Here is a 72,089-nt window from a genome sequence, read left to right on the forward strand (position 1 = left end):
AAGAACAAGCTCGTTGGGATGTAAAGGATGCGCAAGCTCATGCATTGATTGCGTTGTCTGTGAAGCGCACCATTGTTCCTCACATCCGTTCAGCAAAATCAGCAAAACAGGCTTGGGATATTTTAGCAGGTCTTTATGCAAGCCGCAATGAGGCTAAAATTGCTTTGCTGCGTAAAGAGCTGGAGTCGAAGATTATGCATGAGGAAGATGATATGGACACTTTCCTTGCTGGTGTCAAGGATATCAATGAGCAATTTATTTCTGTAGGTGAAGTCATTTCAAACAGTTCCTTGTACAGACTATTCTTGATGCCTTCCCAAATTCTTACCAGACTTTTGCTAGTACTTGGAGACTTATGACCCAAGGAAATCCTGAAGTTGTCAAGTTTGATGCATTATGCACATTGCTATTGCAAGAGTTACTTTTCAGAAAAAACAGGACTAGGCAGCGTGCAGTTGAACAGGCTTTTATTGCTTCTCAAAGAAAGGGTGGTAAAGCAATGCAGCCACTTCTTATGGTTCTACTGTGAGTGGCAAAATTTCTGTTCCTAATGCTTTTGCTGACAGAAATTCGTCTGGAAATTCTGGTGATAAGGGAAAAAAGAAGATGCGTTGCCATTATTGTAAAGCTAATGATCACTTGATCAAGCAGTGTCCTAAGTGAAGGTCAAAGAGGCTAAGAAGAAAGAGAGTGGTTCCACTGCAAAGGTTGGTTCCACTACAAATGCAGCCATTGTTGAGTCTTCTGTGAAAGGAGACTGTGATGTTGATATTGATGAAAAATGAGCTTTTAGTGCAGAGTGCACTTACAATCCTGTTGTCCATGATGCATGCATGTCAATTGCTGCAGATTCACATGTGTGGTATTTTGATAGTATTGCTACAAAGCACATTACCTCATGTCGTGAACTATTCACCTCTCTCGAGTCTGTCCCTCATGGGAATTCAGTCACTTGTGCCAACAATGCCTCTTATCCTGTTCAGGGAGTTGGAAAGATTGTGCTTACTACTGCAAATGGCAGTTCTTTCACACTTGTTGATGCAGTTTATGTACCTAGGATCAAGAAGAATCTTTTGTCTGTATCTGCACTTGCTAGACTTGGACTTGGAAAGATTGTGCTTACTACTGCAAATGGCAGTTCTTTCACACTTGTTGATGCAGTTTATGTACCTAGGATCAAGAAGAATCTTTTGTCTGTATCTGCACTTGGACTTGTAGTCAAATTTGTGGATGACAGATGTACAGTTCATGATATCAGTTTTGGTGATGAAATAGTTGCATCTGACCTTTTGTATCGTGGGCTGTATAAGCTCACTTTGTATGACAAGTGTGGACAAAATTTTGCAGCTGCAGTTGAAAATTCAAGGGCTGTTTCAGATGAAAAATTGTGGCATGCACGTTTTGGGCATCTGAATTTTTTCAGTTTGCTGCATTTGCAAAAATATGATATGGTTGTTTCTTTGCTGCCTCTTGAAGCACCTGTCAAACATGTTTGTGAAGGCTGTATTTTGGGTAAAATGCAGTGTTCTAAGTTTCCAAAGGATGGTTCAGTTAGGGCCTCATGCAGGTTGCAGCTTGTGCATAGTGATGTTTGTGGGCCCATGCAAACTCCGTCCTTGGGCAATTACCTGTACTTTGCGACTTTCATTGATGATTACTCCAGGCATGCACGGGTATTTCCACTTAAAGCGAAGTCCGAAGTTTTTATGTGCTTCAAACAATTTCTGGCTATGGCTGAACATGTATCGAAATGTACAATGGGCACCCTCCGTTCCGATCGAGGGGTGAAGTATATGTCTCATGAATTTAATGCATTACTAGCTAGTCGTGGGATAAAAACCAATGTAGAGTGCCTTATACGCCTCGGCAAAATGGTGTAGCTGAGAGAAAAAACAGGTCACTTACGAAAATGGCACGATGTATGGTCAAAAGTCAAGCTTTCCGCATTCTTTTTGTCTTGAGGCCATCATGTGTGCCACTTCTGTACTTAACAGGTGTCCTATGAAAGCTTTGCAGTCTATTACTCCATATGAAGCATGGCATGATAAAAAGCCTTCTATTCAGCACATGCGTGTTTTTTGTTGTTTGGCATATGCTTTGGTGCCACAAACACAGCGCAGAAAATTGGATGATAAGGTTGTCAAATGTATTTTTGTTGGTTATAGTGTTGAAAGCAAAGGTTATAGGTTGTATCATCCGCAAACAAAGCGTATTTTGGTTTCACGGGATGTAGTGTTTGTGGAAAATTATGTTCAGCCCTTGTTGTCATGTACTAGAGACAGTAATGTAAGCTCACAGGACATTTATGATACTTTGTTGCCTCTTTTCAGTGGTGGAAGTTTGAATGTGAATTCCAATGAGGCAAATGTACAGCCTATGGGGGTTTCCAAAAATGTTACAGATCAGCCTATTCTTGATACAGATGTACATGATGTACTTGATGAGGAAAGGGTTGAAAATGAGCAGGTATGTCAAAATGGATGGTGCATACATTGCGTGACAATAAATTAGATGCACCTTTGTCTAGTCGTACTTGTTCAGGATCTTGCCATGCATCTTATGCATCAGATTGTTATGCTTTGGTTGTGTTTAGCTTACATGATGTTGAGGAACCTCTCTCTTTTGATGAAGCACAGATTTAGAAAATTGGATGGCTGCCATGCAATCAGAATATGATGCACTTATAGAAAATGACACGTGGACTTTATGTGGTTCGCCTCCTGGCAAAAGGCCATTGGTACGAAGTGGGTTTACAAGTTGAAATGCAAGCCGGATGGTGAGGTTGATTGCCATAAGGCTCGACTTGTTGCAAAAGGATATGCGCAACAAAAAGGCATAGATTATGAAGAAAATTTTGCTCCCACTTGTCTTACGACTATGGTGCGTTTTCTATGTGCGTTAACAGCTCATGTTGGTTGGTACATCAATGAGACATTGTTACTTCTTTTTTGAATGGTGACATATTTAAGGAAGTTTATGTAACGCAGCCTCGCGATTTGGTCATGAAAGGACAACAAGACAAAGTGTGCAGATGTAAGAAGGCTTTGTATGGGTTGAAGCAATCTCCTCATGCTTGGTATGAGAAAGCTGACACTCATTTTGTCAAACGAGGCTTTCGTAACAGTCCAATAGAAAGCACATTGTATGTAAAGCGTGAGGGTGATGTACTTCTCATTGTGGTTCTTTATGTAGATGATTTGTTGATCAGTGGACCAAATGACAGACATATTGTTGAATTTAAGGCTGATTTGAATGCTACTTTCAAGATGAGATATTTGGGGTTGTTGCATCATTACTTGGGCATACAGTTTAAGCAGTGTGATAGTGGTATTGTCTTGTTTCAGAAAAGTTACATAGAGACATTGCTATGTAAGTTTGGACTTGAGGATTGCAAACCTATTGCCACTCCCATGGAAACAGGTTTGAAATTAAGTCTTCATGACGCTGGTGATCCTGTTGATGTCACTCTTTATCAAACTGTTGTTGGATGCCTCATTTATGTATACAACACAAGGCCGGATATTCAGTTTGCAGTTCCACAGGTCAGCAAATTTATGCATAGCCCAGGGTCTAAGCATTGGCAAACTGTCAAGAGGATTTTCCGCTACCTTAGTGGCACTTTACATCTTGGCTTGTTTTATCCCAAGGGGGGATCATTACTGCCAGACTTACATGCTTTTTCGGACTCAGATTGGGTTGGTTGTTTTCACACGCGAGTGTCCACAAGTGGTTTTTGTTTCATGCTTGACAGTTCATGTATATCATGGTTGAGCAAGAAGCAACCTACTGTGGCCACTTCGAGTTGTGAGGCTAAGTACAAGGCAGTCTTCACAGCTACGGTTGAGTGTGTATGGCTCAGACGCCCTATGGTTGATTTGGGTGTTGGACAGGACACTGCCCACACTATCTACACTGACAGTTAGAGCACATTGACAGTTGCGAGAAACCCCGTTTTTCATGCTCGCACAAAGCACATTGACGTGCATTACCACTATGTCAGGGAGAGGCTCTCAGTAGGAGAGATCACCTTGGCTTATGTGCCAACACAGGACAACCTTGCATATCTTTTCACAAAGGCATTGTATCGTGAGAAGTGAGAAGCTTTCGGCAAAGCTTTGGGCTTACTACCCTTTGTGGACTGATCATGTCCTTAGGGCATGGCACTTCCCTTTACTCATGTGCCAGCTCTCGTTCATCGCATCACTTCAGGGGGGATTTCTTACCATATACATGTGGTAGTGATGTGTGTGAATACACTAGGACCGTCGGGGCATTTTTTTCCTCTTTAGGAGGTTTTTTCTCCCGTGCATTGTATATATGCCCATTCATTCTAAGGCTATCTATCTTTCCATTGCGCACTAAGTAACACACTCTCAGTTGTGTGCCTTGAGCTTCCTTTGTCTTCTCTAAGCTTTGTGTGTTTCTCTGCAACCCTAATTCCAACAGTTTGTAATAGTGTTAGTAATAATGTATTCATGCTAATAATAGTTATGGTCAGGTGAGAAAGTTATCAAGTGGTGTAATAGTGAAGTTTGATGGTTGAAACAATAATAAGGATGATGGATGGGTATGCAATAGAATGTAGAAGATTTTGAGTATTGTTGATGACAAAGATTTGATGTTGCATTCTATTTATTGTAGTATGTATGAGGTAATCATGGGTGCGTATATGAAATTAGTAGGTGAACTTTGTGATATGCATTGTGAGTAATTAATTGGCAATGTGGATAGTAGTAATGCTTTCTTATTCTGCTGAAGATTTTATGTTTATTTCACACTTTTCACCTTAGGTATGAATATGCAAAGTGATTAAGGAATATGTTGAAAAGTTGAAAAGGATTGAGCACCACTTAATTTTTGTCACCAATGATATCTTGATGATCAAGATATGACGCATACAACATATTCTAGTGGTATTGTGGACTAAAAGAGGCATAAACTAACTATACTACATATTTTGCATGAGAATAACATTGTTCTTAATTTGTTCAAGGTTTTTTCATACTAATTTCCTCGATTTCAAAGCTTTTTGTTGGAGATTCTTTGGTTGCGACTGAGGACATTTGTTTTCTCAACCGAGAGGTTTGTTATGTTCGAATTATATTTATGCTAAAGTTCTATCTATGATTATGGTTGCACGTAGGTAGCAGTGTGGATCGTTTGATCAAGAACAAGATCTAGCGGGTGCCATTGTGTGCACAACTTTTAGGTTTTCCCTATTCTTAGAGGGAATCCTCTATTTTTGCAACTCACTTGTTATTATGAATAGGCTCACATGGATGCATTGAGGCATCCATGTGTGAGGAGTAGCCTTTGTCCCCCAGTGCTTGTGTCACTCTTCATTCATCCTCTCTCACACTCTCTCGCGAGCATGCATAGCACTCCCCGCTCAAAGGTGCGCATGTTCGTTCTCTTGAAGGCCCTCCATGTGTCTCCGACCTGTAGCGCGTACGTGCACACACACACACAAGTTAGTAGTATGGCACAAATATCTCTCTCTCTCTCTCTCTCTCTCTCTCTCTCTCTCTCTCTCTCACACACACACACACACACACACACACACAATTCACATTCCAAGACTTGCACCCCACATCCACAAACTACATTATGTGTGAGCTCCCAACCCTCAGTAAAACTTGCATTGATTCCCAATCAATATAACCTTCTTGTGTGTTTTAGCCTGCTCTCACTGCAATGATAGATTCTTCCTCTCCCCAATCATCTACCTAGCTATCTAACTATACACACAATGCTGACATTTGCTTGCTCTCCTATATATCGTCTTTCCATTCCAAGTGTATGAGAGAGAGAGAGAGAGAACACAAAAGACGGAAAAATCTTAGTGAAATTGTCATTTCGTGTTTGGCAATTTCTACTTTTAATCTCACTCTCTCTATTTACAATTAGCTGATTACTGGTAAACTTTTTTTTTAAATCCATTAGTCTAGAGATTCCCTTATTCCCTCCCCCTTTTCCGTCGAAGGTGTTCACTCCCCTCCCTCTGACCATCTCTTTCGCCGTACCCAACTCTGCTCTACCTCTCGATCTTCCAGCCCGCCCGCATGTCTGGTCAAGGATGTATGAAGAGCTCGCTCTCTCTCTCTCTCTCTCTCTCTCTCTCTCTCTCTCGGAATAGTTCCCACGACGGTAAAATACTCCTGCTTCTCTCCCCTTCCTCCTCAGTTCACATGTCATCTCCAACAACATCACCGACTATCAATACGAGGACGCAAAGGAGGGGTGGGAGGGGGCTCGACGCCATGCAATTACCTGAGTCAGCATGCAATTAGCTTTGTGTGTGTGTGTGTGTGTGTGTGTGAGAGAGAGAGAGAGAGAGAGAGAGAGAGAGAGAGAGGGGGAATTTCCTGCGATTCAAGCTACTCAATGATTTTTTGAAATTGAGCAGACATACTGATTTTGTAATCTTTGATGAGCAAACAAATCACATGCATTCATCAAAGCATGCCGCCAACCTCTCTCTCTCTCTCGAGCGATCGAGCGACTAACAGCCTTCGGATGTCAAGCCAAGCGCTCTAAACATGATTTGTGCGAAGTGGTAGGTTTAATCAACCGTAAGTGTGAGCAAATGTTGGCTAGCGCAAGTTTCATCAACCCTCGCTATTTATCAACACCACACAACGCAACCAGTCGACTTCGCATTAGACCTCTCTCTCTCTCTCTCTGTCTCTCTCTCTCTCTCTCTCTCTCTCTCTCTCCGGATAATTGCCGTCAAAGGTCTGTCACGCTCTTGTTGGACAGCGCTAGATCACTAGGGTGGCAGTGCCGTTGGCTCATACTTCTAATTCTCGAAAAAAAAACCCAACAAATCTGAGCATCAAGCAAAGAGTCTAGTCGTATAAGTGCATCTTTTGGGGGTGGAGCAAGACCAATACTGAGTATATGGTGGACTATGTAACAACTTTTGGATCATTTTGTAAATACTCAATTAGATCATTATGCGGTCTTTATCACAAGACTAAAAAAGTATGTACATTTTTTACATCTTTCAAATAAAATTTATTCTCTTTTATGAAAAAAAAATGCATGGTTCTGTGGCCTCCAAAACCTCTTCAATGGCCAAAATGAGACGAGGTTGGAAAGAGATGAAGGAAAATTTGACCAAAATTGAAACAACACTTCAAATTTTACAAAAAGATTGAAGAATTACATATTTTGATAAGCAGATCATAGATCTATGTCTCCCATTCTAGACACATTACATTCATGAAAATAAAGAGGGAGCCCTTTCTTGAACTTTGCGCCTCGAGATCGTATAACCTCATCTTCCTCCACTTGCTCCCATCTGCATGTGGAAATTAATTTTTTTATTTGATTTCAGAAGTCCATTACAAATAACTTAAATGTCATGCTATATCAAGACATAATTTCACCACTCACATTTGAGAGATTGAAAAAAAGAAAAGATATTGTCATGTTATATCAAGACATATAATTTCACCACTCCATGAAGGTTAGACCTTCAAGTTTTCAGTTAAAAATTTACCCACGTTTTTTGGGCGGAGCATGCTACGAAGGTTGATCATGCGAGACCTCAGCCATCGTCTCCTTTTTCAGCTTTGCTGGCCAGACTCCCTATTATGCTTACGCTTAACAAATCCACTTATGATGGTCTAGGATTAATGGCCTATGTACTGATGTGAACATTGATTGTGTTCCTCTTCTGCAGCTACAAAAGGTTCAACTCCATAGTAAACTCCATAGTAAGCCACCCCTTGGTTCTGGCAAAGGTCTACGCTCCGGCTTTGAGGGTGAAGGCATTGACATGGTGCAACGGCTCCTCCGAGTTCCTCCAGCAATGCGCTGATGCGAGAAACATAGAAGCTTGGTATACCCTTGGCATGGTAAGCCAACCCCTCTCACTTTGTTTAAACTACAGTCTCTAGGGATTTTGTCATAATGGTGCCATGGTCAGAGCTTAGTGTCTCATATCTTTAGTATCATGAGAAGAACCCCAGATTTAACCAAACGACCTAGGTACACTCAGTGTGAACGCACCCCGTTTAGAAGTTGTGTGTGTCGGTTGCAAGGACAGGATAGGTTTCTGTTAATGTATGTATGGACATTGATTAGCGTAATAACATCGTTAAGCAATGTTTAACACATTCTAAGGGCAGTGATTAGGATAGTAACCAGCCCCTCTCAATTTGTTTAAACTACAGTCCTCTATGGATTTTGTCATAATCTAAGTCTCAGCCAGTAAAAGTATCACTCAACACCTTTCATGGTAGTATCAATGCCAAGTTTCTCGAGAAAGGTGGAGAATGGCACTCTGTCAAAACCTTCTCCCGTAAAGAATGTGTCACACACAACAACATTTCCCACATCAAATAACCGTCCCATATAGAATATCTAGGAACCGTCTCGCTGGTCTGTAATCGGGTAAAGATGTCGGCAAAAATCCGGATCGGTGGCGTACTAATCGACCATATCCTCGAAGCTTCGATGATGTATCATGAAAATAGCGAGGACCAAGGGCTTGTGAGACAGCGTGTCTGCCACTAAATTCTTTGTTTTGAGCATGGACAATCTGAAAATGGAACTGTGACAATATATTAGACCACCTCATCTACTTTTCTGAAAGCTGCTTTTACGACAGAAAGTAGCGTAAACTCTGATGGTCAGTAAACACTGTGAAATCAGCTCCGAGTAGAATATGGCCACTGGGTTAGAGCATGGATCACTGCCAACAACTCTTTCTCATAAATCTCTGCAACCCGTTCAGGACCTGGAAACATCCTACTCTCATATAGGCAATAACATGACCCTCCTGCATCTGCAAGACGGCCCCTAAACGACGACGGCCACACAGTAAACCTCAAAGGGCTGGTGCGAGTCTGGCAAAGCCAACACTGGACCCGTTGTCAATTTATCCTCGAGAGTCTGAAAAGCTGCAATCTCGGATGGTCCCCTAGAAAAAGGAACCCCTTTCTAAGTCAATATGTGCACCTCAAAGGACTGGTGCGAGTCTGGCAAAGCCAACACTGGACCCGTTGTCAATTTATCCTCGAGAGTCTGAAAAGCTGCAATCTCGGATGGTCCCCTAGAAAAAGGAACCCCTTTCTAAGTCAATATGTGCAATGGAGAGGCTATATCTACAAATTTTTGAATGAACTGCCGGTAGTAGGAGCATAAGCCCAAAAAGAGCCCAAAAAGCTACGAACTTCACGAATAGTCTTCAAATCGGGGCAATCACAAATGGTCTCCACTTTGGCCGGATCCATCTTCACGCCATCAATTGGGACAATATGCCCCAGAAAGTGTATCTCTGGCTAGAAAAGTCGCTCGCATTAATGACCAACCTGTGCAACCGCAAGGCCTAGAAAACCTACAACAGGTTGGAGGTCGTTGGAGCGTGTGTGAGAGCAAAAGGCATCACCAAATACTCGTACAATCCAAAAGTCGTCCTCAAAGCTGTCTTGTAGACATTCGCAGGTGCAATGCAGATCTGATGATATCCACTTTTCAAATCAATTCAGCTAAATCAAGTAGAACCTGGAGTCGATCGAGTATATCATCGATCTTTGGAATAGGAAATTTGTTCTTTATGGTGATTTTATTGAGGGCTCTATAATCAAAAACATCCTCCAAGATCCATCTTCCTTTACAGGGTTCATTCTCTCTTCATTTTGGGCTCGGCTCACTCTGTACCACGGCCGGTTCAGTGGTGTACTTCTTGGAATCAAGTCAATCATGTGATCTTCAGAACGAGAAGGAGGTAACTCACCTAGTACGCCTCCATAGAAACAATCAGCTTGAGAATTAGGAAAATTTTGGACTCTCAAATGGGTCCTATAAGGACTTTGACTTTCTCCATCTTGTCCAAAACGGGCGCACCGTAAAAATTGTACAAATGAAATCAAAACTTGTCAGACCTTTTGGATTTAGAATGTACTCATCGAGATCTATCCATTGATATATAGCATGCCATCAGGTTCCTTATATTATAGAAGATTCTATTTTTTTATGTAACAACTCCGTCTTATAAATGGAATCTCTCTCCACATTTCAGTTTCAATGGAGAGGGGCAATCTCTTCTACAAATCAACTCCAAATTTGTCGGAGTTTGGGGATTTAGAACCTATTTTCTAAAATCTTTCCAACGATATGTTAATTTGGATATGTTAATTTTAAACTTTTGACAAAGCGTTTATGTACTTCACCAGGTTGCCCACTTTGAACAAAAGAGGCAAAGTCAAACCTCCTTATAGGACCCCTTTGAGAGTCCAAATTTTCCCTAATGCATTCAAAAAATCTTGTCGTTCTTTTTCAAGGTCAAAGACATTTGACCCTTTATTATCATTCAGTTCTTGCAGAAGATCAAAAAGATTGGATCTCATCAATTCGGGAAATTGTTGAAGCCTGATACAAGTGGGATTGATTCTCTCTTTAGTTTTTTATCAAGTACAATCTCTTTACCCTTCCCATTTTTCAAGATGGCTTTCCTTGCCCTATAATCGACCACGGCGCAGTTCTTATGGAACCAAGGGATTCCTAAGAGGACGTCACACCCTTCCAAAGGCATGACGTAAAAGTCCACGTGCCCGAAATACCCCTGACAAGATAATGGCAACATCCCGCTCGGGTGCTGCAAGAACCGCTTCGACGGGTGGACCCATCTCATCAAGCGTAATTCCAAGTCGTGCCACCAATTCGATTGAAAATGAAGTTGGCCTTGGCTCCTCCATCAAAGAAAAATAAGGGCTTTCGTCTTTCCAGTTTCCAACGATCTTTCGTTTCAATTGATGCCAAGCTGTAATGACAACTCTTCCATATGATATCCAAGTCAACATGAAAATTATGTTGAATTCTGCCCACGTCGCAGGTGTTTCTCTCCATATTATATGTTGAATTCTGCCCACGTCGCAGGTGCTTCTCTCCATAGTAGTCAATCTGTTGTACAAACCAAGGGATTCCTAAGAGGACATCACACCCTTCCAAAGGTATGACATAAAAGTCCACGTGCCCGAAATACCCCTGACAAGATAATGGCAACATCCTGCTCGGGTGCTGCAAGAACCGCTTCGACGGGTGGACCCATCTCATCAAGCGTAATTCCAAGTCGTGCCACCAATTCGATTGAAAATGAAGTTGGCCTTGGCTCCTCCATCAAAGAAAAATAAGGGCTTTCGTCTTTCCAGTTTCCAACGATCTTTCGTTTCAATTGATGCCAAGCTGTAATTCCATATGATATCCAAGTCAACATGAAAATTATGTTGAATTCTGCCCACGTCGCAGGTGTTTCTCTCCATAGTATATGTTGAATTCTGCCCACGTCGCAGGTGCTTCTCTCCATAGTAGTCAATCTGTTGTACAAACCAAGGGATTCCTAAGAGGACATCACACCCTTCCAAAGGCATGACATAAAAGTCCACGTGCCCGAAATACCCCTGACAAGATAATGGCAACATCCCGCTCGGGTGCTGCAAGAACTGCTTCGGCGGGTGGACCCATCTCATCAAGCGTAATTCCAAGTCGTGCCACCAATTCGATTGAAAATGAAGTTGGCCTTGGCTCCTCCATCAAAGAAAAATAAGGGCTTTCGTCTTTCCAGTTTCCAACGATCTTTCGTTTCAATTGATGCCAAGCTGTAATGACAACTCTTCCATATTCGTTTGATATCCAAGTCAACATGAAAATTATGTTGAATTCTGCCCACGTCGCAGGTGTTTCTCTCCATAGTATATGTTGAATTCTGCCCGCGTCGCAGGTGCTTCTCTCCATAGTAGTCAATCTGTTGTACAAACTCAAGGGCTCGATGGGTGTCCTGGTAACCTGAAACTAACGGTTGACCCACTTTCCTTGAACTCCTTGATCGTCTTGCTCATCTCGTCATTGTCAGAAATGAGTGAGCTCTCCTCTTCCAAACTGCTAGATGGCATTCCATGCCGTCTAGACTTTTTTTGAAATCCGTTTTTCTTGCTTTTACGCCACTCCTTCCTTTTTTTTTTTCCTTCTCATCCTCTCTCGAACTAGAGGACGACGACCTGTCGAAACTCTCTAAAGACCAAGAAAAATCTGGGTCATCCTTAAAACGAACAAGCTTCTTGAATCTGCTTGCCACCTCGAAAGTCAATTTCCGGCCCAAACAGACGGGAAAATCCACTAATGTTCTCTGCTTCTAAGAGTGCTTCATTAAGCTTTTCATTATCTAGTTCATCTTATGGTCAAGAGCGTTTTCCAGCTCTTTCTGTGAATACAGTTGCCGCTTTTCTGTGTTCGTTTGTCCTTTCAACTTTCTTCCCGACATGATAGGGGAATCACTGGCCTCTCTCCATCTCTCGTGAATCTCATCCTTCGAGTAAGTCTTCAGATACTTCACATATTTTGGGTTCTGGGAGTACTTCAGTAATCTTCACACATGCCAACCTGCAGTTGACGTTTGTACTCCGTTCTCGCAAACTTCCCTGCAGAAAATTTGCCCAATTCTTCATTCTTTTCTTCAGTTCCCATGCCGGATTTCAACTTCTTGTCGCGTTCCCACTGAGAGGTTTATCTCTGTCAGACTCTCCGCGAAAACCCATGTGTAATTCTTGGCCCTTTAAGGCAGACCGATGAAGACGGGAGCGCACCAATGCGCGATGAATGAAGAGTGGGAGTGGCTAGTAGGTCCGGGGCAGGGACACGAAGATTCTTTCATAAACCAATGTGTGTTGCAGAAGGGATCGAATCCTCTGTCGACGAAGAATCTTTTTGGGCTTTGATACCACTGTAATAGACTTGGACACTCCAAGCCAGAAATAAATAGCAACACACAAACATGAACTTCAAAAATCACTTAACTTTAATGGAGAGAGAGAGAGAGTCAACACGGCCGGGCGTAGTTCCGTGCCCAGAGATATTGGCCCCAAAGACAAGCGCCCCTTTCCGTAGAGCTCTGTGCGTTTTTCGGCGAATGCCACGCGAGGGTGTCCCTCCAGATACAATCACATGCGCTCTGGGTTGTTTTCAACTGATGCAAAGCAAGTGTGTCTCTCCATATGTAATGTTATCTGAAGGAGTGCATTGATTGCAAGAGAGTTGTTTTCAGCAGATGCAAAGAGAGGGCATCTCTCCAAATGCAATCACATACACTTGCACCTTGAAAGAATGTGTGTCATGTGCACATATAATCCTATGTGCATGTGGACACTTAGGTCCAAGGTTCAGGTCAGCTTAGGAAGTGTTCTAACACCTTTGTGAGCCTGTGCATAGGCCGTGCATGTCCAGGCACTTAGAGTAGTTGCATATCCTCTGGTTGCACACAGCATGATCATCAGCATGACAGTTAGTATCCATCATGAGCATTTTACAGTGCACAGAACCTATTTTCCCAATTTATCCATTTTTCACTTATTATTTAATAAGTGACTTATGTTGGAAAACTGGGTAAGGCAAATTGCCAAGTGTCTATAAATAAAACCTAGCGCTAGCACTTTCTGGCAGAAGAGGCAACAGAAGTTCCAGCAACTCGCAATGTACCTTCTCAGCAAGACCAACAGGAGGCCTAGCGTTTCCAGCCAAGATCAGAGCAGTTAGCGTTTTGGCTACAGATCAGCCTAGCGTTTTATGCTACAGTTTCAGCCTAGCATTTCCAGCAGTTACCAGATCAGCCTTGGCATTTTGCTACAAATCCACTGGCGTTTTCAATTTGCAGCACTTGTCGAGCGTTTTGCAGGTCTGGTGTCAAATCAGCCCAAGCACATCAACGTTTTCAGTTTTCAGCCTTTAGACACAACAAATCCAGCCCCTAGCCTCGCAGATCTCACCTACCCGCAACAAATCCTCGCCGTACCGTCAGATCAGCCAGCGTTTTCAATTACAGCCCGCTGTCTACAGATTTCAGCATTTGCGTTTTCAGCACATCATCGTTGCGTCGTCACCATCGCCATACTCGTCGACACAATGTCAGAATTCAACAGTTGGCAGATTTGCAGATTTCAACCCTAGCGTTTCAGATTTCAGCCCGTCCTCGTCGTCGTCGTCATCATTGTCGTCAACATCGTCAGCAAGTCCATTGCATCTAGACCATTGTACCAAATTTGTGCAATCAATAGCATAGACCTCTCTCGCCATAAAGAGGGGGGCCCTTGGAGGAGGGTTTGAGAACCGTCTGGTGTCGTATTCCTCTCTCTCTCTCTCTCTCTCTCTCTCTCTCTCTCTCTCTCTCTCTCAATCTTAGCACCTTCATTCACAGTGTCATTCACTTTGTTATTGATTGTAGGATAGGGTCAAGTCAAGAAAGAGAGCGCTGTTTTCAGTAGATGCAAAGAGACAGCATCTTTTCAAATGCAATCATGTACACTTGCACCTTGAAGGCATGTCGCAGTACACAAGATGTTGATATGGGCAAAAGAATTCACGATCATATTGTTAGTCAATTTTTGTTGAAAGAAAACGTCGTGCTTGGCACTGCCTTGGTCCACATATATGCCAAATGTGGTGCACTTCATCAAGCTCTAAAGTAGTTAATGACCGAAACTTGTGGTCAAGAAACAACTTTGTGACTTGTGGAGCTTCCACCGTTTTGTGTGTAGCTACAAAATGAGCCATTTTACTAAATGAATCCACTATCACCAAGATATAGTCTTTTTGTCTCTTTGTCTCTCAGTTCTTGGTAACCCAAAAATAAAATCCATTGAAATGCTTTTCCAAGTGGATCTAGAATTTGCAATGGCATCAGCAGACCTGGTGGCTTCACCCTTTCTACTTTATTGTCCTGACATTGAAAGCATTGTTGGACATATTGGGGAGCATTCTTGGCCAGCTTTGGCAACCAAAATGTCCTAAGAAGTTGTGTTGTCTTACCAATTCCAACCTTCTTTTGTAGTTCTCGTGCACTAATATCATAGATCTTGCCTTTTCGTTTAAGAAATCCATTCTCCACTAAGAAATTCTTAGACAAACTTGCCTTATGTGTAGAAATTGTAGGTAAAGTGGCAGACTCATCTGACTCTTCTCTAATCAAAGAGTCTGACCCTATAGCATCCTGATAGACACTTGCCATATCAGACACTGCAAGCTGACCAAGTTCTAATAAAGAGTGGAACTCTCAGTTATTCCTTACAGCAACTATCATAGTGCTAGTCCTTACAGCAACAAAATTGTTTACCTGCATCTGGTAACGAGATGGTGAATGAAAAGGGCAACCTCTAGCTTGGCTAGTTCCTTTCCTGCACATTGACGAATGCCCCCTCCAAATGGCATAAAGTCTGCATTGCCTAGGTGTTCCTGCATAATTAGCAAACAGAGTCAATGGAGTTATTGATTTAATGCCCAACTCAAATATCACACCAAACGCATTAGAGATCCACACACTTCTCTACTTTTATGATGGGATCTAGTAGTTACAAACATGCAGCATGCTTGTTCAATACAATAGAATAACTCAAATTCAAGGAAAAAAGTAAGAATATTCATGCCTGATCCCACCGCCAAGGATTGAAAGAAAGAGGATCTAGGTACTTGTAAGCATCCATATGAGTAGGAATGAAGCAGGGCATCACTTTCCAACCCTTTGGAATGGTGTAGCCTGAATGTTATCAAAGCGATAAGAGATGCAACAAGTTATCTATGTAAATTTTGGAAAAGTCATCAAGCAGCATAATAGTTCACTCACCGTTCACCTTCACATCCTCTATTGCTTCTCTGAAAACAACGTCACCGGCATTTGCAAGTCGTAATGTTTCCTTGACTACCTATTACAAATTTTCATGACATACAAACAATTGAGAGAAGAAGAAGAAGAGAATTTTAACATCGTAGGAAACTATCCCAAGAGACCTTAAAGATCTATCCGACGGGAGAGTTGAACTCTAGACCTGTTATTCAAGAGGGAAATTGCATAACCAATCTACCACACTTGGGTGATAGAAAGGCTTTACAAAGTTGCGCTACAGTATGAAGTAAACTAGGGCAACAAAAAATCACTGCAAATATAAGTAAAAAAGTGCCCATGTGAAATGTTTCACATAAATAAAGTTGCCTACCACTTTTTAGAGCTTCAGTAATAAGCTAGGATGAGTCTTTCTAACCATTGACGTATGGATTTCACATGAGATTGAAATGGGAGCATTTCTCATAGCCAAGGCAGAAATGGGTTGGCAATTAGTTTTCCTCTATGGAATAGGTGCTTTAGCATTAGTTCTGAAATAAGACAATTTCAGAATGTGCTAGAACTCAAAAAATCTCAACATCCATGTGGTCAACATGGTGTAGGTTTTGAATCAAAACTATCACAAGAATCTGTAGTTGTTTTCTCAAATATCAAATCTTAGGCCGTCGTTGAGTTTATGTAAAAAATTAGCTATACTACTAATAAACTCTTGTTATCTATGTATTAAACAAAAAACTTGCTTTGGAGCTTAGTATTTTTGTCCACCATAATTTATGAACAAAAAGCTTAGTTTTAAATATGCAGGTAAAATTGCACCTTTGTCGTATCTTTAATGAGAAGGAATAATATATCTAATTTTCAAAGGATGACTGAAACTGAACCTACATAGTAATCCATGTGAATGGAGACACTTAGAAGCTCTTGTGCAACACACATTCTATAAATCTAGACTTCTTTGGAAAACTTAATGTACACATTTCTTTGTAAAAGTCAAAACTTTACTACACAACCATATGATAAAAAAATTCAGATGTTAAATTGTTTTGCCAGCTAAAAGATTGGGTCTGACGGGTTAGGATTCACATAGAATTATAAACTTATGACCAATTTTGTAGTTGAAGTCTTATTTACTTTAAAGGAAGGTTAGTTTTTGTTATCTGTGAGAGCTTCAAATAGAGATGATAGAATATTGGGGTGAGAGCAACCAGATGTCTGTGGAGTCTAGGCAATCATATGTGGGTAAAGTTTTAACACCGGTTAGGGTTGATCCATTGCTGTATATTGCGGCTCTCTATGGTTGGGTGGTGTATTATTGGTGTCAATATTGTTGTGTAGAGCTCTAGGCGGTGGCTATGATGGAAGATATCGGGTGGCAATTGTATTAGAGCCTTCTCTATCCTTTGCTCCATGGGAAAGTGTCAAGTGTCATCATTCTTCCTTGCAAATCACACATGTGGGAGCCACCATTCCCACAAAGAAGCGGGTCGTTTTCAATTTAGAAAGCAACAAAATGGAGCCCCCAATCCCCTCCTCTCAATTTCGACCTTGATTCTTGTTTGCCTCTCTACATATGTATGTAACTCCGTCCTCGCCATATCTTGACGCATTAATTTTGGAGAGGGAGAAGAGAACCTTCTAATAAAGTCTTACCAAGTTAAGGAAAACAGCCCTTGGTAGAGAAGCCTACCAACTTGAAAGTCCAATGCAACATGGAAACCACCTTAGTGAATATGTAGATGATTTTGAGGCTCTCATGGGAGAGTACTAAGACATTCCACATTATTTACACAATGGTTTACACCATCTAGAGAGGTACATGACCTCTTAGACCTCATAGCTAGTACGATGCTTATTAATAGACCCCCTATAAGCTCAAGGTCCTGCCCTTGGGCATGACCCATACTGGATTTATGCATATGTGAATAGACTATTGTGGTCTAGATCAGATCACAATCAAGAACAAATATCATATGCAGAGGATATATAATACTTCACTAAGATTGACCTTAGACCTGGCTATTATCAAGTATAGATTAGAGAACAAGAAGTCCCTAAGGCTGCTTTCAAATCATTTTGGCCATTATAGGTTCTTGGTCACACTGTTTGGTTTGACCAATGCCCTGGTTACATTCATTACTTGTATGGACACAATACTGAGAATTATCTAAGGAAATTCATTGTGATTTATTTAGAAAAGATATATTGGCTTATAGTCGGTCAAAGAAAGAACATTAAAACTTCTATGGAAGGTGTTTCAATTGCTTGGAGACCCCCCATCTACATTTTTTGTGCAATAGTTCTAAGCATATGTCAAAAATATTGAAGCGTATATAACCCATCTAGTGCTTACAATAATTATAAGCATTCTAGTACTTCGTACAATCCCTTTATGCTTATGTATGACCTGTATGGCCTCCAACCTCGATCACCAAGTATTGTTGGATTCAAGAAAGCACAAATAGTCACCAAACGACTTCTCTTAAGATATGCAAGATATGTTACAAGTTGTTAGAGACGGTATTTATCAAGCCCACGATCATTCGAAAGTGCTTATCGATCAAAGTCATAGGAAAGCTATTTTAGAGGAGGGTAATATTGAGTATTCCTTAAAGAACCTACCAAATACGAAATGCTAGAGGTGGCAAAGTGTCAAAGTTATTTGCAAGCTATTGTGGTCCATTTACAAATATTAAGAAAGGTCGACGATGTTACTGCATGTAGACTGCAGTTACCAAAGGATGCTCAAGTTCGTTGAGCTTTTAGTTACAAGCACATATGAGTGTGACAAAAGTAGAAACTGCACCTTCTCTGTGAATGTCATCAACTTGTAAGAATCCCATGTCAATGCGACTTTTGTTGCACAAGCTGTTTGATTTAAGATGCTGGAGTGCTCCTCCTTTCAGTTGAAGTACAAAAGATGTTAGGAAATATCTAATGAATTGATGTCTATCAAAATAGTAACCACATCAAGATTATTTATGCTAGAATTTAGAAAGGAAATGGTTGGGCATGCAGAGCTCTATAATATGACCTTGTAGTTAGGTTTAGCAAAAAGATTATACCTTGAGTGCTTCCAGGACACGTGGGTTGTCTGTGATAAATTTCGTCGCAAATGTAAAAATAGAGGATGTGGTTTCATAAGCTGCAAAGATGACACCAACCATGACATCGATAGAAACCTCACGAGTCACTGTGCTTCCCTCCGCTGCTAGAAGAGCATCCAGGACATCGCTAATTTCTCTGTCAGGCTTGGATCTTTTCTCGGAAATTATCCTTTCTATCATCTTGATCACATTACTTCTTGCCTGTATAATTAGCTCGTCAACATTGAAAGCTAATTAGTACCAAAAGAACCATGCCTTATAAGGAGCTGACCATGTATGTAAGTATGTTTCAACCCCGACCACCCTTAAAACGCATTTTTGGAAAGGATGTAATCATAACCTGCATGGATCTTCTGTATGGCATGCCAGGTAGGTTGATTGGAACACGTAGCAACCCGTCGACGAGAATTTCAAAGTTTTGAAACAGATAATCGACCTCAGCTGCATGCTCTGTAGTGCTAAGACTAAGGAGCTGGTTTATCACCAAATTGAAGGATAGCTGCAGGCCCAGATGATTCAAGGCGATTACTTCACGTCCTCACACAGGGAAAATCCCCCAGACTTCTTGTAATATATTTGTGACTCGCTAACTGTACATACATACATACATACCCGTGTTGCTTCTTCCTGCAAATGGATGATTCGCCCCCCCCAAGTCTCCATTTTCTTCAGGATTTGTGCCGATATGAAGCTGAACGTTTTGTCACTGCGAATTCGGGTGCCAACCACATTTAACACTGCATTCCTGACTGCCTTGTGGGTTTGCCCATGGATTTCCGTTGTATTCTGCTTCCCTATGATGTTGAGAATGGAGCGTGGGTAGCTGCTTTTGAAGAGTGTTCCCTCTTTTTGCAGAATGAACTGGTTAACTTTGGCATCTGTAGAAATGATGATCGCTTCTCCAAAGAGGTGCGATTTGAAGAGCACTCCGTATCTGCTTGCCACGATATATAATACATTATCAACAAGTGCGTATACGGTACTGTATAGACATTTATACCTAGTACTAATTCAATTAGGTAGTACAGACAGGCAGTGTCAGTGCTGGATTTTTGAGGAGAAGGTTTAAAAGTGAGACTGTTCATTGAAAATTGCTTCAATTTCCCTTCTACATATTGAGGGTTCAATGGGTAGCTCAGCTGCTCTCTCTCACACACAGGGCAGTGAGGCGTGCGCGCACACACACACACACACAAATGGGAAAGGACCCCAATTCTGTGAATGTGGATACTAGCCCATGTAATTAATGTGCAGATAACGGACGTACCGTTGGATTCGGTGGTTAAGGAAGGCTCCCGGCATGAGGCTGCAATTTGGGCGAGCATACTCCAGGGTCTCTCCGATAATGGGAAGGCATCCCATGGTGCCTGGAGGCAAGTCACCACCACTCCTCTTTGATCTGATCCTACGATTCGCCATGTACATAACAATTCCGGCGAGCACAGCTGCGGCAGCCACTGTAATCAGCTGCTCTGCTTCCACCGTTCGCATCCTGCTGGGAGTCCAATCAAGCAACTGCAACGAAATTTTTGTTGCGGAGGCCATTATAATCATCAGTACCATGTCTGCTTACAATGCAGCTGCACAGTGCAGCCCGTTAGCTATATTACTAACTCTAATTAGTCTGTGCGCTCTCTCTCTCTCTCTCTCTCTCTCTCTCTCTGTGCCTCTGTGCCTTGTGACTAGAATCTAGATAGTACGTCCGTGGAGAGTGGACTAGCTAGCGTGTGTGCCAGCACTGACTGCGCCTAACACTAGCATCCCAGAGACCGTCCTTCATCGGAGAACGAGGACCATAGGAAAGAAAAAGACGAGAGGTCCTTCATTAGAGGAGAAAGACATGGAAAGGAGTGATAGATAGGGAGAGACGTACGATCGGGCGGGAGAGAGAGATAGGATGCGCACATGCAGCAAACCCGGCTGAACGGCGGTGAGGGGAAAACTGCAAGGCTCGAATCGGCCTTTCCCGCACATGCAGAGAAATCGACGCCGTTCCTGAGCTCGTTAGGAGCCTTTTCAGCGTGTCAGAGCCTGTCAGTCAATCACAAGCATTCCCGCTTCACCAACGGTGCTCGTCGGCTACAAACGGCAGTGAAGGGGGCAGTGACGTTCCGATAGAGCCGGTGGCGCAACGGTGGGAATCCTACAGGGGCGTCGTGGGCCTGAGGTGGGCCTTGTGCACTTTTCGAACGCTCGGAGAGCGCTGAGGCATACATGTGCGCACGCTAAGAGAGATGTAAAGCGCACATGTGGCTGTTCGTTGGGCCATTCGTTCCCAAAAAAGTGCTTCAAACCGATACGAACTTTTCGTCATTTCGCGCACATGCATTCGTTCGGTCAAAAAAACCACTTGTTTCGTCCGGCCACGTCCTGTGTGCACATGCGTACGTCCGTTCACGTCCGTGTTGTTGGACAATCATGCGAACCAACAAACCACACATTGCCAACATCATAAAGATAGCATTTTCCAACAAATAACATTGCACCGAATGCATGGACAAACGCATGACCAAACAAAATTTTAATGTCCGACAACCACATAAACAAGAGACTGACACTACTAAAATAAGCTGTTTTGAGTACATCAAAATGGTTCATTGCCTCTGATATAGAAGCGCGCGGTATTGTTGCTCATTGGCAGCCATAAATGAAAATGCTAGATAACCATAACAAAAACCCTGTAGCAATACATAAATAGAGGTGCTGCTCTTTGCAGCCATAAAGCAAGCCACATGACAAAAACTACAACCATGTAGAACATGACTCAATCCTCAGACTCCAAATCATCATCAAGCCCTGTAAAACACAACTTCATGAAATTAATAATAAGCTTTATGGATACATAATTAAAACTTTAATTGAAACAAAATACATGATCACTTTGAAAAATAAGAACAATTACTAAATCCACAACCCGCTACACCTGGAACTGCTGCGTTCTGAACCCTCAAGCTGCTATGGCGAAATAAGGCTGCCCTTATCCGCAAGGCCATCTCGCGATGAGCAGGATTACCGCCATCATTAGGAAGTGGCTCTTGGGAGTTGGGATCGATGCGGATCTCGGCGATCATGAGGCTCCGTCTCGCCTTGGAGTTGCACAAAGTTGTGTAGGAAACAACAGGCTCCTATCACACAGTGGGCACGAAAGCAAGATCGACATTGAGAGCTCGCAAAATACGCCACCTATTCTTCAAGAGACCAAAGGCATTTTCCACTCTCACTCTTCCCTTTGAGATTTTCCTATCAAAATCTCGCTTTTCGCGAAAAAATCGCCCTGCCTTCATTCGATATGGCTTTACCAAGAATGTTCTTGCTTTGTAGGCTGAGTCTGCAATCAAATAAGGTCGTACTATCTCTCCTTGAATGTGCAATAGTGGCCTATCCAATGCTTCTCGTCGCTTGAGCTGACCATACAACGCATTCTTTGAAGTGAGAAGAATCATGAACCCCTCCTGTAGCCCTGCAAATTGCACTCCAAAAAAGCTTATTGGAGTCGACAATACCCTGTAGGGGGATGCTCAGCAAAACCATGCATGTTGATGTATTGTGCTGGATAGAACTCTCGTGCTGGCTTTCTTTGTAGACGGATGTGAGTCCCATCAAGTACCCCAGCAATATGCGGCAAACCAGTGATAGCCTCAAATCCTGCCATTATCTGCTCAAGACGGTCTCCACGCAGCACTCTAATGCCAACCCTGTGGAAGAACTCAGTACTACTCAAAATGAGACAAATGATCACCACATATTTGCGAATGGTGCTTTCATCCATGCCAAAGAGATTCGTCATGCTTCGTGAGGAGTGTCCATATATGCACAAGCCGCCAGAGTACGCAAGAAAGCGCAGCCTCCGGAGAAATAGGCTCTCTGACAAACCTGACTCCACTTGTTGGTAGTAGTGGATGAATCATGTTTAGTAGCATAAGAAAGGATTTGCGAGACATGCGATATGCAAAACAATAGAGATCTTGATTTGCAAGGCTAGCCATAGACCAAAGCACACTGTGCACACTGCGAAAGAACGTTTGTTGACCAGGAAAACACCACCATACTCTTGGTGCAAAACGCCATGCCACTAACTCAAGCGCACCCGCCATCCCACAACATAACCATGCATAAGTAAACATAAGTATGAAGAAGTTGTTATCTTCCAAATCCTCCAAGCCTTGACCATGTGATGTACCAGCAAGGCCTAGTGTATTGTCACTCAATAATGTCATCATCCCAAAGAGATGCCCCCACTCTTCCATCCTATGATTTAAAACGAACATACTAATTTGGAATCACAAAATAACGCAAAGCAAATAAATATCCAAACTACCAAGTTGAGTTAAGACATACCTGAATACGAGTAAGGCCGCACACAAGACGACACAATGGAATGCGCTACCCTGAACTCACCTGCACAAAAACAAACATGTCTGTATATTAATTACTCTGCAACGAAATATGATAGTCAAAACAAATGGAGATTTTACTATGGTGAAGTTCAAATAAACTTACTACTCTGGCTTCTTAGAGATAAGCTTGGCGATCTCCAAGAAGATCTGGTGACGCTTCGTCTCTTCCTCCTCTCTGATCTTTGCGAGTCTCTCCTCATGTAGCATCCTAGCAGTCTCAAGCTCTCGCAAAGTGTTTGTCTTCTTGTCTTCTGCACGCTCGTAGGCCTCACACATCTATTTCATCCCATCTCCCATTGTCTTGGCCACTGTGCCCAAGCTAGATTTCTTCGGTTGCTTCACTTTATTGCCAAATACGCCGTCCAAATCCACAGTATCAGGTTGTGGATTTTGGCCCGAGGTACCATCGTTCTCCACACCATCCAGGTCTATGGATGTATCTGTTGTAGAGGATACAGGCCTGTGGCTCTCGCTGTCAAGGGCACCAGCTATGCCTGAGCACTTTGGAGTCTTCCCCCACAAAGCGTTGCACTGGTCAAAAAATGTCCAGGTGCTGGGAATACTGCCATTAGAATTTTGTTTTGAAAGCTCTTTCTTGTGGAGCTTCTTAAGTGTGTCGATTTGGTTTCTTGCATGCTCAGAATTGAAGTTACCTGAGATCTCTCGATTTAGAGCAAAGACCAAATCTTCCCAATCCTTAGGGTGAAAATTACCCTTCTTGATGTGTGACCATTGCTCCTCATAGACTCGCAAGAGAGTATGAGTGCTTTTGTCGTCCCATATAATTGTCGTTGCCCTCGCACGCTTCGACCCTTTTGTGCTTGTGTCTGCATTGGTGGTTGAGTCCTTGCATTTGTGATCTCTGGCTGCTCGCTCAGAGCGTGACTTTGTGAGGATATATCTACCTTGGATCGTTTTCTCCCAGTTGAAGGAGGCGAATTTATAGCCTCCTCCATCAAGCCGACGTAAGAAACCTGCTCAAAAGGCGTGGTGTCTTGGTAAAGAGGAACATACTCCTCACATTCATCTCCCACTGGCGCCGACTGTAAGTGCATTGCCCAAGAGGGCCTAGCAGACACACTAGCCTCCCCTCGCCTAGCTCTCCGCATGCCAGTCGTGACTAGAGGTGGGGAAGACATACTGCGGATATTGATAAATATGCATAAAATTTTGGACATAATCGATTGTAATGCATGTGTCCATATGTGTGTGTGTGTGTGTGTGTGTGTGTGTGTGTGTGTGTGTGTGTGTGTGTGTGTGTGTGTGTGTGTGTGTGTGAAGAAAAAGAATGAAATTCCTTCTTCTTCCTCCTTCTGCAATGATGCATTATTCTCGCTCTTCTTATGCTTCACTTGTTTTTCGATTGAGAAGTTGAGAATATGTGGTGCACATGTCTACTTCTATGTAACTGTGTGTGTGTGTGTGAACACCATAGAGTATTGTTGACTTACACCATAACTGAGACAAATGCGCTTACCTTGCAAGAAACGCAGGAAACGTGTGTGTGTGTGTGTGTGTGTGTGTGTGTGTGTGTGTGTGTGTGTGTGTGTGTGTGTGTGAGAACACCATAGTGTATTTCAACTTACACCATAAACGCAAGAAACGATGTGTGTGTGTGAGAGAACACCATAGACTATTGTGAACTTAAACCATAATTGAGACAACAATGCTTACCTTAAGAGCAGAAACGCAGGGAAACTTCAATGTCAACTTACACCAGTATGTGGCCACGATTTTGGAAGCAGCTCGAATTAGAGGGTATCTGATCAGATACCGCCCGAAAACCAAAGGAAAAGGAAAGTGTACGTGATAAAGAGAAGCGGGGACAGAGCCAGGTGTCACGAGCTGCTTGGGAGGCGCTGATTTTTTTGCAGTTGCGTAGGCGGCAACTTTTGTAGAGAGAGAGAGAGAGAGAGAGAGAGAGAGAGAGGCACGTCCATCGGCGAGACGCATCGCCTGCACGCTCTCAGGGCAAGAGACGGAGGGGTCGCACGACTGCCCATTGTCTGCGACGGAGCAAGGCGTGAGGGCATGGCGTTGTTGGGGGGGCCTGGTTGACGCATGAGGCGGGCAGAACCATAGGAGGAGGCGTGGGCGATGCTCCAGGCCAGCGACGGGCAAGCAGGAGGACCAGCGACAGGCGAGCAGGTCCGTTTCTTTTTGCCACTCAGCTCTGGAGTCTGTGAGAGGCTGGAGCTAGTTAGAGGCAGCCGACGGATCTGAGAGGGGGTCAGGTGCAAGCATGGGTAAAGGGCGATAGGACTACGCACTGATGGGTTATCTCTCTACAGTGAGGAGAGTGGGAAGCGGAACAGGGTCAATGCGTGCATCTGCTCTAATCAGGATGTTACTGGTTAAAATTCAAAAGCAAAAGGAATCTCGAGTGGAAATTAATTAATTGACGCAACATAGACCCAGTATTGTGTGAGAACACCATAGACTATAGACTATTGTGAACTTACACCATAATTTACTTCACAATGCTTACCTTAAGAGCAGAAACGCAGGGAAACTTCAATGTCAACTTACACCATAAACACAGGAAACGGTGTGTGTGTGTGTGTGTGTTTGAGAACACCATAGAGTATAAGCGCTTACCTTGCAAGCAGGAAACGTAGGAAATGTAGGGACGCAGGAAACGCAGAAACTTGGTGGCCGTCATGAACACGTCGAACGGGGAGGGGGGGGGCCGTTGCGTTGGCAACATTGGCCAAGTGTTTAGCATGCCTCCAAAAAAAAGGTAGGCCAGCATATTTAAAACTCACCGAACGCAAGGGGTGGCCACAACATGTGCGCACCACAAGAGAGAGAGAGAGAGGCTCGAGTGCACCGAGCGGGCTGGTCATGGTTGCGTTAGCCCACCCTCCGTTGCGAATTTGCGATCCTTATTGGCACGTGCTGGAGCTAATGAGCATTGAGCTGTATCGATCGCTTGGCTTAGAGCCTGTTTACACGAAGGCCTAAATGTGCCATTTCTGGCCACCAATGGCCACATGTCGAGGCCACACGTAAAAATTAAACTGGCCACTCATGACCACTGGTGGCCAAAAGTGAAGTATAATAAAAATACAGATATTCAAAATCTGAACGCTCGAGTGCTCGCGGGTGAAGATCACGCTCCAAGATGCAGGATTAAAAGCGGATTAAACAGCAGTACGATTGTATAGTGATCCTCTCTCTCTCTCTCTCTCTCTCTCTACACTTGGCACTCACATAAACATACACAAGTGGTACAGGCCCTCATATGGATCTTCACTTGGATTTGAACGAGGTATGGAGTCAGGAGGTGGAAGTTGTTCCTTCCACACAGCACGAAGAAGCTGTTCCTTCCACACAGCAATACTCAAGAGCTCATCTACACTTACTTGCCAAGTGACAGCATGAGATTCAAGAAACCAGAGAAAGACCTTAAAAGGAATCCCAACCTAGCTATGCTTTCTAGCCTCCATGAATCAGAAGATAGCGACGTTGATAGTCTGTGCTGCACACCAAAACGGAATCCCTTGACAACTCTATCAAATGTTAGTAGATCCATGCATTCACCTCACCGCCTGCAAGTTACAAGGGGAAAAAGCCCATGGATGTAGCACCTAAGCAAGCCCAGGTAAAAGTTACTGAGTTTTTTTCTTAGATTCTTAGCTGAATGTTTTCTCTGGCTAAATGCAACTGAAGTTCACTATTAGGGGCACATTAGTTAGTCTCAAGATGTTGACTTCTCAGTATCACATTTTTATTTATGTTGAGATTGTGGGTGGTGTAGGGGCTAAAATGGGTCAAGAGAAGCTCTTCGGAAAGGGAATATCAATCTCGAAAATCAATTACCAAGGAAGCCACGAGAGGAAATTTGACTCAATGTGTTGAGATTTGTCGCATATCTCAAGAGTAAACAACTTATACAAACTCATGTCACGATTCCAAAGTTCCACATTGTATGGTTTATTGTCTTTGTGTACCACTTTGTGATTGCATTTGAATTGTGATATAGGGGCTAAAAATGGCGAGTTTGAAAAAGTTTAATGTTGATCATAGCATTCCACATGGGAAGTAGCCTTCACCCAAAAGTGAAGCTAAAAAGCCTTCAAAGGTTGACCAACAAAAACTGAATGTCCTAGTCGGCGGAGATATGCCAGCCTATTGGGATTGGAAAGAAACCGAAGTCCTTATCAATGCAAAGCTATTTTTGGAAGATGCTAAAGAGGCCGGCGAGGTTCCTAAGTTCTTGAGCTAGGAAGATGGAGTCGTGGAATATAGTATCCTCGAAGTGTGCTGAAAATGGAGTGTTTTGTACATGGAAACACTGTGTTGATCGATGGAATCGTGTCTTGAAGGACTTCAATCTATGACTATGCTCAAAATACACCTTCTGGTTGTAGCTCCTATTGGGCCATGGACTCCTGTGAACGTAAGTACAAAAAAATTCCAATAGGCTTCTCTCAACAAGTTTTCTCAATCATGGAAGTGCGATACGGTGCAAAGCGCTCAGTAGAACCTGGCGACATCCTAGTGGATACTTTTGATCATGTCATAGGTGGGGGCTACTGAAATTGCATTAGGCTCGTAAGTGTATACGTATTGGTTTTGAAGCTTTTATGTGACTTTGTTGTTGTGCAGGTGATGGAGCCACAAAGGGACAAGACCAAACAAAGATAGATGAGAATGAGAACCCACCTTTAAAAGAGTTGTCGAGTGTTCATAAGCGTCGTCGACCAGGGAGAGTTGCTGAAATGCTAGAAGGGCTTGAGACGTCACATGTAAAGCTAGTTGATGTCTTTGCTGCCTGCTGAGGAAAGGAGGACCAAGATGGACCAAGACCTTATTGACATAAGGGAAGAATAAAGCCACCATCTGCAACTACGTACTCGCGGATTGTTAGATTTCTGTTCCGAAATCTTCGACCATTCAAGTAGAAACCTTGCTCAACACATTGAGCAAATGAGGAGTTCCTTAAAATTCTTTTGTCATTAGCTGAACCTGGCCAACCTTCAAAAACATCCATAAACCTGAGATCCATGTCCACAATGCATTGCACACTCATGGAGTAGTTTTGTTCCGATCGAACCAATCGACACCGCTCTCACATTTTGGCTTCTCCATATTGACATGAGTCACATCAAGAGCTCCACAACAATTCGGGAGGCCACGTTGAAGGAAAAAACCTCTCTTTACTTCTTCCATATGCAAGGGATCTCTTGGCCAGAAAATGAAGTGGACACGATACTCAAGCAAAGCATTCATAAATTTCCTTATTACTTTTGAGACAGTAGCTTTACCAACACCAAAATGCTCGCTAATGTCAATCATCCTTGCTCCTCTTGCCAATCGAAGAAGAGCTATTGCAACTTGCTTCTCCACAAGTAAAATTCTCCCATTAACTCGAGTTAGAGATGCTGGTATTGCTCCTTGTTGTTGCAAGCTTGGACGAAGTAAGTGGATTAAATGTTGGAACAATGGCATCGGCAACCTGAAAATATCTTTGAATTTGCAATCATCACCTCGAGCAGTTGAGACATAATGATTCCACCAATCTAATGATCTTGGGTTCACATAGAACTCTGAGATACTGCAATATTCTTGTGCGATGTGTGACACTTCCATCCCATAGCAAGCATTGAGGTAGGTTAGTAAAAAGGTGGTGGTGCTTCCAGGTGAGGTGAAGTGCCTTGTAATCAATGATTTGTGGAGTACGTTGGCCTGCGTAGACTGATTGCCTTTTTTCTGGAAAAGAAGTAAACTTAGGATGGAGGCTATCATGCCAAGCATGGCAATGACCATGGCTTGAAGCTTATCAGAGAAAGGCATTTAGAGGGTGCATCCTTGCTGCCAACTGCTCCAAAACTATGGAAAAACCAGAGAAAGAAAACTAGGAGCATTTGGGTAAGGGTGGAAGGCTTGGATGCAGTAGTGCAACACAGAAGTAAGAAGACATCACAACAGATGGGCGAGGGAGGCTTCCCGCTGGAGGGAGGGAACTTTGGGCTTGGTTCGAGTTTGAATTGGAAGCGTGACTTTCAAGTGTGAAGCGTGTGGCCAGAAGTTGTTTTGAACATTGGCCATTTAAAAAAGTCCGGAGCCCTTAAGTGGCCCACTTTCAGGACTCATTTCCTTTGTGGAAACAGACCCTTATAAGCGCTCACAATAAAATAGGGCCTACACACGATGGGTTTGAAAACTCAAGCACTCTAAATAGTTTTTCAAAAGATTGTAATAATTTGTGTCCCGTACATCAAGTTTTGGGTGGGACAAGTAGGAAAAGGGAACTAAAAATACGGTGGTTATTACAAGTACCAATAGTGAAACTATTCCATGTCGTGCTAAACTTTTGCTATTTTGCAAAAGTTTGTTTAAAGGAACACCCTGGCCTACATTCTTGGGATTCTTTCCCAAACTCATCGCATGAAAGTGAAGTTTAGCAAAAAACCTTCCATTTTCCTTTTCCAAACCCACCCTATGAAAGCTTTCTAAGCAGTTCGCTTTGCTTGGGTCAGGCCGTGGAGCGCTATTTTTTAACTGCAGTTAATGCTTATATTTTGTTGCCCGTTGGAAGTTTCATTGTTTCATGTGCGGAGCACGAGAGAGAGAGAGAGAGAGAGAGAGAGAGAGAGAGAGAGAGAGCATAAATTACGATAATCAAATGAGGCTATTGTCTTTCAAGTGTCATTTCATGTCGTCAGGTTGATGGGATAGTCTCTCTTAAGGAACGTGTCACAAACTGGTGATGTGGCAGACCCCCGGACACACACACATTCACCTACTGCTAACGTGGCAGAGCCACCCGTAAAGTGCATTGATTGTTGACATGGAAGCAGCATACGGATCACCCGCAAAACGCTTCAGCAGACTGACATGACTGTAGTGTATGAAATTCCGCGATCTCCACTAGCTGTATGGATTTTCGCTTTTGTTTACTCGATCTACTTGAAAGAGTTAAACGATGAACACAGAACGAACATGTCTGAACTTGATTATGAACACCAAGATTTTCTCCACACACATGCTGATTGTTTCTCTGAGGGCTTGCTAGGCGGGTTATCCACATCTCGTCCTGAGGATCACACTATTGATTTGATTCCTAGAAACACACCACTGAATTGGCCACCTTATCGTGTTAGCCGAGCCCAGAATGAAGAGATCATGAACCAAGTGAAAGACCTTTTGGAAAAGGGTCTTATCCAGCTGAGTACTTCACCCTATTGCTCTCCGATGTTGTTGGTATTAAAGAAAGACGAATGTGCATTGATTACAAAGCTCTCAATAAAATCACTATAAAACACAGATTTCTCATTCCAAGGATCAATGATCTTGACCGACTTCAGGTATCCTCTTGTTTCAGCACGATTGATTTGAAAAGCGGATATCATCATATCAGAATCGCTCCGGGAGATGTCTACAAGACAGCCTCTTGGACAAGCTTTGGTTTATATGAATTTTTGGTGATGCCTTTTGGTCTTACCAATGCTCCAACGACTTTCAACCGAATGATGGATAGGATTTTCCAAGAGTATAGATCAATTTTCGGCACTTTTTTTAATGATATTATAGTCTTCTCCAAGGATGAAGCAGAACATAGACACCCGTCTGCTATACAGGTCTTTCAGGCATTGCGGATCACAAGTTAGTTATCAATGCCAAAAAGAGTGAATTTTTCTTGTGGGAGATACACTTTTTGGGACACATCGTCTTAGCAGCAGCAGCAGCAGGAGTACAAATGGACCCGGCCAAGATTGAGACTATTCGTGATTGGCCAGATTTGAAGAATGTTCATGAAGTTAGAAGCTTCTTGGGCTTGTGTTCTTACTACCGGTGGTTCATTCGAAAGTTTGCAGAGGTAGCTTCCCCTTTGCACATTCTGACACAGAAAGGAGTCCCTTTCTCGTAGGGACTAACAGAGGCGACTGCCTTTCAAACACTTAAAGAAAAACTGACTACTAGACCACCGTTGACTTTGCCGGACTTGCAAAAGTCATTTGAAGTATATTGTGATGCTTGTGGTCATAGTCTGGGAGCGGTCTTATGGAAGAAGGCCATGTCATTGCCTATGAAAGCCAATTGTTTTCAAGGCCAGAATTAACATAACAAATTTATGAGAAAGAGCTTTTGGCAGTGATCCATGCTCTTACTCATGGCGACATTACCCACTTGGATCCAATTTTACGGTCTTCACTGATCATCAAAGTTTACGCTACTTCTTGTCACAGAAGCAGCTTTCGAAAAAGCTGCGATGGGCTAGTATCTTGTCACAATTTCACTTCCAGATTGTTCATGTTCAGGGACAAAAAAACTTGGTGGCAGATGCTTTGTCTCGAAAGCCCCTAGTCTTGGCTATTTTTGCGATTCATGATAGAAGCTTCGAGGACATGGTTAATAAGTATGCCACAAATCCGGATTTTTTTGATGTATTCACTCGAATACAGAATGGGGAGGTAGTAGCGGGATATTCCATACGGGATGGCTACTTGATGAAGAAAATGATGTTGTTCATCACACAGCCATTGAGGAAAAAGGTTCTTATTGAGTGCCATTGTCCACCTTTTACGGGTCATCGTGGCATCGACACCACCTTGAAAGGTGTGGAGCGCTACTTCTTCTGGCCAAGGCTCAAGAAAGATGTGGACGACTTTGTTCGCGCTTGTTTAGTATGCCAGAAGGTCAAGTTTGAAAGGCATAAGGCACATGGATTACTACAGCATTTAACCATTCCCACCCGCCCCTGGGAAAGTATTGCCATGGATTTCATTTTTTAATCTCCCGAAGACACATAGTGGACATGATGTCATTTGGACTGTCATGGACAGATTTAGCAAGCAATCTCACTTCATTCCAGTGAAAAAAAGTCAAGCTGGATCATTTAGCAAGATTGTTCATTGCACAGATTTTCAGACTACATGGCATGCCTGAGACAACAGTCTCTGATAGAGATCCCCAATTCACGAGTTTGTTTTGGAGGGCTACTTGGGAGAACATTGGCACACTGTTGTAGTTATCGTCATCATTGCACCCGCAAACAGATGGGCAATCTGAGATTGTAAATTCAATTGTTCTGGATTTATTGAAGTTTTATATCTCCGATCAAAAGACTCAATCGGAAAAAAAATTGCCATTGGTGGAATTTGCCTACAATAACACGATCCACTCTTCGACGAGGAAGGTGCCATTTGAGATCATTGAAGGTGCTCCGAAGGTTCCACCCTTCCTTGGCACTAAAGATAAGATTTTTGAAGCCGACCAATACATGAGGGACTTGGACACAACATTTTCCAAGGTCCAGGAGGCTTTAGCGAAATCTCAAGAACGACATAAAAAGGTAGCAAACACCATATTAGAGAGTTTGAGACTTTAGAGCCAATTTGGGAATCACCAGTGTCTTGAAGATTTGGCCATATGGACAAATCTCAATGTGTTTTTTAAGACCAAAGCCTTCCACAAGGCAGTACTTGAAAAGATATTCCAAACCATGCTCTCAAAACTTTGGCTAAGATTTGACCATGTGGTCAAATCTTAAGCTCTTGTAAAAAGTGGGACATTAGGAAGTGAATGAAGTATAGAAGGACCTCTTTATTTGGCAGTTGAAGGGAATGCTTAAAGCTTAAGCCAAGTTTGACCAAGCCTAAAAGAGAGGACAAAAAGACCTATGATGAGATTTTAAAAAAAGCCATTTCCATATTTTGAATTTGAATATAGTCTATTTAGTAACCCAAAAGAGAGGTGGGTAAATGAATTTCTAAATATCCTTTTTCCACCCCTCTTCTCTCTCTAACATTTAAAACACTCTCTCACTTAGAACTCCTTAGAACTCATTAAAGGAGACATTTTTTAGCCCCCCCCACCAGAAAAGCAGATTTTTCACATTCTCTCACTGTATTCTCTCTCTAAAATGTGAGCCAACTCTCTCTCTTTCTTTCCCCCCTTTTCTCTCATGTCACTTTCTCTTCCAATCATTAAGGAACATTCTTGGTTGCTTCTTTCTGAAAAAGTGCAGATCCTCCAAGGTTGCAGATATGTCCTCTCTCCCACTCTCTCTTCCTTTATTGTCTTTCTATCCCCCACTCCATCCCTCTCTCTCTCTCTCATGCTTCTCCCACTCCAGCTCCAGCTGAGTGCAATGGAAAACTCCATTACCTCTGTGTGCAACAACATTTCTCTCTCTACAGTCATGATCAACAATTCGAATTCAAAGGAGATTGAGCTGCACTCCCTCTCTTTCTTCCCTCCACAACATAATCCTTTTCTCCTATCTCTGAGTACTCTCCACTTCTTTCCTCCATAGCCACCTTCACCTGCTTGTAGCAATCACCATTACACATTCTCACTAATTTGCTCGATCAACTAACACAAATGTCATTCAATCCCCTACCACTGCAAGACATTACCAACAAATCGAAACGATATCGATTAAACACTGATTTAGAGCATGAGTACGCTACTGGGCGACTTGGCACATATAATCCCAATGCTGCAGACCAGCTACTACAGAACCATGGATGCAAGGAAATCAACTTATGGATTGATGGCCATATTTACCTTGGTGATCCAATGACCAATGCATCACCGCTTTTTCGTAATGTCATTGAGCTACTGCGTTTTATTGAAGATGGGAGAGACGGACTGTTTGGCTACTGCTGGAGATTACATTCATCTTTTGTCAATGAAAGGGAAGCAAGAAAACATCTATGTGCTGCCTTTTCATCATTGCAAGAGAAGTACGTGAAAGACATTCAACAAGTCAGAGAGGAAGCCAACGAGAAGACAAAGCAGTTAAATGACGAGATGTCAAAGCTTATTAAAAAGATAGAGTATCAAAAAATGGAGCAAGAGTGTCGTCTAGAGAATTATGTTCAACTACAACACACTGCGCGTAATATGTGCCGGTGAATCGATCATCTCACACACATTCCATTGGGCTATCACATTCGCAAGTGCAAGAGACAGTCAATGTCTATGCTATCTTCAAGCGGTGGAGCTCGAAAGAAATGTATCCGACAAACTTGGTAGGAATACAAATGCAAGCTTCTAATTTCATACATTTTTTGCAGGTTACTGTAATTTTATTTCAAGATGCAAGAACTTGGCTCAGACGATGATGGGAATCGATTTCGATGCTGAAACGACTGTACATACTCTGCTGTAGCATATCATCAAACCAAAGGAGTTAGTAGAGCTTTTGGATTATCCATCCAATGCTGGCATTGCTAAAGTTTTGCACCACAAGTATTTCAGTGAGCTAAAGAGCATTGTTTCACCTCAGAAGATGATGGAAGTGTGACAGTGCAGGAATAAGTTTCAAGGCCTATGAAGCTTTGTATAGATTTGTCACACTAGGTCACAAAGCAAAAGGTTTGTTTAGGTTTGTGCCAACACCTTACAGTGTTAGCGTTACAAAAAGGTGCGTCAATAATGATGTTGCAAGCTTGTTGAGTGGATTTCAATATGTGGAGGATTCTCTACCATTAGAAGAGAACAAATCCTTTCGTTACAACGAGTTCAATAATGTCTATGTTGACTTGTTGAAGCTCCAAGAGTCAATGATCAAATTTTATGGGTTGACACACGAAAAGTGTGATGGCAAAGTTATATTTGTGATGAAGCTTGATAAATTCCAGATTGTCAAAGGTCAACGGCTTGAAAGGTAAGCAATACGCTTATAAACAGAGCCTTGGTGGGCGTCGATGTTGAGCTAAATGCCAGCGAGAAGGGAAACACCTATTTAGGTGTTCAGTCCGAGAAGAATATTTGGTGGCTGGCAGCTTTTCATCTCCCACATGAGACACATGAGTCCCTCAAATGGTATTTTAATCACACCCCAATCGTTGACGTCATTTGGCAACAACAAGAAGGACAACGATTGCACGTTTCAGGTCTGGGTACGTTCCAAGTGGAGTGGCGTTTGGTAGGAGACTTGAAAACTCTCAAGTGTATGTTAGGATGCAAGCAATGTGCAATGACTCTCTTTCCATGCATTTATTGATGCCACAGTAAAGTCTCATTAAGAAGTGAGGACAAGGGTAAGGGTAAGGATGGCAAAGCTGCAGTCAACTCTGTGAAAGGTAAGGGTAAGGGTAAGGGTGGCAAAGCTGCATTCAATTCTACGAAAGGTGTGACCGCTACACAAGCAGTGGGTAAAGAACAATGGTTTCAAGGTATCCTCAGTTGTAACCAGAGTGTACCCCCTAATCGAGACATGGACGATCCAAATTGGTATCCTATTCTACCGATTCCTTTGATAAATGTGCATGTGTGCACTCTTCAAGCCCGTATACAAATTCTTGACAAGTTGCTTATGCTCCATATTAATTATGCTTGGAATATGGAGCCTGTAGAAAAAGGGAAGAGTGTATCAGAGAACTCGAATCTATTCTATCAAGCGTTGGCGTGTAGTAGAGTTATCAAAGAACAAGAAGGCATATGGAAGTTATGTATGGGTAGTAGTAAAGCTAGGCATATGCTTTAAGACTATTCTGACTCCCAAAGTCCCAATGAGTTTCAATTGTGGAAAAAGGTGTATGACATTACCACCTACAGAGGTAACGAAGCAGCCCTAGGAATTAAGTGTGCTCTTATGTGGCAGTCTGTAGATGGTATTTTTCGTTTGCTTGAAAAGGAAAATCTAACTTCTGCTAAGATATCCACCTTAAAGCTTGTAATCAATAGTTTCATAGCGCAAATGGTGGATGCCTGGGGGGAGACGCACATAACGCATTACATGGTGGGTTAAACACTTTGTCTTTGCAGTAAAAAACACCAGTGTTTGAACTAAAGTTTTATATTTTTGCAGCACATTCTTTTTGCTCATATCTCATTTTTTTCTTGACACATTCGGTTCATTGGACATCTGGAGTAGCCAAGGGGCCTGCCTCGGTGCACCTGGCGGGGTCGGACATGTGTGCATCGGGTATACAAATGAAAATTATTAAACAATATGAATAAAAAAACAAGTACTGAATGGTGACAGAAACAATTATTCTTTATTGATTTGGATATTACATCATGGTCGATTAATGTTTCTAAATATTACATATGTGGGTATGGGGCGAATGGCTGACTTGACACCGAGGAATTTTACAATTTCCTCTGGGTTTGTCAACCCTTGACCTAGGCTCAAGGCCCAATGGGAGAGGATCGAGCCTAGGTGCTTGCCTATAAAGCATACAATGTTGCCTCTCGGTCCACCAATATACATTTGTGAGCGTTTAGGGTGAGAGAATCTTCAGCGAGTATGCCACTTTAGCAACTCTGCAAAACCATTCTTGGAGAACTCTGTGTGAGAAACTCTAAGAATCGATGGCCCCAAGTGGCTCAAGTGGTACCAAAGCAATCTATCCCTACCCATGGAGACGTTGCGCAAACCTCCAGTACCCATTGCGAACTTATCAACATGATATGCCGTCTGCAAAGCATTTTAATTGATTTTAACACTTGTAGTAAGGAATAATAGAAATTCTACCAGGTTAAGGTTTGTTTACATAAGTTTCTTCATCCTTCTCTTCAAGATTTTTCTTTATAAGATCGATGCTAGATCGATCATCTCTACCAATCGCGATCAGTGGTTTGTGTGGATGAAATACGCTCTCCGGTACGCTTTCGTAGAAGGAGGCACAATTTTATTTTCACTAGTGTACTTGCTACTGTTTTCACCAACTGTTGTTTGTTTTCATTGGGGAGGAAAGAGAGGCTTGCTGGGAGATCTTGGTCTTCAAAGTCAATTTGAAAATTGACTTTCTCTTCCTTTCCACTGGGATCCTTCATGCCCGTATTGATAGCAAGCACTGCAAGTGACTCATCTTCTCTGAGTCCTAATGTTTTGGCAATGTCGTCAAGAAACAAAAACTGACGAGATCATCCACAGCACTGGATTCAAAGTGAGAATTTGGAGGTCCGAGACCTCTTCTAGCACCTCATCTCCCACTATCACATTCGATCTTCCTCCTGAGTGGAGCTGGGATCGAGTGCCATAGATGCTTCGGTCTGCTCATCAATCTCTTCAATAAATTCATTTGATTCCTCCACAATGGTCACAAAAGGTCTTTGGTTGACTTTTTCCTTTGATTTTTCCTTATCCATGCCCTCAAGCACAAGTAATGCCAGAACCATGTCCGATGAAATAAATTGGGTGCCTATGCACCCCATGCCCAAATCCATGAGATCATCCTCATCCTCTATCATGTAGTCCCGTTCCGTGAGGTCTTTAATAAACCTCAACAAGCGAAACCGTAAGTTTTTGTCAGCTGCATAGAGATGCTTCAAGAAATCCACTGGCAACCACGCCATGTCGGATCCCTCAAAGATTATGGCATATTCTTCCATGTGTTGTGCCATGTAGTCAAGAAAGCTTCTTAATGCCTTTGTATGAAGGTTGGCAGTGGCGTGCATGTCAATTGTCCCCTCGAACACACTGAGTAGTTCATGTGCTCAATCCGCAAGTCTTACCTTTTCTAATTGTGTGAGAAGTGCATCAGTAGACGTTGCCATGGGTTTTTTTGCGAAGAAGATGCGAAGAGAGCTTAGAGCTAGAGTTTTGTGAATGTGAGAAATGAAGTTTAAAAACTTGAAAGTCACTTATATACACAAACTCACTTTTTAAAAAGCACTTAAATTAATGTCAAAATAACTTAAAACTTTAATTTTAAACAAAATCACGCGACAAAGCATTAAAAGACACCAACATTGAAAACATTGGTGCTTCACATCAAATAAATTGCACGTTTCAATCGAAAACTTGAACAAGTTGAGAATAAACAAGTATGCATAGAAACGAGATTCAAAACACCGTATGTATTAATGTGGACAAAATCCTTGTCAGTTATAAGCTTTTACAATTATACATTGCGGAAACAGAACGTTCTCACTCAGAAAACTCTTCTTTTTTCTGGAGCGAACAATCTTTTCATTGATCACAAAGAGATATTGCTTGGGCAAGGTATATCTGAGATTAAGATACTCGCAAAGGTGACTAAGATGCCAGTCATGGTTCACTGTAATGTGGTGCACTGCATCATTGTGGAGACATATTTGGAGGTCAACTGATTCTCTAGCAGCAACCTCAAAGTCTAGTGCCTCCCATTCTCCCATCGTCAGCTTCCATCTTCTATAGGGAAAGACCATCGACAAGCTTTGCTTCACAATATAGTATCTAAACACCACATTGTCAGCAACTACAGAGCCCTTGATTCTATCTCCTTGGTGGTTGATCACCTTAGTTTCCCATCTAGCTACAAGAAACCCATTGATCGCACTTCCCCCTTTGCAAGTCCACATTGTTGGTGTCCTGTGAACAATCTGAAGTCAAAATATAAACACAAACACATGAAGAGACATAAACCATGTTATCGTGGCTTTATGGGAACCATAGGTGCACTTCATTACTGCTTTCACATCCACCTCAATTCTCCTTTTGGTTGTTGCGATCAAGGAACTGTTTGGCTTAGGCCATTCCAAACTCTCCAAGGTTGGTGAGTGGACCAAAGACAGATTACCATATCCATTTCACCTAGGTGTGACATAAGTATGATTATTAAAAAAAATGTCATATGAGGCAAGCTTAGAGGACTGGCAACCAGCATAGAGCAACTTGCCAAGCTCAATGTGGATGGCCTCAAAAGTTCCCGTGAAGGACTCTATTGGCTCCCACTCTACAAAATCGAACGGAAAAACATTTATAAACATGAACAAACAGCAATGGAAATCTTACAGTCATCAAAAGAAACACACAAGGCAAAATTACTACATAGATAACCGAAAAGCTTGAAAGAGGAGTAAAAATTACAATTTGCAGGAGACCTCGATGGAGCCACTACTGTCTTTAGCTTCATTTGTGAAGCAACATACACATGCTGCATCTTCGTAAGCCTCTTGCCGTCTTGTGTTTGCTTGAACTCCATGATTCTTCCCTTCCAATGGTGTGCTCGAGAAGCCACATGTCTCCTTGAGACCTTGTGTGCACCTCTTGAGCTGGGCTGCATTGTCACCCACATCATTCGTTTTAACTCCATCGTCACCCAGTATCCATTGTTGTCTTGTACAGTGCTGCCTGACATGGACTCAATGACACTCCTAGGTCGTCGAGTACCTGATGATGCCATGGGGAATAGTGGCACAACCTGCACACAAACACTTATGATTAGACATTGCACATCCATGTTCTCAGCTATATAAAGAGCAAGATTTTTGATGGTACACAAAGGTGAAGGATGCCACTTACTGCTATATTGCTCCACCTACTTGTTGTCTTAGTGTGGAAGATAATGTTACAAAGCTTGAGAGGGAAGTAGATCCTCTCTAGAGAGCTTAATGGAGAAGGAGCAGGAAACCTATTGAGGAAAGAAAGAGGGATGATCTAGCAGAAGGATATGTTGTAGACTTCAACTTTAGCTAGAGGTGTTTAGTGAAGCCCATGGAGAACGTCAGCTTGAGGAGAATGCAACCCTCAAGAATGTAGTAAGCTTGGGGAGGGAAAGGAGGTTCAAACTTCTGCTATAGAGATTTTGGGAGGGAAAACTGAAAGGAAGGAAAGAGAAACAAGGTGAAGTGAAGAGAAGTGAGAGATGGTACAGTAGAGAGAGAGGGAGGGAATGATCAACACAATTTTGGAGGGACCCCCTTTTAGGAGGAAGGGGGGGAGAAACTGGCAGCCAGTAGAGAGAGAAAGGATTAGTTTTTACTCAACTATTTTGAGAAAAGTTTAGTTTTCTGAATTTAAAAGAGATTTTCTCTTTATATTTTATAAGAGAGTACAAGTTTGACCACTTACTTTTAGGCCCTACTATACCCACCATTTCTGTCCACATGGCATCCACCCATTTGTCCCTTCCATAATCTCCTTTTTAATCCCATGGCAAATAAAGAGGCCCCCTTAGACCCCATTCCCTTCCTAATGATCGGGAAGTTCCCAAATTCACTAATAGGGTGTTAGCAGATCGACATCGACGAGATTTGAAATTAAAGGAAGACGATTGGGTGCTCTTACGTTTTGAGAAGGTACGCCTAAGAAAGAAAAAGGGGAAGGAGCAGCTTTTTCCAAAGCTTAGCATGAGGTATTATGTCCCTTTCCAGATAAAAGAAAAGATAAATGATGTCTCCTTTGAACTCAAGCTGCCCGATACTCGGAAGATTCACAATGCATTTCATGTGAGTCTATTGAAGCCTTTTAAAGGCGATGTACCAGTTGATGGGGAGCCTGATGGGCAACCCAAAGTGGAGGAAAACAAGGAGATACTCGTTCTAGAATAGATTTTGACACACAAGGATAGAAAGATAAAAGGTAAAATGATTAGGTGGTTCTTGGTTAAGTTCAAGAACTATCCTGCATTGGATACGAAGTGGATAAAGGAGGAGGACCTAGCAGATACTCCTCAAATTTTGGAACTTTACCTTGAAGCATTCGATTTAGCATAGTCTACTCCAATAGAACCCCGAATTCAGCAAGGGTGAATCTAGTGTAGCAGGTTTACACAAGGGGGGAGTCACTCTGCTCCTTTGTCAACGGATTACCCCGATTTTTGAATAAATTCAATGATGTCCCCTTTGGGTTTCAAGGATACTCATGGGTTGAGTAGTATTCTGATATATGACTTTATGATAGGAATTCCCAAAAATGAATATGATTGATTTGTATTTGACTTGTTTGAGTGCAGGAACTGAAAGACAAAATGATTGCAGCATTTCGGTCTCATAAATCTCTATAGACATGATTGCAATAAAGATTAGTTAATGGGGCATCCGTGAGGTATGGATCTAGATGCGATTACTAAATACGTTGCTGATGGTCATGGTCTGAGATTTGGAATGAATTTGTCTGTATGTGATGTCAAGTGATGTCTGATGATGTGACTATTGTTTTGTACAAGTGCTAGATGTGTAGTGTCTAGTGCATCTGTACTTACCGCCAATGTCTACTAAGACTGCTGCACAAAATTAGCGTTGACAGCTTTTGGAAAATTTTTACTTTTGAGTTTGACTTTGGGGCTCTGCTTTTGGGCATCCCTTATAAGAATAAATAAGCCCAAGGACCTCACTTCTCAAGGCATTTGGATGTAGAGACTAAGAGTGAGCACCTGCGGCCTCTTTGTACTTTGCTCACACATTGATATAAAAATAAATATCAAAAGGGGCGCCAGTCTTTGGAGACAATACCTCTTGGCATGGAACTACTGTTAAGTATGGAGCCTGATTTACCCCTTGTAATTTTTTGTGTTAAAAATGCACATTTGTAAGGCCCCTGTTATGAGAAGAAGCCATCGTCATTTGGCCGGTTGGCAGGTGGCTGAATTCAATAGCCGGTGGCCGATTTCAAAGACGGACTTGTCTTCTCAAGGACTGCCACACATGGGTAGATTGGAGGGTTCCATTTGGACTTGTCTACACAAAGGAGGCTACACACGACTGCCTCTCATGAGAGCGGGCAACCCTTTGGGCCTATAAAGGGAGGTATAAAGGGAGGCCTCTTCTACACACAAAATTGGATTGTGAAGCATTGTGGTGCATTGTGAAGTTGATGTGAGGTGGTGAGAGTGAAGCAAGGCGGGAGCTCCAAAAGGGTATAATCCCTTTGTAATCTACTTCTTGTTTTGAAGTACTAAAGCCATTGAGTGGCTGCTTTCTCATGGACGTAGCCCACATTGGGTGAACCACATATATCGTGTGCTCTCTCTCTCTCTCTCTCTCTCTCTCTCTCTCTTTACTCTATAATCTCTTGTGTGTGAAAATTATCTCTTTCCATTAAGTAAACTACTCATTCATCTACTTAGCTACGCTATATTCCCTAACAACTGGTATCAAAGCAAGGTTTGCTCGTAGCTAAAGTATCTCAATAAAGGATTCCTTGAATTGAGTGGGAGTAATGGCGGAGGAAGGAAAACTCAAGATTGAGAAGTTCAATGGCAAAAATCACCAACATTCGAAGTGCGATCTCTCCTTATACTATCGTCTCTACCGGATAGTTGGGAAAACCTTGTGATGACTGTAAGTAATTCTATCTCTGACACAAATACTCTTAAGTTTGATGATGTTGTGGGTGTTCTCCTAAGCGAAGAAATGCGAAGGAGAAGCACATATGAATCATCAAGTGTTACACTGTTGTTGGAATTAGGGTTGCAGAGAAATGCACACAGCTTGGAGAAGACGAAGGAAGCTCAAGGCACACAACTGAGAGTGTGTTTCTTAGTGTGCAATGGAAAGATAGATAGCCCTAGAGTGGTGTGCGTGTAGGAAGGGGGGGGGGGCGGGGGGGGGAACCTCCTAAAGAGTGAAAAAATGCCCCGACGGTCCTAGTGTGTTCACACTCATCACTACCACACGTATATGGTAACAAATCCCCCCTGGAGTAATCCGATGAACGAGAGATGGCACATGAGTAAAGGGAACTGCCATGCCCTGTGGACATGATCAGTCCACAAAGGAGAGTAAGCCCAAAGCTTTGAGCTTCTCACGAGACAATGCCTTTGTTAAAAGATCTGCAAGGTTGTCCTATGTTGGCACATAAGCCAAGCTGATCTCTCCTGCTGAGAGCCTCTCCCTGACATAGTGGTAATGCACCTCAATGTGCTTTGTGGGAGCATGAAAAACAGCGTTCCTCGCAACTGCCAATGCTCTCTGACTGTCAATGTAGAAAGTGTTGGCAGTGTCCTGTCCAACACCCAAATCAGCCATAAGGCGTCTGAGCCATACACACTCAACCGTAGCTGTGAAGACTGCCATGTACTCAGCCTCACAACTCGAAGTGGACACAGTAGGTTGCTTCTTGATCAACAATGATATACATGAACTGCCAAGCATGAAACAAAAACCACTCGCGTGTCAAAATAACCAGCCCAATCTGAGTCCGAAAAAGCATGTAAGTCTGGCGGCAATGATCCCCCCTTGGGATAAAACAAGCCAAGATGTAAAGTGCCACTAAGGTAGCGGAAAATCCCCTTGACAGCCTGCCAATGCTTAGAACCTGGGCTATGCATAAATCTGCTGACCTGTGACACTGCAAACTGAATATCTGGCCTCGTGTTGCATACATAAATGAGGCAGCCAATAGTAGTTTGACAAAGAGTGACATCAGCAGGATTGCCAACATCATGTAGACTTAACTTCAAACCTTTTTCCATGGGAATGGCAATAGGTTTTCAATCCTCAAGTCCAAACTTACATAGCAATGTCTCTATGTAACTTTTCTGACACAAGGCAATACCACCATCACACTGCTTAAACTGTATACCCATGTAATGATGCAATAGTCCCAAATCTTTCATCTTAAAAGTAGCATTCAAATCAGCCTTAAATTCAGCAGTATGTACCTCATTGGGATCAACAAATCATCCACATACAGAACAACAATGAGAAGTACATTGCCCTCACGCTTTACATGCAATGTGCTTTCTGTTGGACTGTTACAAAAGCCTTGTTTTACCAAATGAGTGGCATCTTTCTCATACCAAGCACGTGGAGATTGCTTCAACCCATACAAAGCCTTCTTACATCTGCACACTTTGTCCTCTTGTCCTTTCTTGACAAAACCGCAAGGCTGCGTTACATAAACTTCCTCAAATATGTCACCATTCAAGAAAGTAGTAACAATGTCTTATCGATGTACATCCCAACCAAAATGAGCTGCCAATGCACAAAGAAAACGCACAATAGTCATACAATAGGTGGGAGCAAAAGTCTCTTCATAATCTATGCCTTTTTGTTGTGCATAACCCTTTGCAAAAAGTCGAGCGTTGTTGCTGGAATTAGGGTTGCAGAGAAACACACACAGCTTGGAGAAGATGAAGGAAGCTCAAGGCACACAATAGAGAGTGTGTTATTTAGTGTGCAATGGAAAGATAGATAGCCCTAGAGTGATGGGCGTATATACAATGCTCGGGGGAAAAAACCTCCTAAAGAGGGAAAAAATGCCCCGACGCTCCTAGTGTGTTCACACACATCACTACCACATGTATATGGTAACAAATCCCCCTTGGAGTGATGCGATGAACGAGAGCTAGCACATGAGTAAAGGGAAGTGCCATGCCCTGAGGACATGATCAGTTCACAAAGGGAAGTAAGCCCAAAGCTTTGCGTAAAGTTCAAGCTTCTCACGAGACAATGCCTTTGGGAAAATATCTGCAAGGTTGTCCTGTGTTGGCCCATAAGCCAAGCTGATCTCTCCTGTTGAGAGCCTCTCCTTAACATAGTGGTAATGCACCTCAATGTGCTTTGTGCGAGCATGAAAAACTGGGTTCCTCGCAACTGCCAATGCGCTCTGACTGTCAGTGTAGATAGCGTTGGTAGTGTCATGTCCAACACCCAAATCAGCCGTAAGGCGTCTGAGCCATACACACTCAACCGTAGATGTGAAGACTGCCCTGTACTCTGACTCAAAACTCAAAGTGGCCACAGTAGGTTGCTTCTTGCTCAACCATGATATACATGAACTGCCAAGCATGAAACAAAAAGCACTTGTGGACACTCGCGTGTCAAAACAACCAGCCCAATCTGAGTCCGAAAAAGCATGTACGTTTGGCGGCAATGATCCCCCCTTGGGATAAAACAATCCAAGATGTAAAGTGCCACTAAGGTAGCGGAAAATCCTCTTGACAGCCTACCAATGCTTAGTAGACCCTGGGCTATGCATAAATCTGCTGACTTGTGAGACTGCAAAGTGAATATCTGGCCTCGTGTTGCATACATAAATGAGGCAACCAACATCAGTTTGGTAAAGAGCGACATTAGCAGGATTGCCAGAATCATGTAGACTCAACTTCAAACCTGTTTACATGGGAGTGGCAATAGGTTTGCAATCCTCAAGTCCAAACTTACATAGCAATGTCTCTATGTAACTTTTCTGACACAAGGCAATACCACCATCACACTGCTTAAATTGTATACCCAAGTAATGATGCAACAACCCCAAATCTTTCATCTTGAAAGTAGCATTCAAATCAACTTTAAATTCAGCAATATGTTTCTCATTTGGTCCAGTGATCAACAAATCATCGACATAAAGAACCACAATGAGAAGTACATCACCCTCACGATTTATGTACAATGTGCTTTCTGTTGGTCTGTTACGAAAGCCTCGTTTGACCAAATGAGTGTCAGCTTTCTCATACCAAGCACGAGGAGATTGCTTCAACCCATACAAAGCCTTCTTACATCAGCACACTTTGTCCTCTTGTCGTTTTATGACAAAACCGCGAGGCTGCATTACATAAACTTCCTCAAATATGTCACCATTCAAGAAAGCAGTAACAATGTTTGATTGATGTACATCCCAACCAAAATGAGCTGGCAATGCTCATAGAAAATGCACAGTAGTCATACGACAAGGGGGAGCAAAAATTTGTTCATAATCTATGTCTTTTTGCTGTGCATAACCCTTTGCAACAAGTCAAGACTTATGGCGATCGATCTCACCATCTAACTTGCGTTTCAACTTGTAAACCCACTTCGTACCAATGGCCTTTTTTCTATGAGGCAAATCACATAAAGTCCATGTGTCATTTTCTATAAGTGCATCATATTCTGATTGCATGGCAGCCATCCAATTTTCTAAATCTGTGCTTCATCAAAAGACAGAGGCTCCTCAACATCATGTTGTTAGGAAATAAGACGTAGCTAAATAGATTTTTGAGTAGATTACTTAATGGAGAGAGAGAGATTTCACACACAAGAGATTATAGAGCAGAGAGAGAGAGAGAGTACACACGATATACGTGGTTCACCCAATGTGGGCTACGTCCACGGAAAAGCAGCCACTCAATGGCTTTAGCACTTCAAAAGAAGAAGTAGTTTACAAAGGGATTATATCCTTAATGGAGCTCCTGCCTTGCTTCACTCTCACCACCTCACACTCACCTTGTTGCATCAACTTCACACTATGGAATGTGTGTAGAAATGGCCTCCTTTTATAGGCCAAAAGGGCTGCCCTCTCTTATGAGAGGCAGCCATGTGTAGCCGCCCTTGTGCGAATAAGTCCAAATCGGACCCTCCAATCCGCCCATGTGTGGCCGCCCTTGAGAAGACAAGTCCGCTTTTGAATTTGGCCACCGGCCATTGACTTTCGACCACCGGTCAACCGACCGGTTGTTTTCCGACCACTTTCCGGCCGCCGTCCGGCCATAATATTCTAGTGAAAAAAAAAGTCTCGGGGGCCTCCGGCCCCAAGGCCTCTAAAGTTGCCCCTGATTCTTGTCTGTGAAAATTTTGGTTTCCGGTGAGTGATTTTCCTTCACGCACGATGGCTTCTCCTCATAATGGGGGCCTTACAAATGTGCGCTTTTACCACATAAAATTACAAGGGTAAATTAGGCTCCATACTTAACACGTGTAAGCTAGACACAACCAAAGCATAACAATCTGATGCATAAGATGCATGGTGAGAGCCTGAACGAGTACAACTAGACAAAGGTGCATCCAATTTACTATCACGCAAAGTGTGCACCAGCCATTTTGGCATACCTCTAGCCTGCTCATTTTCAGCCCTTTCCTCATCAAGTACATCATGTACATCTGCATCAGTAATAGGCTGCAACCTGCATGTGGCCCGAATTGAACCATCCTTTGGAAACTTAGAACATTGCATCTTACCCAAAATACAGCCTTCACAAACATGTTTGACAGGTGCTTCAAGAGGCGACAAAGAAGCAACCATATTAGATTTCTGCAAACACAGCAAACTGGAAAAATTCAGATGACCAGAACGTGCATGCCAAAGTTTTTCATCTGAAACAGCCCTTGAATCTGCAACAACATTTGCAAAAACATTTCCACACTTGTCATACAAAGTGAGCTTATACAGCCCACGTCACAAAAGGCCAGATGCAATAATTTCATCACCAAAACTGAGATCATGAACTGTACATCTATCATCCACAAATGACTACAAGTCCAAGTCTAGCAAGTGCGGATATAGACAAGAGATTCTTCTTGATCCCAGGTACATAAAGTGCATCAACAAGTGTGAATGAACTGCCATTTGCAGCAGTAAACACAATCTTTCCAACTCCTTGAACCAGATAAGAGGCATTGTTGGCACAAGTGACAGAATTCCCATGAGGGACAGACTAGAGAGAGGTGAACAATTCACGATGTGAGGTAATGTGCTTTGTAGCACCACTTTTGAAATACCACACATGTGAATCTGCAACAATTGACAAGCATGCATCATGGACAATAGGATTGTAATTGCACTTTGCGCTAAAAGCCCATTTTGCATCAACATCAACATTACAGTCTCCTTTCACTGAAGACTCAACAATGGCTGCATTTGTAGTGGAACCAGCATTTGCAGTGTAACCACCCTCTTTCTTCTTAGCCTCTTTGGCCTTCAACTTAGGACACTGCTTGATCAAGTGATCATTAGCTTTACAATAATGGCAACGCATCTTCTTTTTGCCCTTATCACCAAAATTTCCAGACGAATTGCTGCCACAACAGAAGCATTAGGAAAAAAAGTTTTGCCACTCATAGCAGAACCATAAGAAGTGGCTGCATTGATGTTACCACCCTTTCTTTCAGAAGCAATAAAAGCCTGTTCAACTGCATGCTGCCTAGTCCTGTTTTTTTTGGAAAGTGACTCTTGCAATAGCAATGTGCATAATGCATCAAACTTGACAACTTCAAGATTTCCTTGGGTCATCAGTCTCCAAGTACTAGCAAAATTCTGGTAGGAATCTGGTAAGGCATCAAGAACAGTCTGCACAAGGGAACTGTCTGAAATGACTTCACCTGCAGAAATAAGTTGCTCATTGATATGCTTGACACCAGCAAGGAAAGAGTCCATATCATCTTCCTCATGCATAATCTTCGACTCTAGCTCTTTACGCAGCAAAGCAATTTTAGCCTCATTGCGGCTTGCATAAAGACCTGCTAGAATATCCCAAGCCTGTTTTGCAGATTTTACTGAACGAATGTGAGGAACAATGGTACGCTTCACAGACAACGCAATCAATGCATGAGACTGTGCATCCTCTACATCCCAATGAGCTTGTTTTGTCGTAGGCAAAACAACTCTAATAGCAACAATCCTTGTTGCCAGACCCGCAACATCCTCAACATCGCTTACATCCTCAGAACGAGGACGTACATCAATGCCTTGCATAATGTTCCAGACGCCCTTTGACACAAGAACATGTTGCATCATATAAGCCCACATAGGGTAGTTGTCCCCATCCAACTTGTCCTCAGCACAACAGACATCTTGAACACATCTGTGTTGTTGTCAGCCATGGTAAATGCTGCACTTGATGTGAAAACTACCCAAAAATAGGAGAAACGAAGCGTAACAACACGCGTTATATAGCATGAACCGTAGAAGACTGTAAGGCACCTGTTATGCTGAAAATGACACTGACAAAATTCTGTACTAATTGACGAAATTACCTGTGCAGACCTGCCTGTAGTGGAAACGGAGGCCAAAATGAGCCCGAATCAGAAATCTAAGCAGACTAAGCTCTTCAAGCAATCCCGAAATTTTTGTCGACCTGCAAAAACTCGCCAAACCTCACTGAAATCGAAGAAAGTGAGCAGGCGTGTGCTGGAGCAGCTAGCGACTAAGCCCAGGAGGACGCAACCTGCTCTGATACCAATTGTTAGAATTAGGGTTGCAAAGAAACGCACACATCTTGGAGAAGACGAAGGAAGCTCAAGGCACACAACTGAGTGTGTGTTACTTAGTGTGCAATGGAAAGATAGATAGCCCTAGAGTGATGTGCGTATGTACAATGCATGGTGGGGAAAATTCCTAAAGAGGGAACAAATGCCCCGGCGGTCCTAGTGTGTTCACACACATCACAACCACATGTATATGGTAACAACTGTCAGTAGAAACAAGAGGAAGGCCTGAGGAGAGGTTCAAAAACCAAAAGGGTCATGATCGCTCAAGGCGGAGCAAGTCACGCACAAAGTCAGTTCTTGAATGTTGGAACTACGACAAGAAGGGCCGCATAAAGAAGGATTGTTGGTCCAAGAAGAAGAAGGAGTCGGAGTCTCAAGACAAAAAGCCAACATTGGAGGCCAATGTGGCAGGTAAAGTAGAGCAAGATGCTCTAATTCTCTCATTAGACAATGTGTCTAATTCCTGGATAGTAGATTCCGGGGCTTCATTCATGCGACACCACACTAGCAGCATTTTCAAAATTACACCAAAGGTAATTTTGGGTATGTATACTTGGGAGATGATGAAGCTTATGAAATTGTCAGCAAGGTACAATTTGCATCAAAACTACTAACAGAAATGAATGGAAGCTTAAAGATGTTAGGCATGTTCCTTCTCTTTGCAAGAATTTGATCTCTACAGAACAATTGGACAATGAAGGTCACAACCTTGCATTCGGAAGAAAACGGTGCAAGATCTCAAAGGGATCTTTGGTGGTTGCCAAAGGAGAAAAGGTTGGTACACTTTACTTGTGTACTGTCAGCTCACAATCTTCAGCTTGTGCAACAACTACAGAAGTCGACAGTGCGGTGTGGCACTACTGACTTGGGCATATAATGCCAAAGGAATGCAAATCCTTCAAACAAGGAAGTGACGGGAGCAAAGCGAACCCCGAACCCCGACGGCCTCTAAAACACCGGGGACCGAATGGTGCGCCTCGAGCTTGTCATGGTAAAGCAAACAGGGGCACCACCTAGCTTCAGCGGCTAGGACGCAAACAACACACCACCATAACAAAGTTTTCATCCAAGAGAGATGGATGGTTGGGAGTAATGATGAAGAGGAAAGGGAATGAGATCAAGTGAGAGAGAAAGAGAGTGTGAGGGAGGGGGTATAGCGGCTTAGTACTTAGGCACCACAAAAGGATGGCGAATCCGCACACCCTTCACACATACACAAGCTCACTCCAAACACAAGATTAGGTGGCGATTCTGCACACCTCACATGGGCAAAATATTGCAAGAAAACATACTCACAAAACCTCAAGCTTTATTTAGAGAATAAGGCGATGAAATGGGGAGCATAGGGTAGGGGAATGAGAAGGGAGAGAGTGGTAGAGCACATGGCGGATAGGTGGGAGTTGATGGCGAAGACTCGCACGAGGGTTATGGCCATCATCCTTCATTTAGTTTCCCTTCATCTTCCATAGCCCAAGGGTGTAGAGGTCATGCTCAAGACGAGCATGGTGATTGCGATGATGGTGATGGTGTGTGTGTGTTTGTGTGTGTGTGTGTGTGTGTGCACTAGGCACACACAGTGCATAGTGTACTCTTTGGTGATGGTGTGTGTGTCTTTAGTGTGATGGTGACCCCTCTTTATATAGGGGAGGAGGGGGAGGAATTATAGAATTTAGAAATGAAGAAATCATTATCTACATAGGCCATGTGACTGTGGGCCCCACTTGTCTGGCTGTGTGTATATGTGCCAGAATAGCACTCTCATGAGAGAGAGACTAAGAGAGAGAGATGGGTTGATGAAAAAAAAGTGAGAGGTGACATGGAGAATAAAGTAATTACAAGAGGGGAGAGAGGGGAGTGTGTTCAGAGGTGAATCTGTGTGCTAATGTGTGTGAACACAAGAAAAATCAGGTAACCACCGGGTGGGGATGGGTCTGTGGGCACTTTTTTCAGTGAAACTGAGTATGTGTGAGTGTGGGGGAGGTTATTTAGCTACAAGACAAGAGACATGGCGCCCTTTAGAGAGAGAGGGGGGTATTTGGGTCATGGAATATGATAGGAGAGAGAAAGAGGGGGTGGGGTATACTATTTTGGAAGATAGGGTAAGTTGCATGTGAGTTAGGGTGCATTATTGGTGAGTTATACTGCATTATTGGTGAAAGGTGGGGTAGCTTGAAGGGAGAGAGAAAGGAGAAAGGACAAGGGGAAGAGAGAGGGGGTTGATCTTTTGAGTGGAGGAGAGAAAAAGGGACACACGGCGGGGCAATAGTGAAGAAAAAGGAGGCAAGGTGGGGATGGGCTACCCCGCAGGCATGAGGTGGCCTATTTTATCTTTCTTATATATTTACATAATCATACTTTATTTTTTTCTTACTTTTTCCAATGCCTTTTATCACTCCCTCCCTAAGAGGGGGTTTTCATGGGGTGGGGACGAGAGAAGGGGGGTATGGGAGCTTGGCTTGTGAAAAGCCCCCATCATTAGCCCTCCCCTTTTGGCTAGAGGCATTCATGTCTCTAGCTCATCTGTTTGATCATTATCGTCGGAGGTGGCGGCTGATGGTGTGTCCTCATCTGGAATGTCAATTGGTGGAGCCTGTTCAAATCGAAGAAAATAAGGTTTCACTCGCCAACCATTTACCCTGGTTTTATGAAGTTTTCCATCAGCCTCCATAAGCTGGTAGCTTCCATTGGCATACTTTTTCCTGACGATGAAAGGACCTTCCCATCGGAGTAGGAGTTTCTTACCTTGCGCGTGTCGAAGCGATTGTCGTAGCGGAGCACCAACATTCCTTTCTTCAATTCTTTTTTCCGGAGATGTTCGTTAAAGCTAAGCCGTCTATGCTCTTCTTGTGCTGCATAATAATTTATTGCTTCTTCTCTGTCCAGCTGCAGTCTTTCCAAGTTGATGATGTGATCTCTCAAATGCATGTTGGGTTGTTGAGGTTGGCTTGCCATTACTCTGAGACTTTGTAGTTGCACTTCAATGGGCAAGATTGCTTCCTTACCAAATACTAGATGATACGGTGTGAATCTCAAGGATGCACGAAATGAAGTTCTGTAGGCCCATAAAGCTGGTAGTAGATACTTATCCCAGTCTCCGGGATGATTGTTTACCTGCTTGGTAATAATTTTAGAAACCATTCCATTTACCTTTTCAACTAGGCCATTACATTGAGGGTCATATGGTGAAGAGTGCCTCCTTGTAATGCCCAGTTTCTGCATTAATTCTCCTACCAAGTCTGCTCTGAAACCTGGCCCTCTATCAGAGATGATCTCTAAAGGTGTGCCAAACCTACAGCATATGTGCTCGTAGATAAATTTAGCTACCTCTACTGCTGTGATTCTAGTGGTGGCTGTAGCCTCTGCCCATCTAGTCATGTAGTCGACCCCCATGATAATGTAGAATTTTCCTGAGTTGGCCCTAGGTAATGGCCCAATGGCATCGATACCCCATTTTTCAAATGGGCCATATGAGAGAATAGGTGTCTGTGGTTCAGGCATAATTGACCTAGTGCCGGCCTTTTGACACAACTTACACGTTTTGCACCAGTGGTGTACATCACGGTTGAGGCTAGGCCATATGAAGCCTGCCTGCAAGATTTTCCTACTTGTTATGTCTAGGGTAAAGTGACCACCACAAACCCCGTCGTGACAACTAGCAATTACTCCCGTGATTTCCTGAGAGAGAGGGACCTTCCTGAGTATTTGGTCCTTACCCTTACAGTACAAACCGTCATTGATGAGTCGATACCTTGTGGCCTTCCGCGTCAGCCATTGCTTCTGTCCTTTTGTTAAATCTGATGGGCATTCCCCTGTTTCCAAAAAATGCATGATGTCAGGCAAGGCATCACTTCCTTGAAATAGAGGGAGCTTTAGTTTTATTGCTCCAACCACCACTTCCTGTAGTCTTTCACTTGCTAGGGCATCTGCTTCTTGGTTTTGAGCCCTTGGGATATGGTGTATTTGAACTTCTTCAAACTTACCCAACAAGGTTTTTACACCACTTAAGTGAGTCCTTAAACTAGGATTCTTGCATGTCCATGCTCCATTTACTTGCCTTACCAGAAGTAGACCATCCCCAAATACATTAAGGCGTTGTACACCTTGTGAGACGCACCATTGTAGACCCTTGGTTAGTGCTGCATACTCAGCTTCATTGTTAGAATGTGAATCTAACAATTGGCCCAACGAAAATACCTTTGTCCCTTTGTCATCAAAGACCACTATGCCTGCAGCTGCTTTGTCGGACGCTCGCTTGTAGGCTCCATCAAAGTAGAGAGAGTATGCTCCTTCTACCATCGGTGGTACTGGAGGTAATTGGACTTCTCCTTCCTTAGATTTCTTCTCCTTCCCTTCAAAGACTTGGTAGGTCATGAGTCCCCCCAAACTTGCCCTTGTCGTGCTTTCTACTTGTACCGTGTAGTCAAACTCTTGCAGACGAACTAGCCATTTAGTAATTCTAGCAGACACATCCATGTGTTGTACAACGTAGGGAAATATTTCATCCGTGGTTAGAATCACAAATTGCTTAGGCAGCAAATATGACCTAAACTTTGTAGTTGCAAATCTAAGAGCTAGGACTAAGTGTTCCACATGGGTGAAACCTTTCTCTCCTGCTGTCATCATTCGACTAGAGAAGTAGATTGGCCTCATGAAAGATATCGTCGTATCCTTTTGGAGTAGCACAGCCCCCAATGAGTCATCACCAACACTTGAGGTGACATAGAATTTTTCATCCCACTTAGGTGGTGAGATAGTTGGCAGAGTGGCTAAGACCTCCTTTACCTTGTTGTAGTGATGTTCGCTTTCCTCGTCCCAAGTGAAAGTTGATCTTTGAGTGAGTTGTTGCAGTGGTAGAACAAGTTGTGATAGTAGATGTATGAATCTACTTAAGTACCTCACCTTCTGTAGAAAAGAGACCAGTTGACGTGCGGTCGTTGGTGAAGGTAGGGCTATGAGTGCGGACACCTTACTTGGGTCGGCGTTGATACCTCTTGCTGAAATTTCATGGCCTAGTAGAATGACTTTACTCTCCCCAATGTGACATTTATCCACATTTAATTGCCCACCTAGGCTCTGCAACCTGGCCAAACCTTCAGTTACCTTTTCTAAATGTGAAATACGGGAGCTATATATACAAAAATCATCAATGAACACTCTTATGGATGTTCCAAAGAACGGTTGAAAAACATATGTGACATATCTTTGGAATGTGGCAGGTGCATTTGTGAGACCAAATGGCATAACCCTGTATGCAAAACAACCCCATGGCATGATAAAAGTGGTTTTTAGCTGATCTTTCAAGGCTATGCGTATTTGAAAGTATCCTGAATAACCATCACAGACGGTATAGCATTCAAAACCCGCTACTTCATTCAGAATTTCATCCAAAAAAGGGAGAGGAAAGTGGTCTCTCTTTGTAGCTGCATTTAGTGGTTTGTAATCAACACAGACCCTCCACTTACCATTCTTTTTAGGCGTCACCACTATGGGTGACACCCATTCTGAGTTTTCTACAGGATAGATGAATCCCGCCTCCAACAGTTTCCTTACCTCGGCCAAGAGTGCCTTTTCTTGTATGACCCCCAGTCGTCGTAGCTTTTGCACAACTGGTTTTACCCCTTCCTTCAGCTTAATATGATGTTCCACCACTGTAATTCCTGTGATTCTTTCATAGTTGTCAATGAACAGGTTAGGAAATCCCATCAACATTTGCAAAAAACTATCTTTCTCCTCAAGTGTTAATTCCGTAGACAACATACCCTTCAACCTACTTCCTCATAGGCCAGGTGATTTTCTCTCCTCTTCATTGGGTTTCCCTTTTGGTGATGGATCACCAGTTGTGCTTACCCTTTGTGGATCCTTCATAATGATACCCATCACATCAATGGAACTGTCACTTTCGTCGGTGGATGTGGTCTCCTCCTCAGAACTGGAAGATTCGCTAGTGGTTTCATCTGCCGATGTTTCCAGATTCATTTTCTTCTGCTTGCCAATCCTCATGTCGTAATAGATTGTCTCCCCTTTCTTATCGGTCATGCGTAGAAGGCCAGTACCCCAGTCCTGTTTTGCCTTCATGCCCATCAACCATGGCCTTTCCAAAATTAGTGGATAGCCCTCCCCCTTAGTAGGCATTACAAAAACATCTACCTCTACCTCAGTGTTGAAAGCTTTGATTTTCACGGCACTTACCACACCCACACACTTTACTTTTGCGTTGTTTGCCATCTTTGCCTTGCATGGAGAAGGCCTGTCAACCTGGAGTCCTAATCGAAGCATCATAGCTTCGCTCATTACACAGATTTGTGCACCTCCATCAATGTAGGTGTTTCCAACCCTCTTTCCTTTTATGTTTACGTCGACAATTGGAAGGATGTCATCCATGTTGCATCCTGAAATTGCTCCGGCTACCTTTGTTTTGGAGCGTCTTGTACTTACCATTTTAGACCATTGTCGCCTTACTTTTGGTGCAAGATGTAGCAGCTGTGGCCATGTAATCTTCGGTCCTTGCTCTGCCACATCCAATGTTAGATCATAGGGCTTAGAACTTTCCCCTAGTTGGAAGTCGGTGATGCCCAATTTTCGTCGTGGCCTGGATGGCCTCTTGCTAGTTTCTCCTCTCATGCTTCTCTCATCATCTGATTGTGTAGCTTTCTCCCTCCTAGCTCTTTTCACAGTCATGGCTTCAAGTGGTTCTAAAAAGGTTACCTTCTTCTTACCCTTGTCCCTCTCCTTTGCTCTGGGTGGATCCACTACTACGGCTTTTCCTTTCTCTTCTAGCCTTATGATGTTTACAGGGCGATCAGGTGGTGGGGCTGGTGGAAGAGGTGGGATGGATGCTTGTAGTGGTGTCTGGGGTGGACGTAGAATTTGTGTTGGTGGGGGTGGTGCTCGGGGTGGGGGTGTTCTTTCTCTAGGGGGTGACAATTGGTTCCTCCTACCTCCTCTATTATAGTTTTGTCGTGGTTTGGGACAGTAGTACATACCATGACCGTCTTCTCCGCAGTTGTAGCAATGATACTCCTTGTTTTGTCGTCGTGCTCTTCTAGGGTCTTGATCTCTTTCTTGACTCCTCCCTTGCTGTATTAAGTGGACAGACAAATTCTACAGTTGGTCAATAATATGGGCCAACATATCTTGTTGGTCATCTCTTACCCCAAGAGCCGGTGGTGGTGGTATGGTGGTTGTTGTAGTTGCTGGTCGACGCGATGTTCCTGCTTCAGTTGACTCGGTTTCTTTGGCTTTCATTCGCAGCTTCTTGTCCTTAAGGGGAGCAATCTCAACGGCTAAGTCGTACGTAGCCGGGAATCTACCTTTCACCTTCTCCTTGAGAAGCGGCCATAAGCCATGCGTGAACTGATCTTTTTTTAGGAAATCGGGTGCGGCTTCCCCCCTTGCTAGTGACTCAACCCACCGTTCCCACAAATCCACAAATTTGGACTCATAGGTGGCATATTCTAAAAGACCCTCCTGCTTCAAGTCTCTCAACTTGTCCCACAACTTTTCTGAAGTGGTACCTCCCCCAAAGCGCCTCTTAAAAGCGGTTTTTAAGGGTTCCCAGTCATCCTTGGTTGCTTGTGGAAGTGCATTGTACCATGATCTAGCTTCTAGCTTCATGAGATGCTTAAAGATTCTAACCCGGGATTCATCCGTATCTTTGTTTCTCGCTACACATGCTACTTCAAAGTCATCTAGGAAGTCTGTTACCAAATCCTCCCCCTTCTTTCCTTTAAATGTTGGAAATGCTACACTTGCCATGATTACTGAGAGAGAGCTAGAAAGACACACTGCTTAACTTGCAAAAGTTTTTTCTTATTTACAAGGAGGTGTGTATACCCTCTTATACTAGGACATAGATTAAAACTTCAAACGGTACATTGCCTTGTACCAAAGGTAAGACAAATGGTTGATCTGATGCCCGAACCTCAAAAAATCGCTCCCCACCCAGCATGGTGTCAATGACGTGCTGGTAGTGAGCCTTCAAATCCAGTATTACCTTGATTGAGCGTACACGTGTTGGTATGTGTGATCTGTCTTGAGGTAGGTTGTACTAATTCATGTGAAGCTTAGAGGTGCTTAGTCACTGTCCAAGCTTGTGGGAGAGGGTGGTGTTCTTTCCTGAAACAAACTCAGTAGATCCCTAGTTTCTCTAGTGAGAGTGTGAGCCAATGATTCCGTTATCTGTGCTGCAGCATCAGGTGCGACTTGAAAACTGACTGTGATAATTACCTCGGTGACTTGAGTTACCCGATTCTCAAAGTAGAATAGTGTTGATTCTCTATTGTGTAGAGCACCTTCCATTTTGTTGTTGTGGGTTGGTTGTAGGTTGCGGACATGGTTTCGACCTTCTCCTTCTTCTTCTTGGCACTTGGCCTATGTATATCCATTGGGTTTGGCGTGTTCGTTGACTCTCCCACTGCAAATCGATTACCGTTACGCCTGGCACTCGAGCTTCGATGGAGATGCGGAGTTCGTCTAGTTGTGCTTGGAGCTCTTCTTCTTCTGTCGTCCAATTAGCAAATCTTGCTAGCCATTCATCCATTCACAATAGTTTAGGGGTTTCAGTCTTGTAAACTGAAGGGTTTCATGAAAAGATCCTCAGTGGGGGCACCAAATGACGGGAGCAAAGCGAACCCCGAACCCCGACGGCCTCTAAAACATCGGGGACCGAATGGCGCGCCTCGAGCCTGTCATGGTAAAGCAAACAGGGGCACCACCTAGCTTCAGCGGCTAGGACGCAAACAACACACCACCATAACAAAGTTTTCATCCAAGAGAGATGGATGGTTGGGAGTAATGATGAAGAGGAAAGGGAATGAGATCAAGTGTGAGAGAGAGAGAGAGAGTGTGAGGGAGGGGGTATAGCGGCTTAGTACTTAGGCACCACAAAAGGATGGCGAATCCGCACACCCTTCACACATACACAAGCTCACTCCAAACACAAGATTAGGTGGCGATTCCGCACACCTCACACGGGCAAAACATTGCAAGAAAACATACTCACAAAACCTCAAGCTTTATTTAGAGAATAAGGCGATGAAATGGGGAGCATAGGGTAGGGGAATGAGAAGGGAGAGAGTGGTAGAGCACATGGCGGATAGGTGGGAGTTGATGGCGAATTAGACTCGCACGAGGGTTATGGCCATCATCCTTCATTTAGTTTCCCTTCATCTTCCATAGCCCAAGGGTGTAGAGGTCATGCTCAAGACGAGCATGGTGATTGCGATGATGGTGATGGTGTGTGTGTGTTTGTGTGTGTGTGTGTGTGTGTGTGTGCACTAGGCACACACAGTGCATAGTGTACTCTTTGGTGATGGTGTGTGTGTCTTTAGTGTGATGGTGACCCCTCTTTATATAGGGGAGGAGGGGGGAGGAATTATAGAATTTAGAAATGAAGAAATCATTATCTACATAGGCCATGTGACTGTGGGTCCCACTTGTCTGGCTGTGTGTATATGTGCCAGAATAGCACTCTCATGAGAGAGAGACTAAGAGAGAGAGATGGGTTGATGAAAAAAAAGTGAGAGGTGACATGGAGAATAAAGTAATTACAAGAGGGGAGAGAGGGGAGTGTGTTCAGAGGTGAATCTGTGTGCAGATGTGTGTGAACACAAAAAAAATCAGGTAACCACCGGGTGGGGATGGGTTTGTGGGCACTTTTTTCAGTGAAACTGAGTGTGTGTGAGTCTGGGGGAGGTTATTTAGCTACAAGACAAGAGACATGGCGCCCTTTAGAGAGAGAGGGGGGTATTTGGGTCATGGGATATGATAGGAGAGAGAAAGAGGGGGTGGGGTATACTATTTTGGAAGATAGGGTAAGTTGCATGTGAGTTAGGGTGCATTATTGGTGAGTTATAATGCATTATTGGTGAGAGGTGGGGTAGCTTGAAGGGAGAGAGAAAGGAGAAAGGACAAGGGGAAGAGAGAGGGGGTTGATTTTTTGAGTGGAGGAGAGGAAAAGGGACACACGGCGGGGCAACAGTGAAGAAAAAGGAGGCAAGGTGGGGATGGGCTACCCCGCAGGCATGAGGTGGCCTATTTTACCTTTCTTATATATTTACATAATCATACTTTATTTTTTTTCTTACTTTTTCCAATGCCTTTTATCACTCCCTCCCTAAGAGGGGGTTTTCATGGGGTGGGGACGAGAGAAGGGGGGTATGGGAGCTTGGCTTGTGAAAAGCCCCCATCAGAAGCTTCTACTAGGTTTGAAAGAAGTAGACTTAGAGTTCTATGAAGATTGTGTTTATGGAAAATAAAAGAGGGTAAAATTCAAAAATCAGGAAATGAAAGAAAAAATAAAAAACTTAAGCTAGTTCATCCTAATGTTTGGGGTCGTACAAGGACACCATCGCTTGGTGGCTCATTGTACTATGTAACATTCATAGATGATGCGACTAGGAAAACATGGGTTTATGTAATGAAGAATATATCCGATGTGTTTTACATATTTCAAAGGTGGAAAGCCTTTGTGGAGAATGAAACATGTACTAAGGTTAAATGCATGTAATGGAAATGGCCTATGAACTTTGAGAGTAGCTGAATTAGGAAATTAGATCAAGCACTTTTGTGAGATTACTTTGTGAGCATAGCGGGTGAACTTAATTGATGGTAGCAACATAAACATGATACTTAATTAACTTGGCATGAACAATACTTTTGCAAGAGAGAGAGAGAGTTTAGAGAACATGACAACAATTGAGGACCGGATTCATACGGAGCCGGTCCCCCCTCCAATAGGCATTTGTATTATAGATTCTCCCATCAAGAGAGACTTGGTATAATACAATCTTTGTGTTCCTTGTGACCTTGATGATGCAATGAAGATGGAAAGCTTCATGCATCATGAGCATAACATAAACTTTGTAGAAAGCATTAACTATCCCAAGCCTCAGTCCCAAGGCCTCAAACACCTTCGAAGGTGGAGAGACCTAGCGGGGAATGAGGGTAGGGAAGAGGAAGAAGAAACATTCCATAGGAGAAAGAAATAGTTCCTCACTTATCATCACTCTTCTTGCTAGCATACATAATAGCATACTAATGAAGATGGAGAAGATAGCAAGCTTAAGCATTGAAGCATGGCTCTTGGTTGGATTTGCATTCCATAGCCAAGAGTGTTGGTGTGGTCTCTCACTTTTCACAAGCTTGGAGAAGGAGGTGGAGTTCCTCTACTTTCATCAAGTGAGAATGAATCCACAAAATGAGTGTGTGAGAGGTGTAAACCCCCCGAGCACACCCCTTGCTTTCTTGGGGCGAGTTCTACTTTTTGATCATGCCTCAAGCTCATTGGACCCCTCTTCCCCCTAGGCAATCATATGCACCATGCATTTCAAGTACATGGGTAGTCTTTGGACAAGTGCTTGCAAGAAATGCGAGCAATACGAAATTTAAATTGCAAAAGAAAATTTGCCCACCTCATTTGTTTGTCGGAGAGCTTGGTTTGCGTCATGAAGTTCTTGAGGCTTTGTGATCCATTTGTAGGATGAATCGAGTCTCCAAGAGATAGTGTTTCCACGTGTTTAGGGCCTATAGAATAGCTAGTAGCTCTTTTTCGTATTTGCCCAATACTCACTTATCGAAGTTGAGTCTTTGACTCTCATATGCTATGGCATGCCCTTCTTGAAGCAAAATAGCTCCAAGGCAATCACCACAAGCATCACATTGGACCTCAAATGGCTTTGAGAGATCTATTAGTGTGAGCACACGTTGAGAGATATGCTTCTCTTTAAGCTTCTCAAAAGCTTATTTCTATTTTGCAGTCCATGAATACTTAATGTTCTTTTTTGTTAAGTCATGTAATGGGCACACATACCTACAAAGCTTTGTACCTCCTGTAGATTCCTTGGATCACGCCATCTTTTCATTACTTCTAACTTTGTTGCATCCATACGGGTGCCATCTTTAGAGATAATGTGACCTAAGTATCGAATCTTTAGAGATAATGTGACCTAAGTATCGAATCTCTTGTAGAAAAAAATCATTTTTTATTTATTAATGAAAAGCTTATTCTCTCTCACAACTTGAAAGATTACCTGGAGGTGTCGCTTGTACTCCTCAAGAGAATTTGAATGGCATGAAGATTTTTGTCCATCATGAGTTTGAATGCGTCTGGAGTATTTGTCAGGTCAAAACTTGTAACTTATCAAATAGGTCTTCTTCCCATGGCACGGGAAATCTATTTTTGATTGTGATCTTATTTAGTGATCTATAGTCGACACGCATGTGATATGTGTCGTCTTTCTTTTGCACTAAAAGTAATGGTGAACAAAATGGAGAGGTGCTAGGCCTCACCATCCCCTTTTCCACCAAATCATGCACTTGCCTTATGATCTCCTCTTGTTGAGCTTGGGAAACTCGATAAGGAGGCTTCTTAGGCAGTGAGCTTCCTGGTAGGAGCTCAATTGCATGGTCATCATCCCTCATTTTAGAGGTAGCTCACTAGGGATGTCATCAATGAAAACATCTTGGAATCCATTTAAAAATTTAGACAACTCTAATTCCTCTTGATTCCTTTTATTGCAGGGATATGGTGTTCCCCAACTCATTAGCATATATGTACATGATCTTTTCCTTGTAGATGAAGTAGATGAAGGAGATTATCCTTTCAAGGAGCTTCATGTTGGAAGTCATGAGGTTAAACCATGGTGACCCAACAATAACATCCTCATGTTTGAGAGACGAGATGAAGAAATCTTCTTTGCCAACAAAGCTTTGGACATGAAGCCTGAATTTTTCAATTAAGGGAGTAACTGAGACATCTTGTCCCTTGATAGCTCCATTGGCTTTCAATGTATCTCCCATCTCGTGGGCTTGTATGCCTAGCTTGGTGGTCAACATGAAGTTGTTAGTTGAACCATGGTAAAAAAAAATAAAGGAATCATGCTCTTGCATCTTCCCTACCAAGCATAGGAAAGAAGAAATCCTTGGCAATAAGCATCCTCTTTGGAGCTTCAAACATAGAGGCTCTAGGAGTCTCACTGCGGGCAATTCTCTTGGGGTAAGAACGATAACCATGGCCTTTCTCCCCACACTCAAAACATTTGGGTCCTTACGAAAAGCTTTTAGCTCTTTAGGAGAGAGTTTATATTTACCTTTGTAAACTCCTTTCTCCTTGGACCGATTGTTGTTGTTGTTGTTGGAATGGCCTTGGTAAGAATTTTGGGCATTGGTTTTCTTCTTGGCATCACTTTTGTCTTTATTTTCCATGGGCTTGAGATTCTGGCTAGCCCCTCGTTGGAAATTGATGCGCCAAGCAACCATGGTGTGGTGGATTACCTTGGTGATAGAACCAGGCCGTTGAGAATTGACATACTTAGCCATCTCTTTGGGTAATCTCGCACAAAATTGTTGCTTTTTCTCAGCAAAGTCTATCTTTTGAAAGACAATAGCCTTGAGATATAAATGCCAAAATTGTCGACATATTTGTGGATAGAATCTTGAGAGAGAAGCTTCTAACTCCGCCATTCGGTAAGCACTTTGTCCTTTGCATTGTTTGCAAGGAATTGCTTCATGATGGAAACTCGTAGAGTTTTCATGTCTCTGGGGCTTCGCCATTTCCACGAAGGCTAGCCCATCATTGACTAGTCAATTTTTGAAAGTGCATAGCTACATGGCGTAGCTTGGAGGACTCCGTGAAGCCCTCATCTCCAAAGGCCGCATCAAATTGTTGAATGAAGGCCAATACTTTGTTAGTAGCACCAAATGTCATTAAATATCTAATATCTAACCAACCCAAATGGCTTTCTCATATTAAACTGATCGTTTAATGTGGGATAATAAACGGGAACAAGGGTTAGAATATAGACATGTTCTTACGGATGTATCTCAACACGGGGCCAATGGTAAAGGGGCCCAAATGAGAGATGGTTTGTCAAAGAGTAAGGTTAACTAATGGAGCTTAAAAGACTTTAGGGATAGCTTCATTAAAGACCTCCAATGGTTAGTGTTAAAAGTCCTTTGACCTTAAGCAAGCTAGGGCTGAGCTTGAGGGTGGGAACTTGACCTAAACTTGTCTTTGACCTTAGGCAAGCTAGGGTTGTGCTTGAGGTAGGGACCCGACCTACACTTGCCTTTGACCTTAGGCAAGCTAGGGCTGAGCTTGAGGTGGGAACTCCACCTAAGGTGCTTGTCATGCTTGATGACTAAGGTACTTGAGGTACTTGTCATTCTTAATGAGGAAGTTTCTTGAGAAGCTTCCTATGCATGGGGGGTAAGATGCTTGAGTCAAAAAGAAACCCTACACACTTAATGAGGAAGTTGCTTGAGAAGCTTCCTATGCATGGGGGGTACTATGCTTGAGTAAAAAAGAGACCCTACACACTCAATGAGGAAGTTTCTTGAGAAGATTCCTATCCATGGGGGGTAAGATGCTTGAGTCAAAAAGTGACCCTACACACTTAATGAGGAAGTTGCTTGAGAAACTTCTTATGCATAAAAGTCCCAAAGTTAGGGGAATCTTTGACCTAACCTTCCACTCACCCAAGGGGCACCCCTTTTCTAAAAGGGCACATGGGACACATGTCAGACTCTCACTAAGCTTAACCACATGGGGTGCTTGAATGCTATTGGTTGGGCTAAAGAGGGGTCCAATGAGCTTCTACTTCCATCCAACAAATATCTAGATATTTTCAAGCTCTCTCTCTCTCTCTAAGGGGTAAGGAGGACACTTGTCAAAAGACTACCCATGTACTTGACTGCATGCTGCATGTGATTGGCTAGGGGGAGAGGGGTTCAATGAGATTGAAGCATGTGGAAAAGCTACCACTCGCCCAAAGCAAGGAGGGGGGGTGCTAGGGGGATATACTCCACACACACACTCATTTGGGAGGGCATTCTCACTTGGGGAAAGTTGAGGAACACCACCTACTTCTCCAAGCTTGTGAGAAGTGAAAGCCTACATCAACACTCTTGGCTATGGAATGCAAATCCAACCAAGAGCCATGCTTCAATGCTTAAGGTTTCCATCTTCTTCATCTCAATTACTATGCTATTATGTATGCTAGAAAGAAGAGTAATGACAAGTGAGGAACTATTTCTTTCTCCTATGGAATGTTTCTTCTTCCTCTTCCCTACCCTCATTCCCTGCTAGCTCTCTCCACCTTCGAAGGTGTTTGAGGCCTTGGGACTGAGGCTTGCGATAGTTAATGCTTTCTACAAGTTTATGTTATGCTTGTGATGCATGAGGCTTTCCATCTTCATTGCATCACGTAGGTCACAAGAAACAAAAAGATTGTATTGTATCAAGTCTCTCTTGATGAGAGAAACTATAATACGAATGCCTATTGGAGGGGGGACCGCCGGCTCCATATGAATCCAGGCCTTAACTATTGTCATGTTCTCTAAACTCTCTCTCTTGCAAAAGTATTGTTCATGCCGAGTTAACTAAGTACAATGTTTATGTTGCTACCATCAATTAAGTTCACCCGCTATGCTCACAAAGTAATCTCTCAAAAATGCTTCACCTAATTTTCTAATTCCGCTACTCTCAAAGTTTATAGGCCATTTACATTACACCAAAGGTGCCATCATAGGTGAGAAAAGAGATACTCTTTTCTCCCTCTTTCAACTTCTTGAGCTTTTGTGACCTTCGCCGTGCAGGAAGATTTGCGATGTCCTCCCCTCTTGTATTCTCTAGGAGAATAACTTTTTCTTTCGTTGGAAGAGGCGAAGGTGAAGAAGAAGGAGAAGAGGGCGAACTCTTTCTTGTCCTTTTCTTCCTTTGTTTCCGCTCTTCCATTTTTGAAGTGATGCAGAAAAGGACTATGGATTGACCGTTTCCTCTTGGGAGGAGTTGGCGATTGTATAGTCTTCCGTCTTCGTGGAGCCACATTTTCGGAGGAACTTAGGGATTCATAACTTTCTTGTTATTTAGATTCCTCCTCTCGTATGGGAGAGAGTTTTCTTTTTGAGGTCTCATCAAGAGGCCTCCTAAGCTCTCTCTCCTCTTTGAGAGGAAAGGAAATCCCATAAGCACTCTCATTCCTAATTCCGCTACTCTCAAAGTTCATAGACCATTTACATTACATTGGTATCAGAGCAGTTGGTTTCTCTTTTCTTGCTTAAGAAGAGAGGTCCTTAAGTATCCTATTAATGGTTGTTTTGTTAATTATATTAGGGTAAGTGGGTCTGGGATCTATTATCAGTTTTGTTGAGCCCACTATGTGGGATGTGGTGCACACCTCGGGAGTTTTGGTCTTAATAATGGAGTCTTTTTAGACTTGCCTACGGCTTTACCATTATTGAGCCATAAGAAGTCCGAAAGGAGCTATCCCTTGGCAACTTTGCTATGTTAGATTCACTCCACTACTCTCTATAATTAACCAATTCGAGCCGTGGGTGTAGATACTTAAGTGCCTATTTTCAAAGGCTAAGAGAAGTAGAAACTAAGGTTTTGAATTGCCAAAGCATACACTAAGTAAACATATAAGTTTAATTAACATGGCTAACAATAACCAAGAGAGTAGAATGAACATTGATAACTTTGATTTTGCACATGAAGGTGCCAATGATGATGCCCTCATGTTTGTTAATTATCGTGTCACTAGGTTGCAACAAGCTATGGGCAACCCCACCTTGCAAGCCAAAGTTACTCAAGAACTTCATGCGTATGGGATTTTCTTTCCTCTCCAAGAGGAGAGAGAGCTTACGAGGCCTCTTGAAGAGACCCCCAAAAGAAGACTCTCTCCCATACGAGAGGAGGAATCCAAAGATCAAGAAAGCAATGAATCCCTAAATTCCTCCGAAGATGTGGCTCCACGGAGAAGGCGGACTAAAAGATCGCCAACTCCTCCCAAGAGGAAACGGTTAACCCATAGTCCTTCTCCTCGTCACTTCAAAAGGGAAGAGAGGAAACCAAGGAAGAAAAGGGCAAGAAAGAGGTCACCCTCTTCTCCTTCTTCTTCACCTTCCTCCTCTACTGATGAAGGCTATGGCTATTCTCCTAGAGAATATAAGAGGGGAGGACATCGCAAATGTTATCCTACATGGCGAAGGTCACAAAAGCTCAAGAAGTTCAAAGAGGGAGGAAAGAGTATCTCTTTCTCACCTATGATGGCACCTTTGGTGCTACCGTCAAAGTATTGGCCTTCATCCAACAATTTGATGCTCCATGTAGCTATGCACTTCCAAAAACGGCTCGTCAATGGTGGGCTAGCCTTCGTTGCAATAGCGAAGCCCCAAAGACATGGAAAACTCTACGAGTTTCCATCATGAATCAATTCCTTGCAAGCGATGTAAAGGACAAAGTGCTCACCGAATGGCGGAGTTTAAGTCTTCTCTCTTATGAGTCTATCCACAAATATGTGGACAAGTTTTGGGATTTTCATCTCAAGGCCATTGTCTTTCAAAAGATAGACTTTGCTGAGCAAAACAATAATTCTGTGCGGGATTACCTGAAGAGATGGCCAAGTATGTCAACTCTCAATGGCCTGACTCTATTAGCGAAGTAATCCACCATACCATGGTTGCTTCACGCATCAATTTCCAACAAGGGGCTAGACGGAATGTCAAACCCATGGAAAATAAAGACAAAAGTGATGCAAAGGGAAAAATTAATGCCCAAAATTTTTCCCACAGCCATTCCAACAACAACAACAACAATCGGTCCAAGGAGAAAGGAGTTTACAAAGGTAAAAATAAACTCTCTTCTGAAGACCTTGAAACTTTTTGCAAGGATCATAAATGTTTTAAGTGTGGGGAGCATGGACATGGCTATCATTCTTGCCCCAAAAGAAATGCTCGCAATGAGACTCCTAGAGCTTCCACTATCGAAGCTCCAAAAGAGGATACTCATTGCAAAGGATCAGCTCTCTCCTATGCTTGGGGAAAGGTAAGGGAGCATGATGCTTTCATCTTGTTTGACCATGGTTCTACTCTCAAGTTCATATCGATGGAGTTGGCCACCAAGTTGGGCATTCAAGCTTTTGAGATGGGAGATGCTGTAACTGTCGATGCCGCTTTGAAGGGACAGCAAGCCTCCATTACTCCCTTGATTGGGAAGTTGAGGCTTCATGTCCAAAGCTATGTTGACAAAGAAGACTTCTTTATCTCTCCTCTCCAACATGAGGATGCTATCCTAGGGATACCATGGTTCAACCGCATGGCTGCCAACATGAAGTTCCTTGAAAGTAGAATCTACTTCACCTATAGGGGAAAGAATATGTATATAGATGCTAATGAGTCTAGTTGTACTATACCACTTGTAAATCCTCTCGCCCTTGATAAATCAATGAAAAGCTCAGTTTCTGCGTACATGCTTTTTGTCAAAGAATCCCTAAAAGATCCTAATGTTTCATCAAAGGTGAATGGTAGGAATCAAGAAGAGTTATACTTGTCTAAATTTCTCAAAGGATTCCAAGATGTGTTCATTGATGATATCCCTATGGACTTACCTCCAAAACGAGGGGATGATGACCATCGAATTGAGCTCCTATCAGGAAGCTCACCGCCTAACAAACCTCCCTATCGAGTTTCACAAGCTCAACAAGAGGAGATCATGAGGCAAGTACAAGAATTGGTAGACAAAGGAATGGTGAGGCCTAGCTCCTCTCCCTTTTGCTCTCCAGTCCTTTTAGTGCAAAAGAAAGATGGTACATACCGCATGTGTGTGGACTATTGCACACTAAACCATATCACTATCAAAAACAGATTTCCCATACCTCGGGTAGAAGATCTGTTTGAGAAGCTACAAGGCTCTACCTACTTCAGCAGGATTGACCTTAAAAGTGGCTACCATCAAATTAGTATAGTGAATGAAGATATCCTAAAGACTGCGTTTCATACAACATTTGGTCTTTATGAATATCTAGTCATGCATTTTGGCTTGACTAATGCACCAGCTACATTCAATCGATTAATGGAGAAATTTTTTAGACCCTACCGCAAATTCACTGGAGTGTTCTTTGATGATATCATCATCTACTCCAATTCCTTGGAGGAACACAAGCAACATCTCCAAGTCATTTTTCAAGCATTAAGGGAGAATAAGCTTTTTCTCAATCAAAAGAAAAGTGAATTTTTCCTTCAAGAGATTCAATACTTAGGTCATATTATCTCTCGAGATGGTATCCGTGTGGATCCATCAAAGTTGGAGGTAATAAAAGCATGGCCTAATCCAAGGAATCTATATGAGATAAGAAGCTTTATAGGTATGTATGCATACTATAGACGCTTCATAGCAAAATTCTCTCAAATAGCAAGACCATTACATGACTTAACAAAGAAAAACATTAAGTATCCATGGACTGCTAAGGAGAAAAATTCTTTTGACAAGCTCAAAGAGAAGCTTATCTCCCAACCAGTCCTTATGCTTCCGGATCACTCAAAGCCATTTGAGGTCCAATGTGATGCTTGTGGTGATTTCCTTGGAGCAGTCTTGCTTCAAGAAGGGCATGCCATAGCATATGAGAGCTGAAGGCTCAACACGGATGAACAGGTCTTAGGAATTTATGAGAAAGAGTTGTTAGCTGTTCTACATGCCCTAGACACATGGAAGCACTATCTATTGGGGACTCCATTCATCTTACGAACAGACTATCAAAGTCTCAAGTACTTCATGATGCAAACAAAGCTTTTCGACAAACAAATGAGGTGGGCAAATTTTCTTTCACAATTTAATTTCCACATTGCTCACATTGTTGGTAAGCACAATTAAGTGGTTGATGCACTTTCATGATGACCAAAATTTAATGCTATGTCAATAGCAACTCACAATGATCTATCTTCTATGATAGATGAGTATGCTACTGACCCTGACTTTAAAGAAATAATGTTAGTCCTTGCTTTGGGGAAGAAAGAGGAACCATTCACCTTGCAGGATGGTTATCGTATCCATGGCAATAGGCTATGTGTTACCCACTCCCTTCGTGAGAAAGTCATGTATGAATCGCATGCTCCTCCCTATGCGGGGCATAGAGGCATTCTACTCTTTGAGGAGTAGAGACGTACTTTTATTGACCTACCATGAAAGTGGACATACAAGAGTATGTTCAAAATGTGTAGTATGCCAAAAGACCAAGTATGATAGAGGGAAGCAACTTGGATTACTCCAGCCATTGCCAATTCCTATTTCACCATGGGAGAGTATATCCATGGAATTTATCTTTGGATACCAAAATATATCCATGGGAATATGGGAATATGGACAATAGTCAACAGGTTTAGCAAGCAAGCACACTTTATCCCTGTCAAGAAGACTATTAAGGCACACCAAATGGCAACTCTCTTCATATCACAGATTTTCAAACACCATGGATTGCCAACATCCATCCTGTCAGATAGAGATCCTAGAATGACCAGTAATTTTTGGAAAGGTCTCTTCGAAAATCTAGGTACAAGATTGAATTTCTCTTCGGCCTATCACCCACAAAAGGATGGCCAAAGTGAGATAGCAAATCTTACGATTCTTGATCTACTAAAGACCTATGTTACAGAAGTAGATCAACGCTCTCAATGGGAAAAGTACTTACCTCATGTAGAGTATGAGTATAATAATACTATCCATACTTCTATAGGAAAAGCACCTTTTGAAATCATAGAGGGAAGGCCTAAAATTCCCTTGCTACTTAAAGTACATGGGAAGATCTTCGCTGCCGATGAGTATAGCCGTGACCTGCATGCATCTTTCAAAAGATTAAGGAGGCTATATCCATCTCCCAACTAAGGCAAAAGGCTGTTGTTGACAAGCATAGAAGGGCCTTAACGTTCAAAGAAAATGATTGAGTCTTACTTAAGTTGCCTAAGGCTCGATTGAGGCAAACGACGGGCAAAAATCCTACGGGCCATCAAAAGTATTATGCTAAACTAGCAAAAAGATACTATGGTTCTTTTCAAATTTTGAAGCCAATCAATGAGGTGGCTTATCAACTCAAGTTGCCTAACCATTGGCTCATACACAATGCTTTTCATGTGAGCCTACTCAAGCCCTACAAATGAGAGCCTCCAAATGAACCAATTATTGAAGACCCTCCCGAAATCGAAGATCAAGAAGAGGTACTACAACCCGAAGCTATCCTTCGCATGAAGACAAGGTACTACGACGTGGTAAGATTATCCACGGTATCTTATTAAGTTCAAAAATTATCCTTTTGACGATGCTAGATGGATGCAAGGAATCCAGCTTAAGGACAATATGAACCTTGTCAGCGCTTACAATGCTACATTACAGTAAGCAAATGTACATGTTTCTTTTAATGATCAATGTTTTGTCTTATAAGACTAATTATCTCTTTATTGTGCACAAATTTAAGTAATATGCATACTAAGAATCATGTTTGGGATGACGACGTCTCTCAAACACCATGTAGAATTTTTCACTCTACTTGGGAAGATGAAATGGACTAAAGAGTAGACATGCCTTCGGCAGCTATATCTCCCAAGCACCAAATGGATTAGTCATCCATCTTGGAATGATGTCGTAGGGTAAAAAGGGACCCTCTACCCGCTAAGACAAATTGACTAATGAATATGACTTTATCTCTTTTACCTCATAGTCAAGGACGACTATGATTTCAAGAGAGAGGTAACATCCTTAAAAATCTAACTAACAAACCCAACTGATTTTCTCACATTAAACTGATCATTTAATGTGGGATAATAAACGGGAACAAGGGTTAGAACATAGACTTGTGCTTACGGATCTATCTCAACATGGGGCCAATGGTAAAGGGGCCCAAATGAGAGATGGTCTGTCAAAGAGCAAGGTTAACTAATGGAGCTTAAAAGACCTTAGGGTTAGCTGCATTAAAGACATCCAATTAGTGTTAAAAGTCCTTTGACCTTAAGCAAGCTAGGACTGAGCTTGAGGTGGGAACCCGACCTAAACTTGTCTTTGACCTTAGGCAAGCTAGGGCAGTGCTTGAGGTGGGAACCCGACCTAAACTTGCCTTTGACCTTAGGCAATGAGCTTGAGGTGGGGACTCCACTTAAGGTGCTTGTCATGCTTGATGACTAAGGTACTTGAGGTACTTGTCATTTTTAATGAGGAAGTTTCTTGAGAATCTTCCTATGTATGGGGGGTAAGATGCTTGAGTCAAAAAGAGACCCTACCCACTTAATGAGGAAGTTGCTTGAGAAGCTTCCTATGCATGGGGGGTATGATGCTTGAGTAAAAAAGAGACCCTACACACTCAATGAGTAAGTTGCTTGAGAAGATTCCTATGCATGGGGGGTAAGATGCTTGAGTCAAAAAGCGACCCTACACACATAATGAGGAAGTTTCTTGAGAAACTTCCTATGCATAAAAGTTCCAAAGTTAGGGAAATATTTGACCTAACCTTCCACTCACCCAAGGGGAACCCCTTTTCTAAAAGGGCACATGGGACACATGTCAGACTCTCACTAAGCTTAACCACATGGGGTGCCTGAATGCTATTGGTTGGGCTAAAGAGGGGTCCAATGAGCTTCTACTTCCATCCAACAAATATCTAGATATTTTCAAGCTCTCTCTCTCTCTAAGGGGTAAGGAGGACACTTGTCAAAAGACTACCCATGTACTTGACTGCATGCTGCATGTGATTGGCTAGGGGGAGAGGGGTTCAATGAGATTGAAGCATGTAGAAAAGCTACCACTCGCCCAAAGCAAGGAGGGGGGGGTGCTAGGGGGATATACTCCACACACACACTCATTTGGGAGGGCATTCTCACTTGGGGAAAGTTGAGGAACACCACCTACTTCTCCAAGCTTGTGAGAAGTGAAAGCCTACATCAACACTCTTGGCTATGGAATGCAAATCCAACCAAGAGCCATGCTTCAATGCTTAAGGTTTCCATCTTCTTCATCTCAATTACTATGCTATTATGTATGCTAGCAAGAAGAGTAATGATAAGTGAGGAACTATTTTTTTCTCCTATGGAATGTTTCTTCTTCCTCTTCCCTACCCTCATTCCCTGCTAGCTCTCTCCAGCTTCGAAGGTGTTTGAGGCCTTGGGACTGAGGCTTGGGATAGTTAATGCTTTTACAAGTTTATGTTATGCTTGTGATGCATGAAGCTTTCCATCTTCATTGCATCACGTAGGTCACAAGGAACAAAAAGATTGTATTGTACCAAGTCTCTCTTGATGAGAGAAACTATAATACAAATGCCTATTGGAGGGGGGACTGCTGGCTCCATATGAATCCGGTCCTCAACTATTGTCATGTTCTCTAAACTCTCTCTCTCTCTTGCAAAAGTATTGTTCATGCCAAGTTAACTAAGTACCATATTTATGTTGCTACCATCAATTAAGTTCACCCGCTATGCTCACAAAGTAATCTCTAAAAAATGCTTCACCTAATTTCCTAATTCCGCTACTCTCAAAGTTTATAGGCCATTTACATTACACCAAAGGTGCCATCATAGGTGAGAAAAGAGATACTCTTTTCTCCCTCTTTCAACTTTTTGAGCTTTTGTGACCTTCGCCATGCAG

General features: G+C 42.7%; 1 protein-coding gene and 2 pseudogenes across 1 annotated transcript; 1 reads left to right on the forward strand and 2 right to left on the reverse strand.

Moving 5' to 3' along the window:
• Nucleotides 1-7,104: 7,104 nt before the first annotated feature.
• Nucleotides 7,105-20,529, reverse strand: LOC147447640 (cholesterol 22-monohydroxylase CYP90B52-like). The gene is made up of 9 exons (XM_086523377.1): nt 19,985-20,529; nt 19,330-19,651; nt 19,058-19,216; nt 18,676-18,918; nt 18,417-18,509; nt 15,617-15,695; nt 15,420-15,529; nt 15,110-15,228; nt 7,105-7,303 (listed from the first exon to the last, which is right to left on the reverse strand). The coding sequence occupies exons 1-9, from the start codon at nt 20,278-20,280 to the stop codon at nt 7,186-7,188; spliced, it is 1,539 nt and encodes a 512-aa protein (XP_086379503.1). The 5' UTR covers nt 20,281-20,529; the 3' UTR covers nt 7,105-7,185.
• A 2,687-nt stretch (nt 20,530-23,216) lies between these two features.
• Nucleotides 23,217-24,070, reverse strand: LOC147447641 (trihelix transcription factor ENAP1-like; annotated as a pseudogene).
• A 2,288-nt stretch (nt 24,071-26,358) lies between these two features.
• LOC147447642 (uncharacterized) lies at nt 26,359-27,950 on the forward strand (annotated as a pseudogene).
• The last annotated feature ends 44,139 nt before the right edge of the window (nt 27,951-72,089 follow it).

Source organism: Adiantum capillus-veneris, chromosome 11 (assembly GCF_014529385.1).
Source record: "Adiantum capillus-veneris isolate H3 chromosome 11, ASM1452938v2, whole genome shotgun sequence".
Classification (NCBI taxonomy): Eukaryota; Viridiplantae; Streptophyta; class Polypodiopsida; order Polypodiales; family Pteridaceae; genus Adiantum; species Adiantum capillus-veneris.

Coding starts and splice junctions, on each gene's coding strand:
- LOC147447640 (XM_086523377.1), bottom strand. CDS start 20,280: ATGGTACTGATGATTATAATGGCCTCCGCAACAAAAATTTCGTTGCAG. Junction 18,510..18,675: donor GTGTCCTGGAAGCACTCAAG/GTATAATCTTTT, acceptor TTCAACTGAAAG/GAGGAGCACTCCAGCATCTT. Junction 15,530..15,616: donor AGAGGATGTGAAGGTGAACG/GTGAGTGAACTA, acceptor GATAACATTCAG/GCTACACCATTCCAAAGGGT.